Raw genomic sequence first — 63,363 nt, 5'->3', positions numbered from 1 at the left:
AGAGGTGGACAGTGAGGAGCAGCACTGGAGGAGGAAGTGAGGAGAGGTGGACAGTAAGGAGCAGCACTGGAGGAGGAAGTGAGGAGAGGTGGACAGTGAGGAGCAGCACTGGAGGAGGAAGTGAGGAGAGGTGGACAGTGAGGAGCAGCACTGGAGGAGGAAGTGAGGAGAAGTGGACTAAAAGCAGGAGATGAAAAATAAACGTGTAGAATAATGGGGAAAAAAGCAGCCAATTCTGTATTTTCACAGAAATACCAGATGATGAAAAGTATATAGAATGAATCAGCACTATTTTGCAAAATAACTGAAGAATAAATAAATAATATAAAAATATCATAAATATGTTGAGATAAATAAATAAATAAATAACTCTTCAAAGTGCAGGTGATGATGCCTAAAAAAGATATATACAAACTCACGAGGGGATTCTACAGAGAGGTGAGTAAAGGTGACAGTGAATCAAAGTGCCATCCAATAAAATCAATCCAAATAACCGTGGAGTACAAAATAAATATATAAAAATTGAAGTGCCATATAATAAATGATATATATCCAAAATATCCGTGGAATGAAGTTATATGTAAATAAATAAATCAAAATTCTTCACATGGAAAGTTCAAAAAAATGTTGGCCACTTGGTGAGGAAAATAAATTTCTAGTGCAATACTCTGTGCAGGAAAAAAAATGTGAATCCTTCTATTATGCTATATCCATAAGTGACAAAAATTGATAATAAAAATTGTGACCAGTGGTGATGATCCAAACAAATATTTTGTGACTGTGTGGTTCAAATCCAATGGTGATCATGCAGGGTGAGCAGGGAATCCAACAGGAAACATACAGGTGCAATGGCCGCTCACCTCACATTATACCAATACTGACGTTTTTATATGTAACCACTGGGAAGTTTTAGGGATGATGGATTCCTCCTTCTCTCCTTTTAGGTAGGGGTATTATTTAGAGGGTCCCTCTGTGGCTTTTCCTTGGGTGGGACGCTCAATCATATATATATCACCACGATTACTCCCATGGACTCAGAAAGACAGAATAAACTCCCATAGTGAAGTATGTAATGTTTTATTTAATGGATAAAATAGGTAAATAACTCACATTTAGTGAAGAGACAGTAGGCTGACGCAATAGCGGTGTATAATGCGGGAACTTCCGGTTTCTGCCGTTACCGGAAGTGACGTCACCAAGTTCCTCCCGACGCGTTGCGTCACAGATCACGTGACTTTTTTCCGAAACCGCTATTGCAGCAGCCTACTGTCTCTTCACTAAATGTGAGTTTTTTACCTATTTTATCGATTAAATAAAACATTACATACTTCACTATGGGAGTTTATTCTGTCTTTCTGAGTCCATGGGAGTAATCGTGGTGATATATATATGATTGAGCGTCCCACTCAAGAAAAAGCTCCAGAGGGACCCTCTAAATAATACCCCTACCTAAAAGGAGAGAAGGAGGAATCCATCATCCCTAAAACTTCCCAGTGGTTACATATAAAAACGTCAGTATTGGTATAATGTGAGGTGAGCGGCCATTGCACCTGTATGTTTCCTGTTGTATTCCCTGCACACCCTGCATGATCACCATTGGATTTGAACCACACAGTCACAAAATATTTGTTTGGATCATCACCACTGGTCACAATTTTTATTATCAATTTTTGTCACCTATGGATATAGCATATTAGAAGGATTCACATTTTTTTCCTGCACAGAGTATTGCACTAGAAATTTATTTTCCTCACCAAGTGGACAACATTTTTTTGAACTTTCCATGTGAAGAATTTTGATTTATTTATTTACATATAACTTCATTCCACGGATATTTTGGATATATATAATTTATTATATGGCACTTTAATTTTTATATATTTATTTTGTACTCCACGGTTATTTGGATTGATTTTATTGGATGGCACTTTGATTCACTGTCACCTTTACTCACCTGCTGTAGAATCCCCTCGTGGGTTTGTATATATCTTTTTTAGGCATTTATCATCACCTGCACTTTGAAGAGTTATTTATTTATCTCAACATATTTATGTATTTTTATATTATTTATTTATTCTTCAGTTATTTTGAAAATAGCGCTGATTCATTCTGTATACTTTAGGCTACATTCACACCTGAGCGTAGCGTTTTCGCGCGTTTTTTACCACGATTTTACCGCGATTTTTACCGCGATTTTACCGCGATTTTTACCGCGATTTTTACCGCGATTTACAGGCGTTTTTTTGTGCAGGCGTTTTTAGATTGAATAGAAACCAATGGAAAACGCCTGTAATCTGCCCAAAAAGAAGCTCATGTACTTTTTTGAGCGTTGGGCGTTTTGCTTACAGCGTCAAAACGCTCAGATGTGAACAGGGGCCATTGAAATGAATAGGATTTGTCTTGTTGGGCGTTTTTGGAGCTGATCTTAGAGCAGAAAAACTCCCCAAAAACGCCCCAAAACGCCTACATGTGAACGGAGCCTTAGACCTGTACAGTACACACAACAATCCACTGTGCCTTTTCCACAAGACCTTCCCACCTGTTTTATGCCATGGCACTTCTTTACCAAGTGACACAAAGGACAACACACACACATATATATCTCCTGTGAACCTTTCATTGAAAATCTTTAATAAATAATAAATATAAAAATGTAAAATACATGAGAATGACAGACAGGGGAGATTATATCGGACACACAGCCAGATGGTGTACAAGCACCCACCCCCACCCAGAAATGATTGCATTCCAAACCCTCAGACAAGGCCCATGTGCCTGGTCTGTCCTCCTTGGTCAACATTTAGCAAACCTCAGTTCTCAAGACTTGCTAACAGTGCATGTTTACCTCACTACCAGATAGGAGCAGAGTTTTGCTAAGTAATCCATAGACCTGAGATGAGAGCCAATGTGGCTGGGCAATGCGTCACTCCCGTGTCTTATGGTTGGTGTGTCAGCTGATCTTGGGGGAGGTCGGAAAATCTTATCTGATTACTATTGTTCCCCCCTGAGATAAACAGCAGCAGCAATGAGTCCATTCTTCTAATCCTATTGGCTCAGTAATGCAGCAGGTGACAACGTTCAACAAACAGCAGCTCAAGGTCTAAGAGGCCTATTCACATTGCATGGAAAATTGGGACTTTTCCTGGATTCAGGAACTTTCTTGAATTTACAAAGCTGCCTGGGGCAATTTCTCTGCATTCTATAGAGGTGACAATAATGAGCACAAACATGTATGTAGATTTTACCCATTGAAACATTTTTCCACTTTCCTGCAGCAGCTTCCAGCCACAAATGTGGGAAAAGACTTCTTAACTGGCCAATACATCAAAGTCGCTGAACTATGACCTTTCCACCAAACCATAGTGCCCCCATTACCAAGTAATCCCCAAACACCTGAAAAATCTCAATCAACCTGACATTCCCCCTATCATCCCACAGTCCCCCATCACACCAGAATGACCTAATGACCCAGTAATCTGACCCATCATCTGAAAGCTACAATCTCCCATCACCATAAAAAAACCCCCATCACCCTACAACCCTCCATCATATGGCAAACTTCCATTACTCTACAATCCCACATTAACCTAGCAAACCGTTATCATCCTTCTTCCCCCTATCAGCCCACAATTGCCCATCATCCTGACATGTCTCATTACCACACAATCCCCTATTATTCTGATATACCCCCTAGGAAAAATGATAAACCTGCTCCTCCTGAGAACGTCGCATATGAATGACGAAATGTGTAGGGCGGGATTTCCGGTTCCATCACTTCTGGTTTAGTGAAATGCACGCTGGGGAGCCAGTGGCACTTCCAGTTTTACTCTTGTGAATAGCTGGCTCTATTGGACACTCTTTAAGGGCAATTTAAATTTTATGCTATAATAAAATGGTTTTACACTATGGGAGGATTCTCCTTTCCTTAATAGCCATGTTGCATGTATCCGCTGATTCTTGAAGGATTTAAGAGGCTAAGCAACATCGGTGGAAAGAGGCATTCTTGACAATCCTTCTGATTAAATATACAGTATCCCTGGACTCTATCTCTGGTCTTGAGATGTACATTATATCAACAAATGTGATTTGACTTGATTTGTACAGAAGAGTTCAATTCAGTCTGGTGATTGCAGTATGTGTTGGTTCGCACATGGTGGAGAGGAGCATATAGAATTTATTTTGTGAAGCACATGGGGTGTATGGAACGCAGCGTATAGGTCTTGTTTTGGGACTCACCTGGGCCGTTTTACCGCGTTTTGTACCGCGATTTTTACCACAATTTTTACCGCGATTTTCAGGCGTGTTTTCAGGCGTTTTTGGAGGCAGGCATTGACATCTATCAAAAACGCTGGTAATCAGCCCAAAAAGAAGCTCATGTACTTTTTTCAGCTACAGGCGTTTTGCAAAACGCTCAGATGTGAACAGGGGCCATTTAAATGAATGGGGTTTTACTTGTTGGGCGTTTTGGAACATTTTTTTGAGCGTTTTTGGAGCTGAAAAACACTCAAAAACGCCCAGGTGTGAATGGAGCCTTAATCTAAATCCCTCATACCCTACAATACCAATTCATCCTACATTGCCACGTCACCCCAACAATCCCTCATACTCTAAAAGCCCCATTTTTTTCCAGAAATCCCTATCACTCCAATGATCCCTTATATAACCCGCAAAATTTCCATTCATACTGCAATCCCCCGTCACCCAAACAATCTCCCATACCCCAAAATCTACATTTATCCTGCAATTCCCATCACCCCAACAATTCCCCATCACCACACAATCCCCCCATCATCCAACATTCCATTGTCCAGCAACCTCCCACAATCCACCAATGACCAAGTAATCCCCTATCTTCCTGCAATCACCCCACAACCTCAATATCCCTTTTTTTTCTGCCATTCCCCAGCACCCCACAAAATGACACCATCCTGCAATCACCCCAACAATTCCCATCATCCTGCAATCACCTCGCCAATCCAACATCATCCTGTAATTCCTCATGATCCCACAACATGCCCTCACCAAAATCCCCCCAACACCCCACAGTTCTTCATCACACCATCCAGCAGATTTGCCATCTATCATCCATGAAATGCATTGGAAAGACAAAAAATAAGTAATATTTCAATAAGAAGTAGCAAAACCTTTCACAGTAATAAAAGGCCTCTAACAAAACCATCCCAACCGTGACACGCCATTTACATTTCATGTTTTGATTTCTCCCATCTTTGAGAATACTGACAGCCTGCAGGTTTGTTCATAGTGCTCGCCAAATCATCTCAAAGAATACATACAGGAGAAATGTACAACCAAATCTGATGGAACTGACTGAGAAAACATTCAAACACTGAAGCTAAGACAGGTGAAACAGAGCTGCTACCTCCTTAACCACCCTCAGCTTGCAGGCATGGGCTTCCAGCTAAAAAGGTCTCAGATAACCTTCAATCGTCAACAAATGTAGAGAAAGCTAGCGCTCTAGTGAATCAGCTATAATCAATTGCCCTTAATTAAACATCCTGCAATACAGTCATATACTAATCTAACATGTTTCGGCCGCCAGGCCTTAATCATGGCCGAAACGCGTTGGCTATGTACATGACTGTATTACACAAAATTTAATAAAGAGCATTTGATTATAGCCAATTCACTGGAAAGCCAGCTTTTCCTACATTTTCAGTCTAACGCTGCCTGTTGTCATTAGATGGCGGCCAAATGTGCCATCACCACAAAGAGATTTATAACGTGAAAGATTGTAACACACTTTTCTCTGGACAGGAACTTTAAACCAGCCTATCCAATTTTCCAGAGATCAGCATGTTCCAATCTATAAGTCTTTTCTATCTATCTATCTATCTATCTATCTATCTATCTATCTATCTATCTATCTATCTATCTATCTATCTATCTATCTATCTATCTATCTATCTATCTATCTATCTATCTATCTATCAATTTATATCGATCTATCTCTCGTTGTTTTGTCCAATTGAAGCTCTTTAGCCACAATTACCCAGTAAAGAAAATCTTCCATTAAATGTCCATAAATGTTCCTAAAATCTAGGAGTCTAGGGCGTTGTGGGATCCCGTCATATGAACTGATAAGGAATTGGGGCATCACACTCGGTATGAGGATCACCTGCCCAAAATAGAGAAAAATTCATGTAAACTGTCAAAACAAGAACAATAGTGAGACATTAGGACAGACACGCCATACAGAATCCGCCATTTCCCAATCTATTACTGCCATTGAGGAAACAGACTTACGTCTCCCTGTATACACTCAACTGGCCATATTTTAGATACCAGATTTGGTGTCTCGCCATTCTTCTTATGAGCTGGCAATTTCCTACCAATGCTTTCTCTGCTTATCAGACACCTTTTCCACTTAAAGTTTTTAAATGTGTCAGAAAGTTGATGAAATGCACCCTCTGCCAAGGGAGGACCATTGAAGGTGGAGCAAAGTCGTTTCTCATTTATGACTTGAAGGGTGGAAGGTGGAGATGTAAAAAAAAAAAACAACAACTCATGAAATGCCTTTGAAACAATTCATTAGGCTAGATTCACACCTATCCCTTCCAGTGCATTATATTAACGCACCTGTTCCCACAAAGTACCACATTGGGTGGCGTGAGTGGGCCCTTGATAAACTTTTATCCTACCCAACACTTACAATGGGGAGATCTTTTGGGTTTTACAAGAAGCTGAGAGTAGTCAATAAGAACTGGACACTTTTATCTGTGTTTATCATATCTTGGGACAGCTCATGCATTTCCTCTAGGTCCTTTGACAGCTCCTCTAGGTTCTTGTTCCCTGAACCACTGGTAATGCCGTGAATGAATGCTTTTTGTACACACCTAGCTATATTAATGCCCAGGTGTACAAAATGTATGTTCTGCCATCTACCAGGACTCTATGGGTCACATAACAGCCTCGCTAGAGTCTATGTGATGGCCATGGTCATTCACCCACCACAGGCATTATAAGACACTGTACACCCTTATATTTTCCCACTGTCCACCCCGCTCGATAAAAAACCAAAAGAGAATGAGACCAATAAAAAGATCTGTGTTAATGGTACAGTAGAACCTTAATATCCTCCCAATGGAAGGGGTGCCTTCCCGACTCTCTGCATCCCCTGTAGACAAAGCAGCTTGGGCTCATTCACTGTGACTTTTGCTATTCCTCACCGGTAGACCTTCAGGCTCCTTCTCTTGTGACTATTGAAGATTTATCCCCCCATCTGATTATACAGACAACCTCTTGGATGACAATTCTGAGGAGGAGTGGTTCACAATACTGACTTCTCCTCTCTATGTAAACAGGAAATGAAGCTTATATACTGTATACTGCCACTTCTGTAAGAAGTTATAAATATCTGCATACATTGAGATAGAAATATCTGAAATATCAAGTACAAAGTCCTCCCCAATGGAAGTCTTTCGTCTGGTGATATGCAGCTGCCTTGTAGATGCTGGGGCTGTCCTCCGTCTCCAATGAGCGTTGCCTTTATGGCGGCCAGCTCCACGACTGGCTACAGCAAAGATGGTAGTGTACTCCCGAGCCTGCCGCAGCCTCCGCCATTCCATATGCTATGAAGGATCCGTCTGGTCAGGAAGTAAAGATCTCTGCTGAGTTCAATAATCACTCACCACAGCCAGCTCTGGAGTTAGTTCTACAGTAATGTTCTTATATAAACGTTCATAGGTTATATACGGAGAGTACTTCAGGTTGTTCAGGCCGTCAATGTTCTGACGCTCTTTGGATCTTCTCAGTAAAGTGTAGCTGAAGAGAAAATGCACATCTGGTGAGACTGAGAACAATCCTTTTGATGAAGAATTCAGCAATGGTTGACATACAGTCAGTGGTGTATTTTGGTTTTGTGCTGCCCTAGGCAAGACTAAAATTGGGCGCCCCCCCTCCCCTTCCTAAGTAAATTTGCCCCACTCTTTCCTTTTTAATGGATGTGACTCCCTCCAAAATTGAAGAACTACGAGTCCCAGCATGAACCCCTGAGATCTCAGGAGAGGGGGGGGGGGGGTGAGAGGTGAAGGGAGAGAGAGAGGGGGTGGGTGAGGGAGGGAGAGAGTTGGGATGAGAGAGAGAAAGGAGGGGGATGTGAGAGAAAGGAGGGGGATGAGAGAGAGAAAGGGGATAAGAGAGGCTGAGAGGGGGGTGAGAGAGAGAGGTGGGTGGGGTGAGAGAGAGAGGGGGGAGAGGGGGGATGAGAGAGAGAGAGGGGGGTGAGAGAGAGGGGTGAGAGAGAAAAAAAGAGGGGGGGAGTGTGAGAGAGAGAGGGGGGTGAGAGAGGCAGCTCTATCAACAAATGGCCAATAGAGTCTCAGGTGGAGCGGGAGCGGCTTTTTTTCTGCCCCCTGCAGAGTGCTGCCCTAGGCCTGGGCCTTGTAGGCCTAGGCCAAAATACAGCACTGCATACTGTACAGAAAGTGACTTTCCTAAAGCTTGTCGCCCAGAAAAGTCACATGACTTTCTCACTTTACACCCAGTAGACAATTACTTTCTGATTCTTCATACACTTGTAGCCCCCTTGTTCTAAACAGGGGCTACCATGTCAATTTAGTTTTTAACTGGGCTGTAGTTAGCTCAGACTGATTTTATAAATCAGGGGTGCTCAACCTGTGGGCCACATGTGACCCTCGGAGCCCTCTGATGTGACCCTCGGAGCCCTCTGATGTGGCCCTCAACCTCAAACTGAATGCAGATGTTTTGGTGCACTTACTGAAAGTGCACCACAACTGCTGGATATTATAAAAGTCTATGGCAAAGCTCAGCCAACCCGAAGCAAACCCGCTGGTGCACTGTGCTGAACCGGCAGTGTGGGTAAACCAGAGCGTATAGTATGAAAGCAGCTTTATAGGCGGCTCAGGACAGTAAGGCCATGTTCACACCTGAGCGTATGACAGCTCGTAAAACGCTCATCTCTGAAGTCTCAAAACACCCAACAAGCAAAATCCCTTTCTTTTTAATGGCCCCGTTCACATCTGAGCGTTTTGTCACCTGAAGCAAAACTCCTGAAGCTCAAAAAAGTACATAAGCTGCTTTTTTGGCAGATTACAGGCGTTTTTGTTAGATGTCAATGCTTCCCTCCAAACACCTACGAAAAACGCCTGAAACAAACCCAAAAAAACGCCTGTAAACTATACGCTCAGGTGTAGAACTAGTGTGCCCTTGTGGTCTGGGGGGCGGTAAAGCCCCATAGATGAGATGTTTTCACTACAGACCTCAACCACTAGTGTAGTGTCAGGGGTTGCAATGGAGACCCTGCCCCATGCTCCAGGGGGCCAGTGCTGCCTCCCTGTCGCATTCTGTTTTGCACTTGGACAGGAGGGGTGGCGGGTCCGACAGATACAAGATCTGATCCTCTCCATTTTCCTCCTGCACTTGGTGAAAGTCGGCTTCTCCTCCTCTCCCTCCTGCCGACATTCAGCGGCTGCAGGAGGAAAATGTTTATTATGCTATTCAAAATAAAAAAATTCAAAATTTTGAACTATTTCATTTCGTTGGGGTCTGCGACTGGTTACCAAATCACATAAGTGGTCCTCGCACTTCAAAAGGTTGAGCACCCCAAGTATAGATTTTCACCTGGTTTTTCCCTAAGCTTAAAGCGGTAGTAAAGTCTATGGAAAAAAAAATGTCCCCTGCCCCGTAAGGCAATATCATAATGTGCTAGTATGCACTGCAGTCACATGATTCTGAAGCCAACCCAGCAGGATCTTGTTAATGGCAGGGAGGTACAATTTACAGTCGTTCTCAAATCCCTTCCTCACCCAGATCCAGTGGCGGCTGGTGCTCCATGGGCCAAGGGGGCGGCAGATGGACCGCACCATACCCCCCTCCCCCCGGACCACACCAGGCCACCGCACACTGTACCCCCCCCCCCCCCGGACCACAGCAAGACAGGAAGCAGGCAGCAGCGGTTCGGCTTCTTCCCCCTGTCTTCTGCATCTCCTCCCTCCTCCTCCATGCCCTATGGCATGGCTTCTCCTTTTGGCCAATCGGGAAATGGGTCTCAAAACCCGCTTCCTGATTGGCCAGGAGGAGGATCCGTGTGACAATAGCAAATTTTCATTCGCTATTGTCACACAACTGGGTGGGCTCGGGGGGCCTCTGGCTCTAATCACATGGTTAAAAAAAAGCCCCATTGAGCTCTATATGTCCGGCGCCCCGCATATAGATTAGGGGGCCGGACTTATGGATAGGGGGGGCGGCGCCCCTGCGCCCCATACACACCAGCCGCCACTGCCCAGATCTAATCTCTGAGTCTTCTGCTTACAGCAATCGAACCTCAAATTTGTTTTGCATCCTTTATTGACCAACACAATATGATTTCTTTTCATTATAAGCAGCAGACTTACCGCCCCAGAAACTGGACCTCCCCTCGATGGTGGTGGGGGATGGACTTATATTTTCCAATATCACCTTCTGGACGTGTCACGGTGAACCCAGCATACTGCACCCTGGGAAGGAGAGAAGAGTCATATTTGAGCTTGTTATACACTATGGTCAGTGAATGGGCAAGAAGTGCTGTGTGTCCACTGGCTTCACCTTTAGCCTCTTCAGTCCTTAACCATCCCAGTTCTCTGCAGGTCTTACCTGTTCCAGAGGTCATCATCCTCTCCGCCCCAACCCCAGAAGGCGTTAGGAAAACCATTAATGTTCTGGAACTGCTCCACCGTCAGGCCGCTCACACCTCCAAAAAACTCCTTATAAGGTAGCCTGGGCGGAGAATACAGAAAGCAGAGCAGCTATTAGCTGGCAGAAAGGGCATGTCTGAGTATAGAGGACAGGGCCTATCAGAGCAAGGATTTACAGGAAACCTTTTATCAGAACTATATAGATAACCATGCTTGCTGATCCTCTGGCTTCAATACTTTCTCAGTCTATAGGCTGGTGCAGTCTATTTTCTCCACTGCAGGTGGCGCTCAACTACAGCAGAAGTGCAGATGGAGAGGAAGTCAAGGGGAACATGGTTCCTCTGTGGTTTCCTGGGTCACGGGCAGCGATCTGGTCGGATGCTAACAGACCATGTGACTCTGGTGGCCATCTTGGTGTCAAGCAGAGTCTATTTAAGACCCTGCCTCCTGATTTTTGCGTGCATTTAGCATGTGGGTAGTGTAGGGTCACCTGTCTTTCAAGGACAGTAATAGCGGCAGGAAAAGGTTCCAGATGAGAAGGGAAAGAATAGGGATCTGCTACTCCTCCTGGAAACCTTTCCGCTTGGGCTCAGACCAGCCAGGCCGCATTTTTGCCCCTCAAGACAGACGCTGTAAGCTCGGCTGAGGTCTGCTCTGCTACAATCTGCTTTTCACCTGTGAGTGTTCCCGGTTGGGCTGCCTTCGGCTGGGCTTGTTGGGTTTAGTTGTATTCTCACTAAAAGTTCTTCCTATTTGCAACTGGACTGTGTGTGAGTTAGTGCCGTTGCGCCAGGTGGACCCTCCCACAAGTCACTGACTTGAGAAATGCAGACCAAAAAAGTCAGAGAAAAGTCAGAAATCCCTTTCTGCATCCTTGCTCTGGATACAGAGTCAAAGTATTCAATTCAGAGGGTCGGCATGAAAGCCAGGCACCTGGCATTTTTTAAAGGGGAAGTTACCAATGGTAATGTCACACAGGGGAACTCACAGGTACATGTACTTGTCCAGCTTTGCGGCGAAGTGCCGTGGCATATTCTGACAGCCATAATAATTACGGTCATTCTCTGGAATGTGGTCAACATCGTGAAATATCAGACAGTCCCAATCCAAATCCTTCATTGCTTCCATAAAGCCGATATTGAAAAGCATTGCACGGTTAAATGGCTGATTCCCCGTCTGCAGAGAAAAAACAATATAAGTCACTGAGCTGATGAGTTGGGACAGTGCAGTCAGTACTGAGGACTAAAATGAAGTTCTAAGAAATTTCAGGAATACAATTTCCTTTACCAGCATCCTCCCATTTCATACACAAGAATAAAATAAGATGGAAATTATGGGATCAGAGGTAGATGGATCAGTCATCTGCGGTACAAGAACCAGAGATCCGAGGTTGGGGGGTCAGAGATCCAAGGTAGGTTGGTCAGAAAGCCTAGGTTGGGTTATCTGAGGTCCAAGATTGATTCTGACATTGTGAGTTAAGAGATATGAAGTAAAGGGGGAAGAAATGAAAGGTTGGGGGACCAGCGATTCAAGGTAGGGACATCTTAGAACCAAGGTAGGGGAATCAGAGATCCAAGGTGGCGGGTGGATTGTCAGGGATTTGAAGTTGAGGGATCAGAAATCCAAGGCTGGAGAATCAGAGATCCAAGGTTGGGGGACCAAAGATCCAAGGTTGGGAAAATCACAGATCCAATATAGGGGGATCACAGATTCAAGGTAGGGGGATCAGGGATCTGACGTAAGGCTATCTTATATACTATATTACCAAAAGTATTGGGATGCCTGCCTTTACACGCACATGAACTTTAATGGTATCCCAGTTTTAGTCTGTAGGGTTCAATATTGAATTGGCCCACCCTTTGTAGCTATAACAGCTTCAACTCTTCTGGGAAGGCTGTCCACAAGGTTTAGGAGTGTGTCTATGGGAATGTTTGACCATTTTTCCAGAAGCGCATTTGTGAGATTAGGCACTGATGTTGGAGAGAAGGCCTGGCTCGCAGTCTCTGCTCTAATTCATCCCAAAGGTGTTCTATCCGGTTGAGATCAGGACTTGACAGTCAAGTTCCTCCACCCCAAAGTCGCTCATCCATGTCTTTATGGACCTTGCTTTGTGCACTGGTCCAAATCATTTGGTGGAGGGGGGGTTATGGTGTGGGGGCGTTTTTCAGGGGTTGGGCTTGGCCCCTTAGTTCCAGTGAAGGGAACTCTTAAGGCGTCAGCATACCAAGACGTTTTAGACAATTTCATGCTCCCAACTTTGTGGGAAGAGTTTGGGGATGGTCCCTTCCTGTTCCAACATGACTGCACACCAGTGCACAAAGCAAGATCCATAAAGACATGGATGAGCGAGTTTGGGGGGGAGGAACTTGACTATCAAGTCCTGACTATCAAATCGTGTTGGAACAGGAAGGGACAACCCCAAACTGTTCCTAAAAAGTTGGGGAATGAAATTGTCCAAAATGTCTTAATATGTTGAAGCCTTAAGAGTTCCCTTTACTGGAACTAAGGGGCCACCAAATGATATGGACCAGTGCACAAAACAAGGTCCATAAAGACATGGATGAGTGAGTTTGGGTGGAGGAATTTGACTAATCTGCACCTCAACCCGGTAGAACACCTTTGGGATGAATTAGAGTGCACACTGCGAGCCAGGCCTTCTCGTCCAATATTAATGCCTGCTCTCACAAATGCATTTCTGGAAGAATGGTCAAACATTCCCATAGACACACTCCTAAACCTTGTGGACAGCCTTCCTAGATAAGTTGAAGCTGTTATAGCTGCAAAGGGTGGGCCAACTCAATATTGAACCCTACGGACTAAGACTGGGATGCCATTAAAGTTCATGTGAGTGTAAAGGCAGGCGTCCCAATACTTTTGGTAATATAGTGTATGTTGACCTTGGCAGGGACCCTATAGAATATCTTTTACATTTAAACTTGGTGCCCCTACGCCGCTATAATAAGTCCTTGATAGTACATCTGTTGAATGCAGCTGGGGAGTGTATCCCCTATTTATGGAAACGTACTGCCATGCTAACCTTAAAACATTGGTTCTCCCGGATAGATGAAATAAGAACAATGGAAAACTTGACAGTGGCTCTCCGGGAGAGGGAAGATCAGTTCAGAGATACCTGGTTGCCATGGATGACCTTCACACGCTCGCCTCAATTTACGGATGTTCTTTCTACATAGTTGACTACAATTCAATAGAAACAATAATTGTGGGCCGAGACTTCCTTAGGATTCCCTTGGGGGAAGGGGGATGGATGTGGACAGGACAGAGTTACCTGCTCTTTTACATCTGTATTAGTCTTTAATGTTCCCAATCTTTTTTTTTTTCTTTGTTTATGCTGTATTGTTTTTTTTTTTTTTTTTTTTTCATACATATCTTAGATTTAAGATTAGGGGTTGGAGTTCCAACATCGGGGATCAGAATGATCAGAGATCCAAGATAGGTAGGTTGAATATCTAAGGTTGGGAGATCAAAGACCCAAGGTTGGAGGATCAAAGATCTGAGGTTGGGGGATCAAAGATCTGAGGTTGAGGGATCAAAGATCTGAGGTTGAGGGATCAAAGATCTGAGGTTGAGGGATCAAAGATCTGAGGTTAAGGGATCAAAGATCTGAGGATGGAGAATAAGAGATCTGGGGTAGGGGAATCACAGGACTGAGGTGCAGACAGTAGATGGCTGTCACACCTTCTCGTTCAATGCTGAAGATATCATAACCTTGGTAAAACTCTCTTTTTCCACTAGGTGTCAGCAGTGTTCTTTATAGCTTAAAGCAGTGGTGTCCAAACTTTTCTCAAAGAGGGCCAGATTTGATGAAGTGAACATGCGCGAGGGCCGACCATTTTGCCTGACATTCTTTGGACCATTAAAATTAAATGCAAAATAACTATTTTATGCAAAGTTTATTGCAAACGGAATACTTTTCATTTCGTCACATGGATTACAAATCTAAACAGGTGTTATGCCAGTTATCATGTAGAGAGCGCTGGTCCTGTCATACTACCAAATTTATTTGTGTTTTTTAGTGCTCCCTTATCAGGCTAAAGCCTCGTACACACGATCAGATTATCGAACGATCTTGCGTCCGATATTTGTTGCATGCTAGTCTCATGTGGAAAGTGAAGAGGTTACTTTCATACGAAAATTCCCGTACGACAGAATTCTACTTCAAAAGTGATGTCATGTGTTGAATTGTTTTGTATGTGTTCTTTCGTTCCTGAGCATGCCTAGTCTTGCTATTATGATTTTTTTCGGACGATAACTGTACTAATTAAAGAAAAATCGAACGTTGTGCTGACGTATGATAAAAATTTTATAGCCTGCACATCCAGATTTTGTCGTCCGAGAATTCGTTATCGGCTGTTAAAAGCACTATACGAACAATCCGGCAGATCGTTCGTCGGACAAAATTTTACTTCCGATTTTCGTATTGTGTGTACGGGCCTTAAGTCTGAGGCCGCATTGAGCAAGGGATATAAAGCTGGTGGGGATGGGCGGTGGATGTTAACATTTAGTGTATTCACAAGTAACATGGGTGTTGAAAGATCAAGAGATCCCAGTGGTCCTGAGCAGTGCTCTGGGATTCACAGGGGCCACAACAATAGATTTTTCCAAATTATCTGTGGGGCCATATTAAAGCGGCCTGGGGGCCGCAAATGGCCCACGGGCCGGACTTTGGACATGCCTGGCTTAAAGAGAAGCACCATATAAACCAACAATGGTCAACCATATCTCAGCCAATTGTGTTCTTCTTCTTGTACTCTGCTCCACTTTAAAATTGTAAATGTTGTTTAGTCAATAAGGAGACCTGGAAATCATTTTAGAATCCAATGATATAATGTACAATCCAATATACATTAGTTATCCTATGACAATCGTACAAACTGCCCAAAATTTGCAAAGAAATAACAGGTATCTCTACTGGGTCTGACCCTGAACAGCAGGAAGGGCTGCTAAAGCAGCGCTGCACTTTTTTTCCATGCATATCTTAGATCTAAGATTAAGGGATCGGAGTTCCAACACTGGGGATCGGAATAAACAGAGATCCAAGATAGGTAGGTTGAAGATCTAAGGTTGGGAGATAAAAGACCCAAGGTTGGAGGATCAAAGTTCCGAAGTTGGGGAATCAAAAAGATCTGAGGTTGGGGGATCAAAGATCTGAGGTTGAGGTATCAAAGATCTGAGGTTGAGGGATCAAATATCTGAGGATGGAGGATAAGAGATCTGAGGATGGAGGATAAGAGATCTGAGGTAGGGGAATCACAGGACTGAGGTGCAGACGGTAGATGGGTGTCACACCTTCTCGTTCAATGCTGAAGATATCATAACCTTGGTAAAACTCTCTTATTCCACTAGGTGTCAGCAGTGTTCTTTATAGCTTAAAGAGAAGCCCCATATAAACCAACAATGGTCAACCATATCTCAGCCAGTTGTGCTCTTCTTCTTGTATTCTGCTCCACTTTAAAATTGTAAATGTTGTTTAGTCAATAAGGAGATCTGGAAATCATTTTAGAATCCAATGATATACTGTACAATCCAATATACATTAGTTATCCTCTGACAATTGTACAAACTGCCCAAAATTTGCAAAGATATTACAGGTATCTCAAGGGAACCCAAAACGTCTACTGGGTCTGACCCTGAACAGCAGAAAGGGCTGCTTAAGCAGCGCTGCACTTTTTTTCCATGCATATCTTAGATCTAAGATTAAGGGATCGGAGTTCCAACACTGGGGATCAGAATAAACAGAGATCCAAGATAGGTAGGTTGAAGATCTAAGGTTGGGAGATAAAAGACCCAAGGTTGGAGGATCAAAGATCTGAGGTTGGAGGATCAAAGTTCCGAAGTTGGGGGATCAAAGATCTGAGGTTGGGGGATCAAAGATCTGAGGTTGAGGGATCAAAGATCTGAGGATGGAGGATAAGAGATCTGAGGTAGGGAAATCACAGGCCTGAGGTGGTGCAGACAGTAGATGGCTGTCACACCTACTCTGCTCAATGCTGAAGATATCATAACCTTGGTAAAACTCTTTCTCCACTAGGTGTCAGTAGTGTTCTTTATAATTTACAGAGAAGCACCATAGACCAATAATGGTCAACCATATCTCAGCCAATTGTGCTCTTCTTCTTGTACTCTGCTCTACTTTAAAATGTAAATGTTGTTTAGTCAATAAGGAGACCTGGAAATCATGCTTAAATCCAACCGACAGCAGCTGAAAAAAAAACGAATAGATAATCTCTAATCTGGACCAGAACCAATATCTGATCTATTCAGTATGCAATGATCTTACCAATACATTGGTTAATCAATACAAAACCTTATTAAACACTAATTTAGCAGCACAAGAGATGGACGGAGTGCTGTTCTCTTACCTGTTCGACGACGTAGAAGGCGAATTGCAGACGCTGTCTCTGCAGCATAGGAATGAGGTGTCTGAAAAGAACCGGGAGATGCTCATGTCGATTCCGGAATGGGATAAGGATGGCAACCTGGACACAAGGATGATACAAGACACACAACTGGTTAGCTGTCCTGACTTGTTCTGCTGAATCTTGGGTTTCATTTTCAGAAAAAATACTAATTACAGTATGTGACCTTTAGAGTGTAAGCTCCTCTGGTTCAGAGACTGATGTGACTGGCTCAGTGTTTTTTTGTACAGCACTACAGTATATGTCAGATCTATATAAATGTATAATAATAGTCATTGACTTTGCTGGGACATTAGACTGCAAGCTTGTCCAGAGACAAATGTGAATGGATCAGTGGGCACTATAATAAGCGACCAGTAATTGTTACATTGGGGAAAAGTAGATCATACAAGGGCCTTTGTTAGGAGTAATGCAGAAAGTTCTGTGTTGATGTTTCTCCAGCCCTGAGCTGACAGTTCCCAGATATTCTTCTGATTACCTCACCAGTTTGGGGAGGCAGAGACAGGCAGACCCTGGGATGGTCCTGGAGCCGATATATTATGATCTGTCTACAATCATGTATTAAGTGTTGTTGTAGTAGAACTTGCAGTTGATTGTGAAGTAATGCAGTGGTCCTCAACCCTGGCCTCCAGGGCCCACTAACAGGCCAGATTTTAGGTATTACCTTGGGGAGATGCAGACTAGAGTACTGCAATCACTGAGCAGCAAATGATATCACCTGTATTTCAGTTATTTTGAAAATCTGGCCTGTTAGTGGGCCCTGTAGGCTAGGGTTGAGGACCACTGAAGTAATGTACCAGAAATGGTCATCCTATAGACCAGTTTGGGGCCAGTGTGATGTCCTCGGTGCTTTCTGTAGAGCACTGGGCCTTGCTATCTGCTGGTTTTAGGAGCCTTGGCCACTCTAGAAACTCCTGCTGGTGCCAGGTAGTCATGTTATCAATGACTAGCATACAGCATGGTTCATAAGCTCCCTCTTATAGAAGTGGCTATCCTGATCGCAATCAGACAGAATATCTTCACTCTTCGTCCTTACCTTCCAACGTGGGACACAGTCTCTGGGTTTCCAATGACCACCCAGTTTGATGGAGTCTTTATCATAGAGTTGATGGATGTCACTCATATGTACTTCACTCATATTGACCTCCATGGGGCCTTCTAGATTGTGGGAAAAAAAAAAAGAACCATCACTGACTGGTGAACCTGTCAGCGCCCCATTATAAAGAAGAGTGTAGGCAGGTGCAGTCTACTTTCTCCACTGCAGCGACATTGAAGTTGGAGAGGAAGTCAAGAGGAACATGGTTCCTCTATGGTTTTCTAGGTCACTGGGGAAGCTATCCAATTGGATGCTGCTGCCCCATGTGACTCTAGCAGTCATCTTGGGTCAGGCAGAGCCTATTCAACGCCTTGACTCCCAGGCTTGGCGTGCATTTTTCAAGTGGGTAGAGTAGGAACAGGTACCCCTCCTGGTGGAGACGGTACTAGCAGCAGGGAGGAGGGCAAGTGTAGGGCTTGCAACTTCTCTGGACATCTTTCTGCTTGGGCATGAGATGGCCAGGCCGCATTCTCCACCTCCTATCAGCTGAAACCTGCTCCCTCAACGCTGTTGGACATGTGAGTATTCCCAGTTGGGCTGTCTTCCCACCGTGTTTATTTTGAACTGTCTTTGCATTATTTCAATTCAAGTTCTTTCATCGCACTTGGACTTGGACTTAGTGTGTTATTGCTGCCGCACCATGCTGCACCCCACCTACAAGAGCACCCCAATATTACCAGTATAAAGCCCTTATAGACACATCATCCATGAACCTATGCCTGTCAGTTGCCATTATAGAAAAGGGCACCCTGATATTTCAAGCTCAGCATCTCTATAGATACATCATCCATAAACCTATCTAACTTAGTTCCCGGTTATAGAGGAGAGCACTTCGACACTACCAGCTAAGCTCCTCTATAGATACACCATCCATGAACCTACCCTTGTCAGTGAGAATTTATGTGTGTGATTCCGCGCTATGGACATTATCAGCATTTGGCTAGGTCGGTCGAGAAGCTGAACAAGGCAGCATCAAGGTCAACAAGGAAGTCAGTCGTTTTGTTATGCACAATGGTGGTTTTGTTGCCAGACACCATGCTCTGGAGGTGGATACCTGGCGGTATCTGCAGAGCGATGGGGTCCACTTGAATGCCATAGGGACAGATTTGTGGTTTCTTGGCATCCAAGATGGTGTTCAGAGATCATTACGTTTGTGGAGGGGTCCACAGGTATAAGGCTTTACACCTGTGCCCTGTGGCGGTTGGGGTCTTTGTCTTGGCGTTAACAATTTTGGAACAGTAATCATAGGGTGACCCATCTAAGGTATGCCGTCCTCTATGGGGTCCCAGTTAATGGTGGATTAATGGGGAAGTGGTATCTGTGGTGAAGTGTGTTGGTCCCCGAGCCGGTGTTGCGTGGCTGGGGATCGCTAAGTATTGACATAGTTACACAATCTGAATTTTGGTTCTTTGATGCCTCCCAAGACCGGCAACCGATATAATACGAGTACTGGTTTATATATTATTTCTGCTTTGAGAAAATGTTAATTGGTTCATTTGTTAATAAATGGCCAACTGGCCAATTTTCTCCAGATCAGTGTCAGTCGTCATTTGTCCGGAGTATATGTTCGGGTGTTCTGGTATTTACGCATTAGTAGTATACATCTGGGGAACCCTAGCCATGAAATTTCAAACTTATTACACTTTTAAACATCAGTAAATCAATCAAGAAAAGTTTATATAAAGTGACTAAGACTGATATAAAGTGATCTGTGCTCTAAATGGGAAGTCTTTAAATAGTAAGCAATAGTCCTTCCATTAATCCCGCATTCCAACCGTCATGTGTCAGCACTGCAAGTCCTTATAGAAGTGCTGCTAGAAAAACGATGTTTGGTGGTGTTGCAGCAAACGGGAGTTCCACAATATCATGCAATGTGCTCGGTGTCTCCACACGTGCCCCTCTTGTTGCTTCACTCACCAGAAATCTCTCGGAACATCTAGGATGTTTCTCCTTAACCTTACTTCAAATCCCCAGCAATCTCAAATCATACATGTAAATGGTAGAAACTAACTCCAAAGCGTAATACCGTAGATAAATATTTATTAAAATAAACAGTATTGCACTTACATTGCTTTAAAAGTTATTCAGCATAAAACAAACCAGGAAGTCCGGGACGCGATGCGCTTCATGGACCCAAAAACCGGAAGTGATGCAATGACACTGTGACTCTGCACTTCGACACTACCAGCTAAGCTCCTCTATAGATACACTATCTATGAACCTACCCATGTCAGTGCCCAGTTATACAGACGCATACCCCAATATTACGAGCGCAGCACCTCAATAGACACAATATCCATAAAACTGTACATGTCAGCTACCCATTATAGAGGAGGGCACTTTAATATTAACATTTTAGAGCCTCTATAGACACATCATCGATGAACCTGTTCGTATCAGCCCTAGTTATAGAGAAGCACACCCAATATTACCAGCTCAGAACCTCTACAGATACATCATCGATGAACCTGTTCGTATCAGCACCCAGTTATAGAGAAGCACACCCAATATTACCAGCTCAGAACCTCTACAGATAGATCATCGATGAACCTGTTCGTATCAGCACCCAGTTATAGAGAAGCACACCCAATATTACCAGCTCAGAACCTCTACAGATACATCATCGCTGAACCTGTTCGTATCAGCCCCCAGTTATAGAGAAGCACACCCAATATTACCAGCTCAGAACCTCTACAGATACATCATCGATGAACCTGTTTGTATCAGCCCCCAGTTATAGAGAAGCACACCCAAAATAACCAGCTCAGAACCTCTACAGATACATCATCGATGAACCTGTTTGTATCAGCCCCCAGTTATAGAGAAGCACACCCAATATAACCAGCTTAGAACCTCTACATATACATCATCGATGAACCTGTTCGTATCAGCCCCCAGTTATAGAGAAGCACACCCAAAATAACCAGCTTAGAACCTCTACATATACATCATCGATGAACCTGTTCGTATCAGCCCCCAGTTATAGAGAAGCACACCCAAAATAACCAGCTCAGAACCTCTACATACACATCATCGATGAACCTGTTTGTATCAGCCCCCAGTTATAGAGTAGCACACTCAATATTACCAGCTCAGAACCTCTACAGATACATCATCGATGAACCTGTTTGTATCAGCCCCCAGTTATAGAGAAGCACACCCAAAATAACCAGCTCAGAACCTCTACAGATACATCATCGATGAACCTGTTTGTATCAGCCCCCAGTTATAGAGAAGCACACCCAATATAACCAGCTTAGAACCTCTACATATACATCATCGATGAACCTGTTCGTATCAGCCCCCAGTTATAGAGAAGCACACCCAAAATAACCAGCTCAGAACCTCTACATACACATTATCAATGAACCTGTTCGTATCAGCCCCCAGTTATAGAGAAGCACACCCAATGTTACCAGCTCAGAACCTCTACATACACATTATCAATGAACCTGTTTGTATCAGCCCCCAGTTATAGAGAAGCACACCCAATATAACCAGCTTAGAACCTCTACATATACATCATCGATGAACCTGTTCGTATCAGCCCCCAGTTATAGAGAAGCACACCCAAAATAACCAGCTCAGAACCTCTACATACACATCATCGATGAACCTGTTCGTATCAGCCCCCAGTTATAGAGAAGCACACCCAAAATAACCAGCTCAGAACCTCTACATACACATCATCAATGAACATGTTCGTATCAGCCCCCAGTTATAGAGAAGCACACCCAAAATAACCAGCTCAGAACCTCTACATACACATCATCGATGAACCTGTTCGTATCAGCCCCCAGTTATAGAGAAGCACACCCAAAATAACCAGCTCAGAACCTCTACATACACATCATCGATGAACCTGTTCGTATCAGCCCCCAGTTATAGAGAAGCACACCCAAAATAACCAGCTCAGAACCTCTACATACACATCATCAATGAACCTGTTCATATCAGCCCCCAGTTATAAAGAAGCACACTCAATATAACCAGCTCAGAACCTCTACCTGACCCATCTATGATGAACCTGTTCATATCAGCCCCCAGTTATAGAGTAGCACACCCAATATAACCAGCTCAGAACCACTACAGACACATCATGAACCTGTCCATGTCAGTGCACGTTATTGAGGAGATCTTTATGAATGTATCTAAGTCAGCACCCTGTTTTAGAGGAGGTCATCTCTTATTTTACCATCTCAAAACATAGACACACCTCCATGAATCTTTTAGTGTATCTCATATTATCGGGATTTGCTTCTATGGGGCTTCGGAAGTAAATAACTTACACAGGATCAGTGTTGATCAGAATGGTGTCCTACTGGGCACTAATCTCTGACTTACTCATGAACGGGAGGCGCTCCGGGCACTGCAGATGCGGCAGGTAGGTGAAGTCTTCAGGAAGGAAAGTCGTAGTCTGAATATAGGAGTCATTGTTGCTGAAATAGATGGGATATTCTAAAGAAAAACACAAATGGAAAGGTGTGATCAGGAACCTAAATGTTATGTTTAAATCAGAACTGCCACTTCCATTGTGAGTTTCAGGACATAAAAGGTAGCCTTCATCCACTGAGAACTGCCACTTCCACTGAAAACACTAGACACCCTGCTAAATGCAAACGGCATTGAAAACATTCCTACCTGCAGTTTTTGTTTTTCACCTGCATAAGATGCATTGACCATTTCATGGTGTCATTTGTTACCCTGCATACACAGCCTATAGAAGATTAAACCTTCACCTTCCGGAGGCAGGAGTATCAGTTTGTGTTCAAACATGAGGCATGCAGCATGGCAGTGCCCTCTTAAGAGCATTGCAGGCAGGGGAGGACTGGGCCAGGGGGCAGGGGGGAAATTGCCCCCTGGGCCGCTCTGATGTCCTGTAAAAAGGCTGCACCACTTATGCCACAGACATTACTAAAGGATTCCTGATGAAGAGAAGTAAAAAGTCCCCACCGCTACCCTACTGAGGGTGAGATGAAGACAAGGACAGAGCGCAGCCCTCCCCCAGAATGGATGGTATAAACTGTGTCTGAGCAGAGGCCGGTTCCATGCCCCACTGGAGACTCTCCTCCCCCGGCAAGCCCTAACCGAGCTGTCCCAGCTCCCCCCAACCGCCCCCTGCTGGCCAGGTTAGGAACCCGGATTCAGCCAATGAGTAGAGAGTACCTGGAGCAGGGCTTCAGCCTGGAATGGGGGTCAGGAGGAGGACAGGAAGAGGGAGAGTGGGAGGGGGGCCAAGTCGCTGCACCATGGGCCTCTGGTTTTTACTCGCCCCCTGGGCTGGAAGTTGCCAGTCTGCCCCTGAATATAGGCCCCCGGGCAATGCTGTGCACTGGGGCCCTGCCAACACAATCACCCCACGCCATTTTTCTTTTAAATTTTGCCCTGGGGTTCCCCTCAAAATCCATACCAGACACGATGCGGGGGGCCCTTTTTTTTTTCCACCAATTTCTTTATTGCCAGCAATTCTTGTTTTTATATTCAGCTGTCAAGCGGTGAACCCCGCTGACAGCTGAGGACTCATTGGTTGTTAAGGACGTGGTGCCCGGCTTCCCACCCCACTCCTTAACAACTAGCTATACACAGTTCGTTATGGAAAAGAAAAAAAAAAAACGCAAAAAGCAAAACACATGTAAAAATGTATCAAAAACGCAGGTGCAGGTTTATTGAAGCCTATTACACGCAAAACTCAGTCTGCTGCGGGAAAAAAAATCCCTGACCCTTTCCAAAGATGCACTGGCTGAAAAACGCATAGATGTGAACGTGTACCAAAGGAAACCAATTTACCACTTCCGGACCGCCCGCCGCAGTTTTACGTCAATACTTTGACATTAAATACCGGGGTTATGGCAGCAGATAGCTGCCATAACCCCGTTATTTTTTTAAACGGTGGGCTGGTCCACTTTAACATAAAGGTGGTCCTAGCAGCGGATTCACCATGGGATCCCCTTTATGGGCGGCAGGAGAGGTGCACCCCTCCCGCCGCTTCCCCGTCGTTTTCCCCGCTTACCGGAGCCACCGGTAGCGGGAAAAACCATCCGGTCTACTGTCCTCTCAGGCAGGAAGCCGAGTGAGATGGCCCTTACTCCACTCTATGGCCTTTGAGGACCGGAGCGACGTAATACGCCCCTTTCTAGCAAAGACCTTAAATAGCTCTTTTTTTTTTCATCGTGAAAAAAAATTACTTTTTTTTTTCTTTTTTAGTGTAGATGTGAGGTGTGAGGTCTTTTGATCCCAGATCTCACATTAAAGAGGACCTGTCCTGCCTATTTCTATTACAAGGGATGTTTACATTTCTTGTAATAGGAATAAAAGTGATGAAAACATTTTTTTTTTAAAAAACAACAGTGTCAAAATAAAAGCTAAAATAAATAGAAAAATAAAATAAAATAAAAATTAAAGCGCCCAGTCCCCGCTAGCTCACGCGCAGAAGCGAACGCATACACAAGCCACGCCCACATATGTAAACGGTGTTCAAACCACACATGTGAGGTATCGCCGCGATCATTAGAGTGAGAGCAATAATTTGAGCCCCAGACCTCCACAGTTACTCTAAACTGGTAACCTGTAGAAAGTGTTGCCTATGGCGATTTTTAAGTACCAATGTTTGTCGCCATTCCAATTTTGAAGCATGACATATTGGGTATCTGTTTACTCAGCGTAACATTATCTTTCACATTATAGAAAAAAATTGGGCTAACTTTACTGTTTTCTTATTTTTTAATTAAAAAAAAGTGTATTATTTCCAAAAAATTGCGTTTTTAAGACTGCACTAAAAAAAGTTTAGGTGTAAACCCAGAGTGAAGCCAAGGGATCAGCATGATGGCCATCGAAGGTCCACCTCACCATACCCAACCTGACCCTTCTATACAATTGCAGGCCTATTGTCCTGAGACACCAATCAGAATTGAAGGCCTCAGTCCATACCAGAACTACAGTTGCCCCTGGCCTCAGGGGGACACATGTATTGTGATTGGACATGGATGTGTCGTATGAAGATGGGGGAAACTCTGGATTGACTCCCAACCTCCAGTGTGTTGGTGGTCACCCCTTGTGTACCTACCTGTGTCATTAATGCTGTTATTCCTCCGTGCGTACGCACTGCGCACCATCTGCTCATACACCTGTGCTCCTATAGTCCGCACGTTCTCCCGTATGAGGATTCCACGAGCTTGCATCATGAAAAGATAAGTGTTCACTGCAGGGACACAACAAGGAGACATCATGTACTAAGCTTCTAATTGTATCAGTGTAGATAAAATACTGCATGAAATCTGATTGGCTGTTAGACAAACACAGACATTTTCCTCTCCTCCACATAATGGGGGGAAGTTATTACAACCAATAAGAATCTGTCATTCTCCATATGTGCTATCATTGATCGGTCTGCTGGCAGGGATAACTATAAGGAGATCAGGCCAAGGAGGTTCTGCTTGTGGGATCTACTGAGAGATGGAGAACCAATCAGGGAATGGAGGAAGAAAACAGCCACTTTATTGGCAATTGCGTTGTACGGGGTGCAAGGTTCAGGAGTGCGTTGTGCGGAGTGCAAGGTTCAGGAGTGCATTGTACGGGGTGCAAGGTTCAGAGTGCGTTGTACGGGGTGCAAGGTTCAGGAGTGCGTTGTACGGGGTGCAAGGTTCAGAGTGCGTTGTACGGGTGCAAGGTTCAGGAGTACGTTGTACGGGGTGCAAGGTTCAGGAGTGCGTTGTACGGGGTGCAAGGTTCAGAGTGCGTTGTACGGGGTGCAAGGTTCAGGAGTGCGTTGTACGGGGTGGAAGGTTCAGAGTGCGTTGTACGGGGTGCAAGGTTCAGGAGTGCGTTGTACGGAGTGCAAGGTCCTGGAATGCATTGTACAGGATGCAAGGTTCTGGATTGCGTTGTACAGGATGCAAGGTTCAGGATTGCGTTGTACGGGGTGCAAGGTTCAGGAATGCGTTGTACGAGATGCAAGGTTCTGGAATTAGTTAAACTGCAAAGACACCAATTAGTTAAACATTGCACACTTAGCTAAAAACCTTGATTAGCAGCTCACAGGAGCCGAGGGAAGAATAGCGACATCAGATGGAACATAAATGAGTGCAGCAGAGCAGGACATGCAGCAGTGTAACATCTATCCAACACAGCCAGCGATTGGTGGGCAAGCTGGAGGCGGCTGCAATGAGAGTAATTGGAGCTGTCAAATGAAAGCACTGATGTCGGGGATGGGTGGGGCCGATATTCGGGCTCCGCCCCTTCGTTCCATGCATAGACAAACAGCTGGCATCGGCGGCATGTATATATTGCTGGCCAGGGAGGAAGGTGGCAGGGGGCGGGACCAATTGTAACTACTGTATGTGTACCCACAGCTGTGAATAATTCAGGCGTATTACACACCGCTGTTGGTGCACATACAGTAGTTTCAACTGGTCCGCTACCTGCCACCTTCCTCCCAGGCCAGCGGATGTTTGTCTATGAACAGGACAAAGGGACGGAGCCCCGCATATCGACTCCGCCCACCCCAACATCAGTGCTTCATTTTGACAGCTCCACTCACTCTCATTGCGGCCGCCCCTGACTTGCCCACCAATCACTGGATGCAGGATAAATGTTATATTGCTGAGGTATGTAGCCCCCAGAGTTCCCGGCCAACCCCAGGCCCTGGGACTCGGGGCTAATAATTTTAAATAAGCAATATGAGACCCAGGCTTTTTGGAGGCCCGCTCTGGGCTTTAGCCCCGGTCAGCCGAACGCCACTGCTCCACTGCAGCATTTTTATTGGACAGCTTGGGCCAATGGTGCTTTACCATTGGTCCAAGGCTCCAAGCTGTCCATTGAGCTTGTTGCCTCTGACAAGAAATCATCCTCTCAGTCTGCTGCAAACAGCTTTTGACAGGCTGCACAAGGAGCCCCATATCTCCGGAACCATAGGAGCCCCAGTGGTAGGGTAGGACTTCAGGTACCCACCCCCCCCCCCACCCCCCAAATTTGGGGTCTCTGTGATCCCAGGTCGCCCAGCTACGACACTCAAAGCTTGAACGTTTTTGTTTTGTTTTGTTTTTTTAATGTACATGGCAGGTGAGGCTCTGCCTCGCCTGCCTCCCCTGACTGCACGTCCCTGTTGTATGTTAGCCACGGTGCAGGGCTCAGGTGATCCCTCGTGTTATCATGGCTTTATAATTTTCTTACCTGCTGCTTTCTGCTCGCTCAGAGACAGATAAATAGGTCACCGGGGACACCTCAGCACTGTAAAAGAAGCTGACTGTGAGAGCAGAAAAAAAAAGGCGCCGTAACCTGGGGATCTGTGTGCTTATATTGTAATTCCAGAGCCACCTATAGTGTTTCCAGCACTCCCTCCCCAGCTAATAGAAAGAGACACTTCTACAGGCATTGAGTCATCCACTTTAGCCCAGTGGATGTCCATTCTTCCCTAGGGCTTACTCAGACATGAGGCTAGGGGGCTGCAAAAGCAGGCAAAGCCAAGATTTTACTGCCCCCCGAACGTCCATCTACACAAAGACATGAAGCCACTCCGAGCTGTACACATGCAATGATACCCTGCTTAGCAGCCATTCCAAAAATTACTCCTCCTGTTACTTTCAGACACTGAACGCAACCCATTAGAATTAATGTGGTCCGGAAGCCGCAATGCACTTGGTTGCAGTATGGTCGTTTTCCCTTTTTAGGGTTAAAATGGGTGGTGGGGAGGCAACCACATACAGAGTCTGAGTGTTTGTGGAATGGACTTTATAAAGAACAGCCTAAGTCCTTGGATGGTGGGACTCTTGGAGCTGCATGTGTGGAATAGGCCTTAGATAGGGATGGCTTAGATCCTGGTTTGTCAGGACTCCTGAATTTGCATATGTGGAATAGGTCTTAGAAGGTATGGTTTAGGTCCCTGGGTGGGGGCATACTTTGAGCTGAGTGTGTGAAATAAGCCTTAGAAGCTATTGTTCGGGCCCTGGAGTGGCAGGACTCCTGGAGCTTTGTATATGAAATAGACCTTAGAAGGGACAGCACAAATGCGTTGGTGGGGGATCTGTTGGAGGTTTGTGTTCAGTAGACGTTAGAAGGGACGGCTCAAGTCCTTGACTTGGGGAACCTCCTGGAGATGTGTGTGGGATAGATCTTAGAAGGAATGGTTTAGGTTCTGGGGATGGAGACCTCTGGGAGCTACGTGCATTGAATAAACCTTGGATGGATTGGTTCAGGCCCTGGGGTGTTGGGACTCCTAAAGTTGTGTGGTGGAATAGACCTTAGCATGGGATCCCTTGGAGCTATGTGTGGAGTAAATCTTATAAGGGAAGGCTTAAGTCCTGGGGTGTGGGACCTTTAGGACCTGTGTGTAGGATAGAATCAGGTTCTGGGTGGGACCTCTGGAAACCGTGTGTGGTGTAGACCTTAGAAGAAATGGCTCAGGTCTTGAGGTGGTGACTACTTTGAGTTGTGTGTGTGGAATTGACCTTAGAATGAATGGCTCAAGGTCCGGGGTGGGGGACCTCCAGGACCCGTGAGTAGAATAGACGTTAGAATGATGGGATCAGATTCTGGAGGGGGGGGGGGGGTGTTTCTGGGAACTGTGTGCGACCTGGACCTTAGAAGAGATAGTTCAGGTCCTGAGGTGGGGTGACTTCTTTAAGCTGTGTGTGTGTGGAATAGACCTTCGAATGGATGGCTAAAATTCTGGGGCGGGGGACCTCCTGGACCTGTGTGTGGAATAGACCTTAGAAAGAGTGGCTCAGGTTCTGGGGGGGGACCTCCGGGAACTGTGTGTGGCATAGGACTTAGAATAGGGATCCTCAAACTATGGCCCTCCAGCTGTTGCGGAACTACACGTCCCATGAGGCATTGTAAAACTCTGACATTCACAGACATGACTAGGCATGATGGGAATTGTAGTTCCTGAACAACTGGAGGGCCATAGTTTGAAGACCCTGCCTAAGGTCCTTAGGTGGGTTACCTCTTTGGGCTGTGTGTGTGGAATAGACCTTAAAATGGATGGCTCGAAGTCTGGGGGGGACCTTTGGAAGGAATGGCTCAGGTTCTGGGGGGGGGACATCCGGGAACTGTGTGTGGCATAGACCTTAGAAGAGATAGCTAAGGTCCTTAGGTGGGTGACCACTTTGGGCTGTGTGTGTGGAATAGACCTCAAAATGGATGGTTTGAAGTCTGGGGTGGGGGACCTCCTAAATCTGGGCATGGAATAGACCTTAGAAGGAATGGCTCAGGTTCAGGGGGGGACCTTTGGAAACTGTGTGTGGTGTAGACCTTAGAAGAGAAGGCTCATCTACTGAGGTGGGTGATTTCTTTGATCCAGGTGTGTGGAATAGACCTTGGAACGGACGCCTCGAGGGCTATACTGGGGGAATCCATGGATCTGTGTATAGAATAGACTGTAGAAGAGCAGCGGCTTGGCTCAGGTCCTGGGGTGGAGCTGCATTATATAAGTGAATTGTCAGAAGTTAATCAACCAAATGTCATGTTTGAAGGTCTTCCAGTAAAGCAGCCATCACTGAGCCGACAGGCAACGTTCTACACCATACTAATCTCTATAATCTTTCTCATTAAAGGGACAAATCTGTTCCTTATTACTGTACACAGTCATTATTACTGAGCATTCTGTCCTATGCAGCTAACACTCTAAGGTAAAGGAGGTTTAGAGTTCAGTCTTTCTACAGCATTTTCTTCATGTGTTAGGCTGGCCACAAATCTTTTAATCTGAAGAAACAATCTATTAAAGTCATCTTTTATATTCCCTAAACATAGAAAGCATATAAGCATAGAGTTACCTTCGTATTCTTCTTCATTAGATGTTTCAAAGGAACCCCTTCCCCCAAAACATGCAAATGAATTAGCTCTATTACTGATATGCAGATTGTGACTTTCTTCCAAAAAGTCAACAGTTACACCCTCATCCCCATCGCTAGCCACTCCCCATGCCGCTGACCCAATACATGACTATAGGCAAAGATGTGATTGATATTCAGGATGATTGACAGCGTGTCTTCACCTCTCTGTGCTTTATGGGAAGCAAGGTGGGGCAGCCTACTAAAGAACAAAACAGGTCTCTGCGGCACACTAGAGCAGAGAGTTTAATGATTATGAGATGTTTCGATTAAAGCGGAGTTTCATCCTCAGAAACGTTTTTGGATTAAAAAATACTGCCCAAATAGTGATCCTTAGCCCTTAATATATCGGCTAATCCCGTAGTTAATAGTTTTATATGTTTTGAGTTATCAGAAATTCTTACTTTTAAAATCCTTTGCTGAGCGCGGCCATCTTTGCTGGGGTTATACGAAGCCGCAGTGTATAGATGTCTTCCCTTCTTCCTGGTTTGAGCTCATTGTGTATGCAGAATGCGGCGCGAAATTTCGCGCATGCGCATTACTATGCGGTCGGTTTCCATATCATCATGTCATTTCCTTTTTGCAAATAACGAGATGAGAGGAGCAGCCGGCCGCCTACGTCACTGCCCATTGCCTTCTGGGAGTGATGAGTAAGAGCTCCCAGGACGCATTGCAGGACAGGAAGTGACGGCGCGGGCCGCGGCCGCAGAGGGAGGAAGTGGAAGAAAGGTGAGTATATTTTCTTCTGAATCAAGATAAGTAAAAAAAAAAAAAAATCCGGACTATCCAATTGTTTTTCAGGTTACACTCAGCAAGCAGATGGCACAAAATCGATTGTGTCGATTTTTAGGCCGGAACTCCGCTTTAAGGATAGTTCTGTAAACATTGTCAAGAAAATAGCTAATTTACAACTAAATTGCGCATAAATCTGCAAGTGTGCAATCTCATACAATAGTATGTATTTATAACATTAGATGGGATTGTATGATATGTGTTACATTGGATAATCTTCCATTAGATCACAGCAGATGGTAAAACAACCACGCACCTTACTGTATTCTTTCAACTCCTTTTTCTTTTATCATCATAGTCAGATACTTTATTTTGTAGTTTTCGACCTAAACTTAATGAATTTTATAATCAGACTGTAACCTGAATGGCCAGTTTGAGAAAAGTTTTATAATCAGACTTCTAAAGTAGAGGAGACAGATAATATGCAAAGTTCCCCCATTAACCCCCAGTCACAGACCACTCAAACAGCTACAGGTTCATGGAGGTCTTTGTGCACCCTACATGGGGCAGAGTCCTAGTTCTGGAATACCGCACATAGGACTGAGCTCCCCCATGTTCTAATTACATAATCCAATCAGCATGGTGCCATGAAGTCAGAACAGGTGTTATTCATTTGAGTCACATGGCTGGGGATTTTGAATTGTTTTCAAATAGACCCTGTACAGATATTAAAATTACATTATAGAGTGGTAACAGATTGCATTGAAGGCCCCCACCCTTGTGCAGGGATGGTCATTCCAGTCTAAGGCAGACTTCATCGTAGAGGCCATAATGTGCACGTCACTGACCTTGAACAAATGTTCCTTCTCCTCAAGCCCAACTCCAAGCACAGACAATTATTTCAATGTTTTTTTTCATCTTTAATCAACTTAAATAATGTGTTTCTTTTTTTCTAGTTCAGGAGTTCTCGAAGCTTTGCTGAGAGCCAGTGCTATATACAGCGAGGGGTTGCACTTCCAGCTCATCTCTGAATAGGAACAGTGTCTATGATCTACATCAGTTCCAGTACTGTGCCTCCACCAGGGCTTTTTTTCAGCAGGAACGCGGGGGCACCTCCGGCACTGAATGTATGCAAGGGGTGCTGGGGTGTGCTGAAGGGTCTACTGATGCTGGCTGCTAGGGGATGTATTGTAGCTGGAGGGGATCCATATTTGCACTGCAGGGGGGTCTGTTGTTCCTAGGGAAGTCTATTGTTACTGGAGGGGGATCTATTGTTGCTGGGGATTGTCTTATGTTGCTGGGGGGTCAGTTGTTGCTGGGAGAGATCTACTGTTAAAAGGGGTTTATTGATGCAGGCTGTGGGGAGATCTGTTGTTGCTGCCAGGGCTTTATTGTTGTACTGTGGGATATTTTGTTGTGGGTGGTGCATTGTTGTTGGGGGGAATCTATTGTTGCTGGAGGGTGTATTGATGTTGCTGGCTGCAGGAGATCTATTTTACAGATTTTCTTGTTATTAATAACAATCATTAACAAATTCCATACTTACAGTACTTGGTACCAAAAATAGTTCTGCGTTCTCCATAAAGGTCAGTACTGAGAGGTGGGCAGGGGGTGGAATCGGAGAACAGTCCTCGGAGGTGGGTAGGGGTGGAGAAAAGGGGCGGAGAAAAGGAGGAGTGAGTTCCTGCACCTATTCTTCAAGAAAAAAAGCCCTGGCCTCCACCCATCTCACTGTGCTGTGCCATTTACATAGCAAAGCAGAGCAGTAGGGTCATCACTGTTGGATCCCAGTTCCGTAGGAAGACCTTTATGTCATGACCTGCAGAATTAGCCCTCCTACTCTTGGTCATCCTTTTGTCTCCCTAATATACAGGCCATTGCATTCCTCACTACACTGGACTTGCATATACTGAGTTATTTCACTTGTGTTTTGGTTGGCGAGTCTTTCGTATGTACAAGCTTCTGTCTCAGTGTGTTGCTGGCTTGAAAAACACAGGGATGGGATGTTTGCTTAGAATCCTTCTGAACTTTTCTGACATTTCAGCCAGTGCTGTATTTTGGCCTAGGCCAACAAGGCCCAGGCCTAGGGCAGCACTTTGCAGGGGGGCAGCAAAAAAGCCACCCCCCTCCACCTGAGACTCTATTGGCCACTGGTTGCTAGAACCGCCTCTCTCTCCCCCCTCTCTCTCACCCCCCTCTCTCTCAGCCCCCTCTCTCTCTCACTCACCCCCCTCTCTCTTCCCCCTCTCTCACCTCCCTCGGTCTCTCTCACCCCCTCTCTCTTTCTCTATCCTCCTCCTCTCTCTCTCTCATCCCCCCCTCTCACACTCTCACCCCCCTCTCTCTCTCCCACTCATCCCCCCATCTCTCTCTCTCTCTCTCTCACCCCCCCTCTCTTTCTCTTTCTCTCTCTCATCCCCCTCTCTCTCTCATCCCCCCTTCTCTCTCATCCCCCCTCTCTCTCTCTTAGATTCCCCCCTCTCTCTTTCATCCCCCCTCTCTCTTTCATTCCCCCTGTCTCTCTCTCTCCCTCCCTCCCTCCCCCCTTCTCTCTCTCCCTCCCTCACCCATCCCCTCTCTCTCTCACCCCCCTCTCTCTCCATCCCTCACCCACCCTCTCTCTCTCTCTCTCGCCCCCTCTCACCCCCCCCCCCCCCCATGAGATCTCAGGGGTTCATGCTGGGACTTGTAGTCCCTCAGTTTTGGATGGAGTCACATCCATTAAAACAGGAGTGGGGAAAATTTACATGGGGGGGGGGGGCACCCAATTTTAGTCTTGCCTAGGGCAGCACAAAACCAAAATACACCACTGATTTCAGCCACATAAGAGATGAATAAATTAGAGATGATGAAGCTAGGTGGATAAGTAGTGAAACATTTTCAACATTACTGAAGAAGTCCAGTTGAATGTGATTATTGAATGAAGAATAATAGTAGCGCAAAAAGTCACTTATGATGTAACTCACAAATTGCATAAAATACAACCAAAAAATAAGGGGTGTTTTAAAACACTTCAATATAGGATAAAAAGTCCTTTAAAGTCCATAGACCGTCCAGGATAGAGTGATGTTGTTAATGGATCACCTTTTTCAACCACCACCAAGTGTCACACAGTAGAAGTGGCAACTCACCAGATATAGTGGCTCAGGTGTTCTCACACAAGAGCACAAAAAGCAGGAATCAAAGGTATTAATGATGGGTGTCAGAAACAGCCTTGATCAATCCTTGCTGTATACACTAGATCCGATATCCCTTCCACAAACTCCACTCAGTATAATGGCCACATGCAAGGTAAAATGACTACAATAGTGAAGTACTGTAAAACTCAACTTTATTATAAAAAGAGAATTGCACTCACATATGTAGGAAAAGGTAAGGCTTTCATATAACAATCAACAGCGGTCAGGCAGGAATCCTCACACGAATAGCCTCCCGGGTTGACTCCACGCCAACCCCGATACTTCCGGGTGGGTCCTCTACCCTACCACGTGGTGTCGGATGCGTCGTCTGGTTTTAGCAGTTAACCAGCTGACTCCTCCAACAAGCGCAGAGATATCCTGCTTGACATACGTGTGTCCAGATATATATTTATTGAATGTGATTATTACTAGGTGTCAATTAAGATCTAGAATTGTACCCACCAATCTTACACCTCTTCTCTCACCTCTTCCACTTTCACCACTTTGCAAGTAAACTTTGTAGTAAAGCCTTGTAGGTTGGCATCTCACCTGGGTTGTATGACAATGGTACCCTGCCAGTGAGTAGGTTCTGGAGGGCTGTGGACCTTCATTCTGGGAAAAGTATTATTTTCTTGGGAGCCATCAAGAATTGGGAGTAATCAGGTATTATTTTAAGTGGGCTTCCCCTTCAAGGGAAGCATGAGGACTTCTCCTATTATGGGAGGGAAGGTTGATTCCATTCCTTATTAGGAGGAATGTTAGAACATTCAGTAACCCATTGCTAGAACACAGGTCTCACTTTTCTTTACACCTTTCTCAATGTGTTAATTAGGATTTTTGCAACTCATTCAAGTGTGGTGTAGACACTACCTTGTATGACTCTGAACATATAATCTACTTCAGTAAAGTCTGTTTATTGCTTTCAAGGAGCCTTGAGTGGACTGTTTTATTCAACAATATGGGCCTAATCTTGGACATGGTCCTAGATTCGGAGAAAAGACCAGGACAAAGGTCGGCATGTAGAGCGGGCTGGATAAAGGAGCTGGGTTCTGGACAGGCCAGGCTGGGTCACCTACAAGTCTCTAGTGCGACCATTCTCAACCAGGGTTCCTCCAGAGGTTGCTACGGGTTCCTTTAACCACTTGCCGTCTGCTCACTCGAGCACTACTGCGGCAAAGCGGTTCGTTATCGTCTGGCGACGTAGACCTACGTCGCCAGACACTCCCCTTTCTCGGCGGCGCTCGCGCGCCGCCGGAGGCTCGCTCCCGCTGTATTCAGTCACAGCGGGAGTCGGGCCAGGGGAGGAGAGGCAGCGATCGCCCCTGCTCTTCCCCGATCGTCGGGGAATCGAGTGTGGAGATCCGCCCGCTTGTGTAAACACAAGCGGGCGGATCTCCTAAGTGACAGGCAGGGTCAGATTGCAGGGTTCAGCATAGTTGAACCCTCGATCTGTCCCTGTGTCACTAAGTCACCTCCCCCCACACACGTTAGTAAGCACCAGGCATACATTAACCCCTCCCTCTCCAATAAAATGAACCCCTTTCCTGCCAGTGTCATTTTTACAGTAACAGTGCATATATATAGCACTGATTACTGCAGAAATGTCACTGGTACCCCCAAAAGTGTCAAAAATGTCAGTCAAGGGTCTGATCTGTCTGCCGCAATGTCGCAGTCCCGCAAAAAAAATCGCAGATCGCCGCCATTACGCGTTAAAAAAAAAAAACACCAAAAATGACAGAAATCTTTCCCTTAGTTAGTAAATGCAATAACTTTTGCGCAAACCAATCAAAATACGCTTATTGTGATTTTTTTTTTACCAAACATAGGTAGCAGAAAACAAATTGGCCAAGAATTTAAAGAAAATTAGATTTTTACATTTTTTTTGGGGGGGGGAATGTCATATAAAAAAATGTTAAAAATATTGTTATTTTTTCAAAATAAACGCTCTTTTTTTGTTTATAGCGCAAAAAGTAAAAATCGCACAGGTGATCAAATACCACCAAAAAGAAAGCTCTGTTTGTGGGAAAAAAAGGACGTAAATTTCGTTTGGGTACGGCCTCGCACGACCGCGCAATTGTCAGTTAAAGTCGCACAGTGCCGAATCGCAAAAAGTGGCCCAGACGTAAGACAGCAAAATCCTCCGGTGGTAAAGTGGTTAAACTGTGGCTTATTGACCTTCCATTTCATGGTGCCTCCATAGTTCTAGAACCAACAACACTTAGCAAAACCAGCAGAATGACACACATTATCTTTTGTAGCTGTCTGTAAGTGTTGCATTATTCCTACTAACCACCAATGTAAGGGGCCGATTAATTGGATTTAGTAAAGGTTCATTTAAGGCCTTGACATTAATTTAGGGGTCTGGGCTAAAAAGGTTGAGAATGGCTGATCTAGAGGTTGAGAACCCTTGTGGGCTCCATTTTAGAGAACCTCAGGAACCTTGTAGATCGAGGCGACCAAGGGGGTTAATGTACACTATAAGTGGTCCTGTTACATTAAATGTCTATCCTTGTGCTGAAGAAATCACCCCAGTTACCTGGCTCAGGTTATCTGGAGGCCAATAAAGCCATTGCCAGGTGGATATTTCTTGCCCCCAGGCCAATTGTCTATTGCCATCTCCCTCCTATCCCAAATGAATGGCTAGCTCTAATATCACACTAACACCAACATGTGTCATACACAAGGCACACTGATGCCAGGGGCAGAGAGGCCACCAGACTCTTCCAAAAGTTTGGTTCTAGGTGTATGGACTTGGAGTAGGGGATCTGTGAGTATAAAGTGCACTATTTCAAAAACGCAAATACTCAAAAATGCAGGGACAGCCGCAATTATCCCAGTGGGAACCTTTTATTATATGCCGAAATATAATACTGAGAGTCATCAACACGCATGTGTGGTAGTCTAAAGCCACTGGAAGCCTTGCCACCCTATGCCGTGGCCTATGTTAGCTATGCCGAAATCCGGCCCAGGGTGTAGCATCATGTCTATGCATGGCTGACAGATATTAATGTAAAAGCTGCACAGCGTTCACTTAAAACTGTGTATTTCTATTCTTGGAGGAGGAACATTCAACTGGTGACAGATGACAAGCAGTCAGAAGAAATAAATAATTAAAACTTTTGGGATGTGCTAACTTTTTCATGTTACAGATAACAGAAATGCTGGAGTCATACTAATAAATATAAGGTTGCCTTGAAAGTACAACTGCAGGGTGAGGATTCCTTTACAGGCCTCATGCCTCTGCATAAAAAAATCTTCTGAAACACACTTTTTCATGAAGAACATGAAATCTCTTTATTCGAAACAGGAAATTATTCATTTCCATGCATGGGTGGAGGAACCATCTATGACACCTGCACGGGGGAGGGGCCACCTACATATTATTATTACACCTGGACGCAGGGCTGGCCCAAGACATTGTGCTGCCTGAGTCCGAGAATGAAATGCTGCCCCCCATCCCCCTCCCAAAAAAAATTCACGCCCTCCAGCTGCGGGCATGGTACAGGAGAATGCAGTGCTGCGGGCATGGTACAGGAGAATACAGGGCTGCGGGCATGGTACAGGAGAATACAGGGCTGCAGGCATGGTACAGGAGAATGCAGTGCTGCGGTCATGGTAAAGGAGAATGCGGGGCTGTAGGCATGGTACAGAAGAATGCAGTGCTGCGGGCATGGTACAGGAGAATGCAGTGCTGCGGGCATAATACAGAAGAATGCGGGGCTGTAGGCATGGTACAGGAGAATGCAGGGCTGCGGGCATGGTACAGGAGAATGCGGGGCTGCGGCATGGTACAGGAGAATGCGGGGCTGCTGGCATGGTACAGGAAAATGCGGGGCTGCGGGCATGGTACAGGAGAATGCGGGGCTGCGGGCATGGTGCATGAGAATGAGGGGCTGCGGGCATGGTACAGGAGAATGCGGGGCTGCAGGTATGGTACAGGAGAATGCGGGGCTGCGGGCATGGTGCATGAGAATGCGGGGCTGCGGGCATGGTACAGGAGAATGCGGGGCTGCGGGCATGGTACAGGTAATGCAGAGCTGCGGGCATGGTGCATGAGAATGCGGGGCTGCGGGCATGGTACAGGAGAATGCAGGGCTGCGGGCATGGTACAGGAGAATGCGGGGCTGCAGGTATGGTACAGGAGAATGCGGGGCTGCGGGCATGGTGCATGAGAATGCGGGGCTGCGGGCATGGTACAGGAGAATGCGGGGCTGCGGGCATGGTACAGGAGAATGCGGGGCTGCGGGCATGGTACAGGTAATGCAGAGCTGCGGGCATGGTGCATGAGAATGCGGGGCTGCGGGCATGGTACAGGAGAATGCAGGGCTGCGGGCATGGTACAGGAGAATGCGGGGCTGCGGGCATGGTACAGGAGAATGCAGGGCTGCGGGCATGGTGCATGAGAATGCAGGGCTGTGGGCATGGTGCAGGAGAATGCGGGGCTGCAGGCATGGTACAAGAGAATGCGGGGCTGCGGGCATGGCAGAGGAGAATGCAGGGCTGCGGGCATGGTACAAGAGAATGAGGGGCTGCGGGCATACTACAGGAGACCTGTCAAGTAAAAAAAAAAAAATGTTTAAATGTACGAAAATATCGGCCGATACCGATACACGATGACCAAAATATCGGTATCGGCAATGAAAAAACGATATTGGTTGATCCGTACTGCAGAGAGGGGAAATATCATTATAAGACCCACATAGAGGGAGGAACTATCTACATATTAGTATTACTCTTTTAAGTAGGGAGGAGACATCTACATATCATTATTACACCTGCACAAGGAAAGGAGACATCTACATATCATTATCACAGCTTCAGAGGCGTAGAAGTCATCTATATATCATTATTACACTTGCACAGGGTGGTAGTTGTCTACATAAAATGATTACACTTGCACAGGGGGAGGAGTTATCTACAGTTCATAATTACACATGCACAGGGGGAGGAGCCATCTAAATTGTATTATTTCACCTTCAGAGTGTGAGAATCAGCTATATATTACTAATACAAGGGTTGCACCGATACCATTTTTTATATCGGCGAGCACGAGTACCGATACTTTGTGGTGTGATTTGCGTCAATACAAAAAAAATTGGTGCAAATTGCACTGCAAAGAATTGCATGCGATTTGAACAGGAATGCAGTGCAATTCCCCCCACTGCTCGTATGTGTGTATGTGTATGGAAAGAAAAAAGCGCCATCTAGTGGGCAGTTTAAAAAATGTTAGAACTCAGTAAATATCGGGCCACCAGCAAAATAATCTACATAGGTGTCCCAGGCAGCTGATTATGGTGAGTCAGGGCCGCTGGAGGAGAAGTTTCGGGACCCCCTGGCTATATGGCAGAATTGATGTCAGCTGGGGGGCGACCCGCCTCTACATCTCCTCCATCCCTGTGAGTACCTCCAGTGGCTGTGATTTGCTATCATCGGCAGACCGGGACACCTATGTAGATTATTTTGCATGTGGCCAGATGTGTACTTGTGAGTTTTAACATTTTTTAAACTGCCCACAAGATGGCGCTTCTCCCTTTCTATACACACACATAGGAGCAGTGGGGAAAATCGCATGCGATTCAGACTGGAATCGCACCGCATTCCTGTTCAAATCGCATGCGATTCTGTGCGGTGTGTTTTGCGCCTTTTTATTTTATATTGACGCAAATCTCACCGCAAAGTATCGGTTTCAGTATCGGGAGGGTTTCGGTGAGAACTGATACTCGCACTTGGTATCAGTGCATCCCTAAAAATTACACTGGCACATGGGAAAGTTGTCTACATAAAATGATTACACTTGCACAGGGGGAGGAGCCATCTACATTGTATTATTACACCTGCAGAGGGGGAGAAGTCATCGATATACCATTATCTCCCCTGCACAGAGGAGTAATAGTCTTCTATAATTTATTACACCTTAATAGGTGTAGGAGCCATCTATTTATCATTGTTAGATCTGTATAGGGGGAGGAGCTATCTACATATAATTATTATCTCTATATCATAATTACACCTGCACAGGGGGAGGAGCCATTTACATTGTATTATTACATCTCCAGAGGGTGAGAAGTCAGCTATGTATCATTTTTACCCCTGCAGAGAGTAGTAATGGTCTTCCATCATGTATTACACCAGGGGGTCCTCAAACTATGGACCTCCAGTTGTTCAGGAACTACAATTCCCATCATGCCTAGTCATGTCTGTGAATGTCAGAGTTTTACAATGCCTCATGGGATGTGTAGTTCCTCAGCAGCTGGCGGGCCGTAGTTTGAGGATCCCTGTATACACCTTAATAGATGTAAGAGCCCCCTATATATCATTATTAGATCTGTATAGGGGGGAGGAGCTATCTACATTTTATGACTTTTACATAGTGAGTAGTCATATTGTTTTTCTTTTTTTTTTTCAGAATTGTCATTATTACGATTTTTTTTTTTTACCATAAATATGTAGCAGAATAGAATACAAACTGGCCTAAAATGATGAAAAATTTTGATTTTTACTTTTTTTTTGGGGAATGTTATATACGTTAGAAGAATGTGAAAAATATTGTTTTTTTTTTTCAGAATTGTTGCTCTGTTTTTTTGTTTATAGCGCAAAAAATAAATATCGCAGGGGTGATCATATACCACCAAAAGAAAGCTCTATTTGTGGGGAAAAAAAGGACATCAATTTTATTTGGGTATAGTGCCGTATGACCGCGCAATTTACCGTTAAAATAATACAGTCCCGAATCGCGAAAAAATTACCTGGTCATTAAGGGGGGAAATCCTTCCGGTCCAGAAGTGGTTAAGCCTACGTCATTATTACACTTTAATAGGCGGAGGCGCTACCTTTATATAATTTAATTTAACCGTGCATGGGGAGCCATATACATATCATTATTATTATGCCTACGCAGTAGGAGGAGTCATCTGTATAGTATCATTATACCTGTGCAGGGAGACGAGCCATATGCATATCATTTATACACCTGAATAGGAGGAGCCATCTATCATTATTATACTATTGATAAGAATCCTATATATAGAGGTACTCAAAGCTTGACCATACCCCCCTCTATGGAGGGAGGAAGACTTTCCATGGATTGGAATATCCCTTTACATCACTTTCCGGAAAAACTCACAAGTAGACCCTCCTCCCCCCACTAGTGACCACCACTGGTCAAGTCCCTTATCCGTATTATGAACAATGTATACTGCATATAGCGGGTCATATACTGCATATAGCGGGTCATATACTGCATATAGCGGGTCATATACTGCATATAGCGGGTCATATACTGCATATAGCGGGTCATATACTGCATATAGCGGGGGTCATATACTGCATATAGCGGGTCATATACTGCATATAGCGGGTCATATACTGCATATAGCGGGTCATATACAGTAGGTATTACTAATAATTTATAATACAACACTCTGTATAGCATTCACACTACTAGTTATAGATAAGTCACCATCGCTAGCAACATCCACCCATCTCCCCACACATAAATGATATATAAATGTCTCTTACCTATTCCTGGAGCCACATAAATGAAATAAAGAAAAGAAGAGGATAGGCAGAAGAGAAAAATGACTGCCAGCACAGATCGGTTTGGAATTCGGATAACCTTCCTCATGGCACAATATGGAATCTTCGAAAAATGAGATGTAAAAAAAAAGGAAAATGTGCAGTTCCTGGAAAGAGGAAGAGGGGGTCACATCCACATTTTAATGGGCTCAGGGTGACAACGGATAACAATCAGCGATCGTATCTGAAAATTAGAGGTTATTGGGCATGGTAATATAGGGGGGGAGGGGACACATCCATAAATTATGCGTATTTAATAATGAATGGTAATCAGATGTTTCCTGGAATCAAGAAGGAGTCTCCCCATGTAGAAGAGGGATGTCCCATAGATTTGGGGGGTCTCCTGATATAGAGGAGGGAATATTCCACAGATCTCAGGGTCTCCAAAGGTAAAGGAGGGAATATTTTGCAGATTTCAGAGTCTACGGATATGAAGGAGGGATATTTGACAGATATTTGGGTCTCTGTATGTAGAGGACAGATCTTCCACAGATATCACAGTCTATAGATATGGAGTAGGGATATTCTGTCTCTATATATAGAGCAGGGGATGTTCCACAGATATTGGGGTTCCTTTATATAGAGGTGATATTGTTCAACAGATATTGGGGTCTTTGTATATAGAGAAGGGGATATTTCATGTATGTCAAGGGTCTTTAGATATAGAGATGTTCACAGATATTTAGGTCCTTGTATGTAGAGGAGGGGATGTTCAACAGATATCGGGGTTCCTGTATATAAAGGTGATATTGTTCAACAGATATTGGGGTCTTTGTATATAGAGAAGGGGAATTTATCACAAATATCAAGGGTCTTTAGATATAGAGGAGGTGTTCCACAGATATTTAGGTCCTTGTATGTAGAGGAGGGGATGTTCAACAGATATCGGGGTTCCTGTATATAAAGGTGATGTTGTTCAACAGATATTGGGGTCTTTGTATATAGAGAAGGGGATATTCCACAGATGTCAAGGGTCTTTAGCTATTGAGGAGGTGTTCCACAGATAGTTGGGTCCCTGTGTATAGAGGAGGGGATGTTCAACAGATTTTGGAGTCTTCAGCTAAATTGAAGATCTTCCACAAATATCAGTCTTCAGATAAGGAGGAGAAGGTGTTCCACAGATTTTGGGGTCTTTGTATATAGAGAAAGGGAATTTTCCACAAATATCAAGGGTCTTTAGATATGGAGGAGGTGTTCCACAGATAGTTGGGCCCCTGTGTATAGAGGAGGGGATGTTCCACAGATTTTGGGGTCTTAAACTAAATTGAAGATGTTCCACAAATATCAGAGTCTTCAGATAAGGAGGAGAAGGTGTTCCACAGATATTGGGGTCTTTGTATATAGAGAAGGGGAATTTTCCACAAATGCCAAGGGTCTTTAGATATAGAGGAGGTGTTCCACAGATATTTAGGTCCTCATATGTAGCGGAGGGGATGTTCAACAGATATCGGGGTTCCTGTATATAGAGGAGATATTTTTCGACAGATAATTGGATCTATTTATATAGAGAAGCGGAATTTTTCACAGATGTCAAGGGTCTAGAGGAGGTGTTTCACGGATATTTAGGTCCCTGTGTGTAGAGGAGGAGATGTTCCACAGGTTTTGGAGTCTTCCGATTTAGGGGAGAAGAAGTTCCACAAAATTCAGAGTCTTCACTTATGAAGGAGGAGATGTTCCATAGGTATTAGGGTCTTCAGATATAGAGAAGGAAATGTTCCACCTATATTGAGGCCTCTGTATTGAGGGTGGGGGGTGTTCCACAGATTTCGGGGTCTCTCTATATGGAGGAGGGAATGTTATAGAAATATTTGGGTTTTTAGATATAGAGGAAGAAGTGTCCCACAGATATCATGACTTCTGTATATCGAGGAATGGATGTCCTACAGATACTGGGGCCTCCTGGTACAGAGGAGGGATATTTCACAGATATTGGGTTCTCTGTATTAAGAGAAAGTGATGCTGAACAGTTCATGGGGCTCTCCCGGATATAGAGGGATATTCCACAGATGTCAGGGGTCTCCAGATATAGAAGAAGAGAGTTCCACAGATGTCAGGGGTCTCCAGATATAGAAGAAGAGAGTTCCACTGATGCCAGGGGTCTCCAGATATAGAAGAAGAGAGTTCCACTGATGCCAGGGGTCTCCAGATATAGAAGAAGAGAGTTCCACTGATGCCAGGGGTCTCCAGATATAGAAGAAGAGAGTTCCACTGATGCCAGGGGTCTCCAGATATAGAAGAAGAGAGTTCCACTGATTCCAGGGGTCTCCGAATCTAGGGGAGGGGATATTCCACAGCTTTTGGTGATCTAGACATATGCAAAAGAGATATTCCACAGATAACAGGGGTCTCCGGATATAAAGAAGGAATATTCCACCGATGATGGTATCTCAGATTATAAGAGAAGGCAGGTCCACACATGCTGGGAGCCTCTAAATATAAAGGACATGGTAGATCCACAGATGACAGCACCTCTGAGGATAGTGAAGACAAAGTAGGTCCACAGATAATAAAGAATCAGATTGTTGAGACAGTAAATCCACAAACGACAGGGTTCAATAGAAGACACAATAGATCTACAGATGACAAGGGTCTCTGGATATAGAAGAGATAAAAAATCCACACATGACGAGGGTCTCCGGATGTAGAAGAGATGACAGATCTACAGATGACGAGGGTCTCTGAAAGATCTATACACGATTAGAGTCTCTGGATATTGAAGAGGTGTTGAATCCACAGATGACGGTGGTCTCTGTATATAGCAAAAGGAGGTAGATCTAGTGGGGGCTACTGGATATAGAGGATATGGTAGATCCGTAGACAATTAGGGTTACTGGATATAGAGGAGATGGTAGATCCGTAGATGATGGGGGTTACTGGATATAGAGGAGATGGTAGATCTGTAGATGATGGGGGCTACTGGATATAGAGGATATGGTAGATCCGGAGACAATTAGGGTTACTGGATATAGAGGAGATGGTAGATCCGTAGATGATGGGGGTTACTGGATATAGAGGATATAGTAGATCTGTAGATGATGGGGGTTACTGAATATAGAGGAGATGGTAGATCTGAAGACGATGGAGGCTACTGGATATAGAGGATATAGTAGATCTGTAGACAATGGGGGTTACTGGATATAGAGGAGATGGTAGATCCGTAGATGATGGGGTTACTGGATATAGAGGAGATGGTAGATCCGTAGATGATGGGGGTTACTGGATATAGAGGAGATGGTAGATCCGTAGATGATGGGGGTTACTGGATATAGAGGAGATGGTAGATCCGTAGATGATCGGGTTTACTATATATAGAGGAGATGGTAGATCCGTAGATGATCGGGGTTACTATATATAGAGGAGATGGTAGATCCGTAGATGATGGGGGTTACTGGATAAAGAGGAGATGGTAGATCTGTAGATGATGGGGGTTACTGGATATAGAGGAGATGGTAGATCCGTAGATGATGGGGGTTACTGGATATAGAGGAGATGGTAGATCCGTAGATGATGGGGGTTACTATATATAGAGGAGATGGTAGCTCCGTAGATGATCGGGGTTACTATATATAGAGGCAATAGTAGATTCGGAGGTGCCAGTGATCCTAATGTATAAAGTTAAGGTAGATCCACAGATGATGAGGGCTTCCAGATAGAAATGAAGGGAGTTGTACTGCAGAGCAGAGGTAGAAACACGAGTAACTGGAGGGATGGAGATAAAATAAATGGTGATCCAAGAGAAGCCTTTCGGAGTCTGCAGCAACTTCTCAGCAGGTGGGCAGCATCCAGAACAAAGGAGGCCCTGGGCAGTTCCTGGGAAGGGAAAGTGATAGGGAAGGACAGGGGGTTCCCCTAGCTGCTAGTCTAATGCTGAGCAGCTCATGAATGGGAAGAAAGAAGACTGGGAGGGGGAGCGAGGAGACATGGAAGTGGGTGTGTTCTGGCAGAGAATGTCTACAAACTGCCAGATGCAGCATATAGCAGAGACAGGTCAGAGCTATGTCCTCTGCAGAAACTCACAGCAGCCAATCAGAGATCTCTCCCTGCCTCCTACAACAGATCAATGCTATTAGGAAGGTTTCAATTTGTCCACCGTAATGGGTTGAGGTGATGAATAGAATATTCATAGTGGACACCGTGAATACAGACAGATGTGTGCTGTGCAACCCGCCGTGCAGTGCTGCAAAGGAGCACAAATGCCTCTTTTTAGAGACACTTCATCTTATCTCAGTTTAGGGTTTACTGCTTTTATATGTATGCATCGCACAGCAACAGAAGAAATAAAGGGTTAATTTCACATTTTAGGATAATGAACGAGTTGGGCCAATTATTGCTTTTCAGAACCCCCCCCACAAAAAAAAACACACACACACACACATATATATATATATATACACAGTACATACATCCAGAAGGGCTGATATATAATACAGATACAGCCTAATACAAAACATTTTATGATCAACTGCGCACATCTGTTTTACATAGTTACATAGTAGGTGAGGTTGAATAAAGACAATAGTCCATCCAGTTCAACCTGTGTAGGTGTGTGTGGCCGTAATCATCTCACATACCCCTGAACAGGGCCGCTGATAGGGGGGGACCACCAGCCCTCTTGTAGGGGGCCCGAGCACACAGGGGGGCCCACACAGAGAGGGGGATTAGTGATGGACAACAAATACAGAAATCTTCCTCCAGCACCTGAATCTAATCTGTCCCTCTCCCTGCTATCAGCTTTTATCTGCTGAGAAAGAGACAGTTGTCTCTCACTAATCCCCCTCCATGTGTGGGCCCCCCTCCCAGCACTGGCTCTAATGTTAGCTCTGCTCCTGAGTTTATCTGTAACTTTGTTTCTCTCCCTCTGTCTCTCTGATCCTGGAGCTCCAAATGCCCAGCCTGTATATATTTTCATCTCATCTTCATTTTTATTTATTAACATAGTTTTTTCTTTTTGATTTAGCAGGAATTATGTGAGTTATGTTGTATTTGTGTCTTCTAATAGTGATTTTGTTGTAACTTTAGCTAAATATATCTTTAATATTTTCTTGGGGGGGCCCTGCCAGGTAGTCTGTACGGGGCCCCGTGATTTCTAACAGCAGCCCTGCCCCTGAATGTTCTGATCCTTGAGATGTAGACTTGCTGGTTATCATAAGTGCATAGTATTTATTTTAGGTACAGTAAAACCCTGGAATGAGAGTTACTTGGTCTGAGAGTGTTTTGCAGGACAAGCAACATTTTTTAAATAAAAATGTTATAATTTTTAGCGATATAGAGCGATGTCTTGATATACAAGTAGCGTCATGTGACTGATGTCACATCTTGGATTGCGAGCATAATTAGTTCCGGAAACATGCTTGTAATCCAAAGCACTCGTATATCAAAGCGAATTTCCCAACAAGAAATAATGGAAATTTAGTTTGTTCCACTCATAAATCCTTCAGTTTATAGTCCATAAACAAGGCGGTCAAAATTCAAAGTTCTGGAAAATTGAGATTTTGTGTTTCTGCTATTCCTGTTTCCCTTAGTGCATCCACCCCCCCCTACAGTTAGAAAGCACTCCCTAGAACCCTTTGAGCGCCCCTGATGTTATCCCATTCCCTACTAGTGTCATTTATACAGTGACAGTGCTTTGTCTTTTTAGCACTGATCCCTTATTGGTGTCACTGGTCCCCAAAAAGTGTCACTGGGTGTCAGATTTGTCCGCCGCAATGTCGTAGTCCAGCACAAAATGGCCGCCATTACTAGAAAAAAAAAGTAAAAAGTCCATAAATCTATCCCATAGTTTGTAGACGCTATAACTTTTGCGCAAACCAATCAATATACGTTTATTGGGATTTTTTTAAGCAAAAATATGTAGCAGAATACATTAGGGATCGACCGATTATCGGCAATGCCGATATATCGGGGGACGATATGCACTTTCCCCGATATATTGGAATCTGCCCCGGAGGTCACTGATATTACCGATATATTGAGGGCCGATATGCACTTTCCCCGATATATAGGAATCGGCCCCGGAGGTTACTGATATTGCCGATATATTCAGGGCGAATATGCACTTTCCCCAATATATCGGAATCGGCCCCTGAGGTTACTGATATTGCCAATATATTGAGGGAGGATATGCACTTTCCCTGATATATTGAAATCTGCCCCGGAGGTTACTGATATTGCCGATATATTGAGGGTGAATATGCACTTTCCCTGATATATCGGAATCGCCCCGGAGGTTATTGATATTGCCAATATATTGAGGGCGGATATGCACTTTCCCTGATATATTGGAATCTGCCCCGGAGGTTACTGATATTGCCGATATTTTGAGGGCCGATATGCACTTTCCCCGATATATAGGAATCGGCCCCGGAGGTTACTGATATTGCCGATATATTGAGGGCGAATATGCACTTTCCCTGATATATCGGAATCGGACCCAGTGGTTTCCGATATTGCCGATATTTCGGGAAAGTGCTTTTACCGGAGTGATGCCTGCAGCTAGAGGCATCACCCCGGTACCGGCGTCCATAGCCGATGGTCTGCTGTCTTGTAATGACAACCAATGCAGCTGAGAAGCCGCTCGGCTGTCATTACAAGGAGCGGGAGGGGATGTCCCCCCCCTCCCACCGCCTTACGCGGTTTGCCCGGATCTCCCGTCCCACCGGGAGACCTGGGCATCCCTTCTGCACGGCCACCGAAGAGAAGACCCGATCAAAGCCGCATTCGGCTCTGATCGGGTCTCCGTGTAAAAACCCAGAAGTGATGTCATGACATCACTTCCGGGTACTCTGCGCCAAATTAAAAAAAAGGACAGCATTCAAAACAGCCAAACTTGGCGTTGTAAATGCTTTTAAGTGCAGAGGAGGGGTTTGGGGTCTTTTAGACCCCCAGAACCCTCCACAACAGTACCTGTGAAAAAATACATAAAAAAAAAAACATTTTTTTAAATGTCTGTAAATATCGGCTAATATCAGCCGATACCGATATCCGATGACCAAAATATCGGTATGGGCACTAAAAAAAAGATATTGGTCGATCACTAGAATACATATTGGACTAACATGATGAAGAAATTCGATTTTTTTTTTTTTTTTATTGGATGTGTTTTATAGCAGTAAAGTAAAAATATTGTTTTTTTTTTTTTTTTAATTGTCGTTTTCTTGTTAATAGCGCAAAAAATAAAAACCGCAGAGGTGATCAATTACCACCAAAAGAAAGCTCTATTTGTGGGGAAAAAAGGTCATACATTTTTTTAGGTACAACGTTGCGCGACTGCGCAATTGTCAGTAAAAATAACGCAGTGCTGTGTCGCAAAAAATAGCCTGGTCATTAAGGGGGTAAAACCGGGACTTAATTTGAAAATGTAACCATATTGCTACACTTAGGCAGGCCATAGACGATTCGAATTACGTACGATTTATCGTTCGATAAACGAAAGCGGCACTCGTGCACATCATCGAGTGTACCATCAATGTGAGCCGAAAATCGTACGACAAAACACTATTTTTTGTGCCTTTTAACCACATCTCTACCGGACACACTCCCTACTGTTCTGTGTTTTGTTAGGCGAAATCATACAACTCCCCCACTAATGATACGAAATTCGGCCGATTTTCGCAAAAAAACCCAACATGTTGGATATGTGAATTTTTGCTGTCGTACGAAAATCAAACGTTTTACATACCACACTAACGATACGAAAATCGTTCGATAACACTGCCATTTACGATTTTCGAACGAATCCCCTTGTGGAGGCGCCATTTGTGGATGGACATTTTATGGTTACACAACCTATCACATTGCTATCATGTTTTTGTATGAACTATAAACTGAAGGATTTATGAATAAGTGGTTGTGGAACGAATCATCTGAGTTTCTGTTATTTCTTAGGGGGAAATTCACTTTCAATATTGAGTGTTTTGGATTACAAGCATGTTTCCGGATCGAAATATGCTTGAAATCCAAGGTTTTACTGTACTTATATAGTGCCATCAACTTACGCAGCACTTTACATAAATATTTTACATTCACATCAGTCCCTGCCTTCAAGAAGCTTACAAACGAAGGTCCCTAACTCACATACTGTACTGAGGCCAGTTAATCTACCAGCATGTCCTTGGAGTGTGGGAGGAAACTGGAGTATTCAGAGGAAAACCACACAGGCACAGGCAGAACATGCAAACTCCAGGGAGTTCGTGTCCTGGTTGGGATTTGAACCAGCAACCCCAGTGCTGTTAGGCAGAAGTGCTAACTACTTAGCTGCTGCTTTCAGGCCTGGATCATGCTATGAATCGCTCAGGAACGCAATACGCATGCTTTTTTGATTCACGTGTAATTCATTTTGAATAGCTCAAATTGCACTGCATCGCACCAAAAGTACCATGTGATCTGTTGCAGGAAAATGCACTGGGTTTGCGATCTGCATTTGGGGTGTCGTTAACTTAACATTGACGCAACTGCAGTGCGTTTTGCACACGCACACAGAACGCGTGTTTCCCGCACCCCGTTCTAGTGTGAATTTAGCCTAGTGGAGGAGAAAGGGGTCATTCATATATCAATGGATGCCAAACAATATCCTTTTCTCCAATACTAATATACAGTAAAACCTTGGTTTGAGAGTAACTTGATTTGAGAGCGCTTTGCAAGACAAGCAAATTTTTAAAATAAATTTTGACTTGATATACAAGCGATGTCTTGATATACAAGTAGCGTCATGTCACAACTGGGTATAAAAGAGAAGAAAGGCGCCTCTAAGTGTAGCAATATTGTTACATTTAATAAAGGTTAAACATTTAGCACATGGTTGATGATTAAAACAGGCACATCTAAGTATGCAGGCATCCGGGGTAAAACTGTCCACATAGACCATCCTCCGCACTGCCATCTTCATCACACCCTTCCTTTCTGCGCTCCACGAGGGATTCAAATTCTCGCTTTCAGATCACTCTACTGCAGGGTAGTCTTCCCAATCACAATTGCAGACTGACATCGTTGAGAGCCAGTGGTTCAGAAGATGATCTATGTGGACAGCTTTACCCCGCATGCCTGCATACTTAGATGTGCCTCTTTAATCATCAACCATGTGAGTTGCTAAATGTTGTACCTTCATTAAATTTCCCCATACTGCTACACTTAGAGGCGCCTCTCTCCTCTTTTATACTCTGTAGCTCCTGCTGGACTTTCCTTCTAATCCCCTTGGGAAGGCTGCATATTGTGGATGGACATTTTATGATTACACAACCTATCACATTGATATAATCTTTGTATATAGACTATAAACTGAAAGACTTATGAATAAATGGTTGTGGAACGAATCATCTGAGTTTCCATGATTTCTTATGGGAAAATTCGCTTTGATATAAGAGTGCTTTGGATTACAAGCATGCTTCCGGAACGAATTATGCTCGCAATCCAAGGTTTTACTGTATATATATATATATATACATCCACTACTTAGAGCAGGAACTAAACTGCACCTGAGCACCACAAACCAAAAATGCCATTTAAGAGAGGGTGGCTATGTTCCTACATATAGTGGTACCATGGAGAACCAATGAAGCTACCCTCAAACAGGAAGTCGGACTCGGATCACAGCAACAGAAAATCGTGGATGATGTTCCACAGAAGATGGAGGTCTCGAGGTGTAGAGAAGGAAATAATCCACAGTAGGTCAGGGACTCTAGGTATGTTGGGGCTGCCTGGGGGAGAAGAGTCTCCAGTGGGGCATGGAACCGGCCTCTACTCAGACACAGTTTACACCATCCATGCTGGGGGGGGGGGGGCTGCCTTCATCCCACACTCAGTAGGTCAGCAGCGGGGACTTTTTACTTCTCTTCACCAGGAATCTTTTAGGCATGTCTGTGGCAGAAGCAGTGCAGCCTTTTTACAGGGCAACAGAATGGCCTGGGGAGCAATTGCCCCCCTGGCCCAGTCCTCCCCTGCTGAACATAGAGGAAGTATGTTCTATATATATTTGTGGGGGGTGAGATATAGAGGCAGCAATGGTCCACTGATGATGGGGGTCTTCAGATATAGTGGAGGGGATAGTCTTCAGATACCAAGGTCTCCTGATATAGGAGAGAGAATTCCTCAGACAATAGGGTCATTGTATATAGAGGAGGGGATGTTGCACAGATATCAGGATATCCTGAAATAGAGGAAGGAATGTTTCACAGATAACAGAATCTTTGGATTTTCCACAGATATCAGGATCTCCAGATATACGTAGATGAAGGAAATTCCACAGATATTGAGGTCTTCAAATAAAGTCAAGTGAAAATTCCACAGGTTTGGGGGTCTCTGTATGTAGAGAAGGAAATGTTCCATCAATAATGGACTCTAGATTTAGAGAAGAGGTTTTTACATAGATATCAGGGTCTCCTTATACAGAGAAAGTAATATTTCACAAGTGAAGAGGGTCTCCAGATATAGAGGATTAGGACAGCATTAATATACTAATAAATATCTGCTGGCCTAGACATTCACTGTACGTGACCAGATAATAACAGATTGGATGCACTGTGATGTCATTTGTTGGGTAATGAAGACATATACTGTATGTGATATGTGTGTTTGACATTTTTCCTGCACCCGGACCAGAGATTATATAGATACATAATTAGTCAGGTTGAAAAAAGACATAAGTCTATCTAGCTCAACCAAAAAAAAAACAAAAGCAAAAAAGAAAACCCAACCATACAATACCATATATACAATCCTATACCCACAGTTGATCCAGCGGAAGGTGAAAAACCCCAGCAAAGCATCATCCAATTTGCTCTAGCAGGTGAAATAATTCCTTCCTGATCCCCGAGAGGTAATCAGATATTCCCTGGATAAACTTTACCTATAAATATTAGTATCCAGTTATATTATGTACACCCAGGAAATAATCCAGGCCTTTTTTAAAGCAATCTAGTGAGCTGGCCAGAACCGCCTCTGGAGGGAGTCTATTCCACATTTTCCATATCCATATTACATATTCTCCATTCCATATATGGAGACAAACTCTCTTTTCCTCCAGACGTAAAGAGTGCCCCCTTGTCTTCTGTGATGGTCTTAAAGTGAATAACTCAACACCAAGTTCACTATATGGACCCCTTATGCATTATACATGGTGATCCTATCCCCCCTTATGCATTATACATGGTGATCCTATCCCCCCTTATGTATTTATACATGGAGATCATATCCCCCCTTATGTATTTATACATGGTGATCATATCCCCCCTTATGTATTTATACATGGTGATTATATCCCCCCTTATGTATTTATACATGGAGATCATATCCCCCCTTATGTATTTATCCATGGTGATCATATCCCCCCTTATGTATTTATACATGGTGATCATATCCCCCCTTATGCATTATACATGGTGATCCTATCCCCCCTTATGTATTTATACATGGAGATCATATCCCCCCTTATGTATTTATACATGGTGATCATATCCCCCCTTATGTATTTATACATGGTGATTATATCCCCCCTTATGTATTTATACATGGAGATCATATCCCCCCTTATGTATTTATCCATGGTGATCATATCCCCCCTTATGTATTTATACATGGTGATCATATCCCCCCTTATGCATTATACATGGTGATCCTATCCCCCCTTATGTATTTATCCATGGTGATCATATCCCCCCTTATGTATTTATACATGGAGATCATATCTCCCCTTATATATTTATACATGGTGATCATATCCCCCCTTATGTATTTATACATGGTGATCCTATCCCCCCTTATGTATTTATCCATGGTGATCATATCCCCCCTTATGTACTGTATTTATACATGGTGATCATATCCCCCCTTATGTATTTATCCATGGTGATCATATCCCCCCTTATGTATTTATACATGGTGATCATATCCCCCCTTATGCATTATACATGGTGATCATAACCCCCCTTATGTATTTATACATGGTGTTAAACTTTCAGTGCGAAATAGAAATACATTTTTATTATTACAGGTCAAGAATTGTGAACTTTGAGGCCTCCATTGACCTTGCTACATATTGAGTCAAAACTCTTTCAGTTTGAAACACACATTGCGTCCATTGTTTGACATGGTTTTGTTTGCCTGAACTTTGAGATGAGAAGCTGTGTCATCTGCCCCAAAAGGAAAATGTGTTTGACAAACTTTTAAATACAATACTCAGAAAGACAGATAAATAAATCGCTTATCACAGGTGGATCGGCCTTTGGGGGAAAAGGTTTACATAAGACATCCTTCCCCTGGTCTTGAAACACGAAAAACCAGAGAGGTCGTAAAACTTTATGTTCAGGCCATGACTCACACAATGGGCGAAACTCAATTTCAGGATAACACCTGTGTTCACCCATCCACAAGCAGGATAAGCCATTGTCTAAATCATGAGAGGACAAACAAAACTGTTTGGACAAAGACTAGAATCTGTTATTTATTTACCTAAACACAAACAGGGGGGATAAAGTTGTTGAAATCTACACGGAGTCACATAAACATTGTCACTTAGATTGATGAGAACTGCAAATCTCAAAATGAATTTCAGAAAATCATAAATTGATATCTTTGCCCCATCATATACAAAAGGTGTTATGGAACTATGATGTTATGACAACCTCCTACTGAGAAGTACATTATATTCTATCATATAGTAGTGTCAAAGGGTCAGAAATTTCGCCCATATTTTATAATCCAGTCCCCATATCATGAATGTACTGTTAACATAATAATGCCTAAATGGATAATATTCTGATCAGAAGTAACCATGTATAGGACAAGTTACATATACAAGCTGTTGTGTATCAATATATATATAACCGTATATTTTTCGATATAATTCTTACTGCTACTAATTGAAGTCTTGGGTTAAAGAGTAAAATCCAATATATATATATTACATAAGAGATATTAAATATGAGAATGGTGGTATCCAGATTAATCTTTATTCAGATACCTGGTGGATTAAATGGACGTCATAGATGAGAGCATGATTACATTTATGTTTTTTAGAATAGTCTTAAATGGAGAAATCTTTAATTAATTTTAATATACTGGTTAACCAAGAGGTGTCACCCTATGACATCACCAGTTAATGAATAAGATGTTCCAACCAATAGGAATAATGTTCCTCCCACTGGGTTTGGCTTATGATAATTTTTACTGCCCTTTTGTTCAACACAAAATAAAAAGGAATGAGAGATGTAATAGGACAACACAACAGAACACAACACACATCATATCTTGCCCAATATACATCACACTTACAACATACACACTACTAACAGCCATGCACAGACTCATCTACACAGACGACTCCATTTCAATCTGCCATGTATCTGAACCTTTGAGGGACGCCAAACAAAGCTCCTCCCTAATTGGCCACCATCTTGGAAATGCAGCCATCTTAAAGGAACCTGGTAACTACTATTCTAAGCTAAGCGGCCATTTTAAATATGGTAATTATGCCTTGCTGTTATTTGATTATTATTCAATATTGTTTATGTACTTCCTTAAATGTTTTACATTTCCTATTTAAAGGGTAACGAAAGTACAATCCCAGCCGTATAAACCATATGTAGATTTTTCTCTAAAGAGATGATTTTTGTTTTTATAACATTTTTAATATCAGATTAAGCGCATTATTTGCGATTTTACGTCTTCCGTTTTGCATGGCTTATTCTCACTTCATCTGCAGTGGAATGACTTTCGGCCATGTGATTCGCAGACTATTGTGGTCTGATTATATAGAATATTAATTTATGGTTCATACTACACCTGGGAAAAACATAATCTTGCTTTATTTCACTTTCATCGTTTAGCTAAATATCACATTGCATTTATCGTTTTAAGTTTGTATCTTATGTAAGGTTATCTCTTTGTGTCACTCAAGTATGATCATTTATGGTGAAAATATGTCTTGCGAATAAATATTCTTATATATATATTTCCTATTGTAGACTGTTTCACTAAGATTGGTATATGCTTTTAAAAAGAAATTAACTGATAAAAAAAGAACTCGGGAAAATTATTGTGGTATATTATTGGAGGTCTGAACAAAATTGATTGGGTTTTTCTTAGTTATTAAATTATTTGCCGTAATCGGCTGGAGGCACTGCGTCATAATTTTATTGATAGTTCAGACACCGCCTTTTAGTAATAAATTAAAAATAGTCAAATTTTATACCAAAACGCACAACAATGGAGATCATATCCCCCCCCTTATGTATTTATACATGGTGATCATATCCCCCCTTATGTACTGTATTTATACATGGTGATCATAACCCCCCTTATGTATTTATACATGGTGATCATATCCCCCCTTATGTATTTATACATGGAGATCATATCCCCCCTTATGTATTTATAAATGGTGATCATATCCCCCCTTATGTATTTATAAATGGTGATCATATCCCCCCTTCATTTCCTCTTCTCAAGAGTAAATAAATTCAGTTTCTCTAATCTTTCCTCATAGCTGAGCTCCTCCATGTCTCCTATCAGTTTAGTTGCTCTTCTCTGCACTCTCTCCAGTTCCCGATATCCTTTTTGAGAACTGGAGCCCAAACTGAACTGCATATTCCAGATAAGGTCTTACTAATGATTTGTACAGGGGCAAAATTATATCTCTCTCTCTGAAGTCCATACCTCTCCTAGTACAAGAAAGGACTTTGCTTGCTTTGGAAACCGCAGCTTGGCATTGCATGCTATTAATAAGCTTATAATAACCAGAACACCCAGATCCTTCTCCGCTATGGATTCCCCCAGTTTTACTCCCACTAGTATGTATTAAGGCCTGCATATTTTTAGCCCCCCCCCAGATGGCAGAAACCACCCAGACTCAAACTATCAAATAATTTAGATATCTAATTAAGGCACATAATCAGATTTAAACTGCACTAAAATAATTTGTTTCTAATCTGGTACAATTAAATACATTTCCCCACATTAAAGGGATTTTAATGTCACCTGTCATGCTTTTATTTACACACATAAATCATCTGTAGTATTCTAGAAGCCATTTGTGGGGTTTAAAATATATGAAAATGACTTACAAAAAATTACAGAGAAATTTGTGTCTGATTGGTGAATACAGGGAGAGATTTGTGTCTGATCAGGGAGTACAGGACGAAATTTGTGGGATTTGGGTCTGATTGGGGAACTGAGTTGCTTTAGGATCTGATAAAGGGTATAGGTTAGGGGTTGGGTCTGACTGTAGGCATAGACAGTAATTTGTGGTTTAATCAGGGAGGGATGTGGGATATCTGGGTGTAATCATGGGGACTAAGTGGGATTTGTGGTCTAATCATGGGGACTAAGTGGGATTTGTGGTCTGGTTTTGGGGACTAAGTAGGATTTGTGATCTGATGGGCAGTAGACATTGATGGGAATTGTCTGATTGAAGGGACAGTTTAGGATTTGTGTCTGATCAGAGGTACAGAGTGGGATTTGAATCTGATTGGGTCAGAGAGAGGTATTTGGGTCTAATCAGGTAGTCAATCTTAGTCATATCCTTGCTGGCAGAGTGTCCTGTAATGTCAGTGTCACAACTTGCAATGTGTACAGTTTTAAGGTTGGACTCCTTCGTCACATAGATGGCAGGGCGGTCACTCACCCCCATTAATGAACAGATCAATACGCTTACTCACCGCATACCTCTGTGAGTAAACAGTTCTATGTACTTGCAGTTGAACACTTATGTAACGTGTGATACTTCTTACATAGAAATTATCGCAGAATAAACAGTATTAGCCCTGGTCCATGCTTCTGCGACTTGTCATGCGACAAAGACGCATGACAAGTTGTGCCCCATTAACAGCAGTGGAATCATTCCAATCGGTGCAAGTCAAGCCGCTCTGACTTAGGAAAAGGTTCCTACACTACTTTGGGGCAGCTTCAGCACGACTTGCATTGACCAATGGTAAAGAAGTCGTATGCAAGCTGCAATGAAGTCGCACAGGAATGTCGGCTTCAAAGTGAAACCAGCAATTATTTCATTATACCACCATAAAGTAAAGTATATGACGAAAAGGAGTGAATTCAGAATGTATAGGGAATTTTTGGATAATCCTTACTGAATCACCTACTCTCAAACCCTTTTGTAACAGTGTCAGCCATTTTAGAAATATGACCGACTTTTCAAAGACGTTTCATATAAAGATGAAGTTTGGTAATATAAAAAAATAAACACACATACTTAACTACCTACCTACCTAAGCTGTCCCTTGCTGGCTCTAAGCCCAAGAATTGAGTGATTACATGTCCACTGATATCTTAGTTCTTGGGTCCACTATGAGCAGAGAGTGGTGACTCTTAATCACTGCTCTCTGCTCTGCCCCGCCAGTGCTTACTCGAGCACTGGGCTAGAGAGGGGGTGGTAAATGCCCTGGTTCAGACTACAACAGCCCTGTAGCAGGCCTTCTTGGAAGCCAACCGCCATTATAAAGAAGTCCAGGCAAGCCAGGAGCAGACTTTGGCTCTATTAATACAGACTCAGCAGATTCAGGCAGTGCAGCTGGAAGCTCAGAAAGAGTCTGTGTAGGCCAAATTATTGTTTGTGTGGACTGGTTGAAGGTGGTGGGGGCCCCAAGCAACCCAGTGATGGTGAGAGCCAACCATTTTTTGCAAAAATGTTCCTAACGACTTTCAAACACAGGGCCGAGAGACAGGGGTGGCCTCAGGACTAGTGGGCCAGTCTCATAGCCCCATTCCTATCAGGGGAACCACAGGTGATGGACCAACTGATGGGGATGGTGGAGCGGTACATCGTGGTAGAAGCTCTTCTTGGACCTGCCAAGCCCTGAGGACCCCTGTCAGAGAAAGACCACCTACCAACCCAGGAGCATAGGGTTGCCCCTCATCCGAGAATCCGAGATTCACCCAGACAGTCCAGGTTATGTATTATGCCCCTGAGCATTAAACAGCCTGAAACCTGGACACATTATTTATACCCCTAGCCTGGGCATTCCCTAATCACAGATTCTAACTGCTGCCTGCCCCCCCCCCCCCCCATGCTCATGCACAAAAAAAAAAAAAAAAACAGCATTTTTGCTTGCACGTGATTGGATGATGGCAGTCAGCAGAGCTCTTCCTCATTTACTAAGCTCTGGAGCAATTGCACTTGCAGAGTGCAACTTCACTTCACTTCACAAAGTGCATAGTCTATTTTCCTTTAGTAAATTAACCCCTAACTGACACTGAGTGGGAACTGACCAACTGCCATTGACATCACCAGTGACACTAATACAGTGATCAGTGATAATACTATACACTGATCTTTGTCAGGGACTGACTGGTTACTTTTGGCCCAAGAGGCAAGTAAAAAACAGGAGCCTATGGTGCAGCGACTCGGCCCCCCCTCCTACTCGTCCTCTTCCTGGCCTCCTCTTGACCCCCATTCCAGGCTGAAGCTCTGCTCCAGCTACTCTCTACTGATCAAATCCAGGTTCCCCACCTTGCCAGCAGGGGGCAGTTGGGGGGAGCTTGGACAGCTCGGTCAGGGCTGGCTGGGGGAGAAGAGCCCCCAGTGGGGCATGGAACCGGCCTCTGCTCAGTCACAGTTTACATCATCCATGCTGGTGGTGGGGTCTGCGCTTTTTACTTGTCTTCAGTCAGTAGGTCAGCGGTGGGGACTTTTTACTTCTCTTCACCAGGAATCCTTTAGGCATGTCTGTGGCAGAAGCAGTGCAGCCTTTTTTATGGGGCATCAGGGGAGCCGGGGCGGGGGGGTCTTTTCCCCCCCCTTCCCCCTGGGCCAGTCCTCGTCTGGTCACTGTACTAATGACTCTGGCTAGGAAGGGGTTACCATCTTGGGTAATCAAGGGGTTAAATGTGTGCTGATTTTCACTAAAGATCTCTTTGTTTCTGATCCCTGCTTTGCAGGGATCAGAACCAGAGAGATCTTTTCCTCTGTACAGATTCCTGTGTTGCTCTGGACTATGATAGGACAGAGCTGATCAGCAGGTCCCGGTCATGAATCATTGGCCGGGATCTGCTGACAGACTCCCTCTGTGTCAAATCACGGGAGAGTAGGCGTCCTAAACCCGGAAACAGGCGTAGACGTACCAGCAATGGTGGGAAGTTTTCCCCAACGCATCTTCCCTCCAACTGAAAACCTTCTATGACTCCTAGTTTGATCACTCCCTGCGGCTCCACCCATTCCAGGCCTAGACATCAATTCTCACAATCCATTATATCCTATCAGACTGAGCTGAAACCCCCACTAGACCCAAACCCCTTTAAACCCTGTCATGCTGGCCTTCCGTCCATGTCTTTTCTCTCCTTTACTTCCGGGCCTCACTTTCTGGGATATCTTTTATAAGCCAGGCAGGACAATCATGGTTCCTGTACCTGTGCTCAGAGAACATCCCATAGATCTATAAATTAATCAGGCAGTTTCTAGTCATGCAAAGACTCTGAGCTCTAAGGTTACAGTAACAATAACAGGCCATGGCCGGTAACTTTATCTCCGTTGTTCTTTCGAAAACTCCAACTTGCTGAGATCTCCAGCGACGTTATTTCCGGTGAGTGTACAGCAGGAATAATTGGAGATTTCGACCACTTGGTATTTTCACAGGTGTTCTGCCGAAAAACTCCAACTTGCCAAGATCTCCAACGACGTTACTGAGTGTACACCAGGAATAATTGAAGGTTTCGAGCACTTGGCGTTTTCACAGAACACCGGCAGCCTTTACACTCCAGTAGATGCTTTAATTAGTGAAGATTGTTAGTCCACTTGCTAGTAACCAAAAACATAGCCGCCTCCAAGGCGGACTAACAATACGCACTAATTATAGCATCTACTGGTGTTCGGTAAAAACACCAAGTGGTCGAAACCTTCAATTATTCCTGGTGTACACTCAGTAACATTGTTGGAGATCTCGGCAAGTTGGAGTTTTCGGCAGAACACCTGCACTGGTGACGGTCTCTGTCATTTGTCTATTGTTGTTGTAGTTGATTAGGGGATGCAGTGGCGGCCCGTCCATTGGGGGTACAGGGGCGCCGCCCCACCCTATCCATGCGTCCAGCCCCCTTATCTACATGCAGGGCGCCGGACGCCTGGATTCCAATGGGGGTTTTTTTTTTTAACTACGTGATTAGCCAGAGGCTCTAATTGGCTTCAAAAAAGGGTGGGCTCGGGGCGCAGAGCACTGCGCCCTGAGCCCACCCAGTTGTGTGACAATAGCGAATGAATATTCGCTAATATCACACTGACATAGTTGCCAACATTTGAAAAAATTTTCCAGGGACACATTGCAGCACAGCTATCAATTACTTACCACACCCACTTCCCGGAAGCTCCGCCCACTCTGCATAATTAATCTCTGCCTACTTATCATCAGATTATAGGGTCTACTCAATAAAAAAGAGAATTACAGGAAATTGAAAAGGGAATTTTAAACTTGAGGCCAAAGTAGCAGAGTTGGAATAATTCTCCCATTCAGCTGCTTAAAGTTTAAAATTCTCATCACAATTCCCTGCAATTCTAAAGTGTCAAATGTGCTCAGGTGTGACTGTACAAAAAATGTAATATGTAAATATAAATGAAGTGCAAAGTGTAAATAAGTACATTGCCGGGACAATGTAAATTACCCGGGACAGGCTCCTATTTGCCAGGACTGTCCAGGCAAAAACGGGACAGTTGGCAAGTATACACTGATTCTCCTCCCAGCCAATCAGGAAGCGGGTTCTGAGACCCGTTTCCGGATTGGCCGAAAGGAGAAGCCATGCTATTGGCCATGGAGTAGGAGGAGGGAGATGGTGTGCGGGCTGGAGCTGGTGTAGTTCGTCTGCCGCCCCCCGGCCCATGGAGCACCAGCCGCCAATGAGGGGATGTGACTTTTGTCTTTTAGCGTCTTTTACTATCTACTCATTTTGGAGGGAAATTCTGAAGAATCATTTGATATTCTTCCCAAATTCCACAAGCGATGTGCCAGAAAGACATCAGAATCGTCGCTGTCCTCACTTTCCGTACCTGATGATGAATTTTCCAACCAATCGCTATCGCTCAGTTCTTCAAGTAACTCCGTTTCGCTGTCGCTGTTTTCCAGTTCGTCTAAAAGCACTTTTGCGCAAAAAGAAAGCTTTTTGGACGCCATGGTCGTTCTCTATTTTCCAGGCACAAAGAACTGAAAAAGCACAGGCAGGGCACTGAAAAAGTCACCAGGTGAAATCCTGTGGTGAGATGGGGATGATACAGTGTAATCCATTAGGATCACAGCTTTCTATCATCTCATTTGGTGTATTTGCATTTTTTAAATTGCCGCCGGTTTCACCTCCCCCTGCGTCGCAACACTCGCAGGGAAGGGAACCGGAAGACAGGTGCTGGCATCGGCCGAGCACACAGCGAGAGGATGGCGGGGGAGGACGGCGAGGGAGGACGGCAGGGGGTTAACTGGGGATGGTGAGATTTATTGAGGGGTAATCCCGAGTGTGGCTCGGGGTTACCGCTTTTGGTACTCTATATTAACCCCGAGCCACAATCGGAAATACCGCTAGGGAGGTTAATAAAGGGCTGCTATGGCCATTTAAACCCAAGAAATGTGTGGTGTCATTATTTAACCACTTCAGCCATGCCCACCGTACATTTACTGCGGCACTCTGCCGCTGCTGGGCAAAGCGACGTAGGGCTACGTTGCTCGCTCAGTTGCCTGTGGGGGGCGAGCGCGCTGCCAGTGGCGCGTGCCCGCCCCCGCTCGTTCCCTGGGGAGCCAGCGCGTGTGACCGGCGGCTCCGATGGCCAACGGTCACTCGGGATCTCCCACAGCAGTCTCCTACAGCAGAGGGAGAAAGACAGACGGCTGATGTAAACACAGCCGTCTGTCATCCTCCCTTAGATTATCACAGAGGTTATGCGATCCTGCTATATAGGATCGCATGTCTCTGTGATGATCTCACAAGCCACGCCCCCTGACAGTTAGAATCACGCCCCTAGGGACACACGTAACCCCTTAATCACCAGTAAAGTTAACCCCTTCCCTACCAGTGTCATCTTTACAGTAACAGTGCATATTTATAGCACTGATTACTGTAGTAATGTCACTGGTACCCCTAAAAGTGTCAAAAATGTCAGTTAGGGGTCCGATCTGTCCCAGTGGCAGTCCCACAAAAAAAAATCGCAGATCGCCGCCATTACTAGTTAAAAAAAAAAACAATAAAAATGACATAAATCTTTCCTGTAGTTAGTAAATGCAATAACTTTTGCGCAAACCAATCAAAATACGCTTATTGCGATTTTTTTTTACCAAAAATATGTAGCAGAAAACAAATTGGCCTAAAATTTAAAAAAATTTAGATTTTTACATTTTTTTCGAGAATTTCATATAAAAAAATTTGAAAAATATTGTTATTTTTTAAAAATTATCGCTTTTTTTGTTTATAGCACAAAAAATAAAAATCGCACAGGTGATCAAATACCACTAAAAGAAAGCTCTGTTTGTGGGAAAAAATGGACGTCAATTTCATTTGGGTACAGCGTCGCACGTCCGCGCAATTGTCCGTTAAAATCACGCAGTGTCGAATCGCAAAATATGGCCTGGTCATTGAGCAGCCAAATCCTCCGGGGCTTAAGTGGTTAAGGTGATAGTTTGGTATAAAGGGTGGTAGAGGTTGGCTTTGGCAGTCGCAACATCAGCCATGCTTCAGTCATGAGAGGTGTTTGTCTTCTAAACTGTCACATGGGATATTGCAGAAATCCCCCAAAGTCACCGCGCTGAAAATGTATTCTGATGCAAACATAAATCTGAGAGCTGAGTAATGTTATTATATAGGAGAGGATGTTGGATATTTCGGTGGGAGTTGTAGGACACGGCAGGGGAGAGGATATTCACTTACTGGAACATGAAGTCCTTTGTCAGCAGGATGTCCATG

General features: G+C 44.1%; 1 protein-coding gene across 2 annotated transcripts; it reads right to left on the bottom strand.

Moving 5' to 3' along the window:
• Positions 1–7,014: 7,014 nt before the first annotated feature.
• Positions 7,015–42,157, bottom strand: B4GALT5 (beta-1,4-galactosyltransferase 5). Of its 2 annotated transcripts, XM_082272366.1 has the most exons (9): positions 41,440–42,157; positions 25,249–25,383; positions 22,530–22,643; positions 18,126–18,247; positions 17,033–17,149; positions 11,641–11,828; positions 10,612–10,734; positions 10,374–10,475; positions 7,015–7,782 (listed from the first exon to the last, which is right to left on the bottom strand). In XM_082272366.1, exons 1-9 carry the CDS (start codon positions 41,543–41,545, stop codon positions 7,635–7,637), a joined length of 1,155 nt encoding a protein of 384 aa, XP_082128492.1. In that variant the 5' UTR covers positions 41,546–42,157; the 3' UTR covers positions 7,015–7,634. The 2 variants fall into 2 exon arrangements, with proteins under 2 accessions (XP_082128492.1, XP_082128493.1); XM_082272367.1 differs by lacking the exon at positions 10,612–10,734.
• Between the last annotated feature and the right edge of the window lie 21,206 nt (positions 42,158–63,363).

The sequence above is a fragment of the Pelophylax lessonae genome, assembly GCF_965119305.1.
Source record: "Pelophylax lessonae genome assembly, chromosome: 11".
Classification (NCBI taxonomy): Eukaryota; Metazoa; Chordata; class Amphibia; order Anura; family Ranidae; genus Pelophylax; species Pelophylax lessonae.
Note: the sequence above shows the minus strand (reverse complement) of the source record. Positions and strands in the feature narration are given on the sequence as shown.

Coding starts and splice junctions, on each gene's coding strand:
- B4GALT5 (XM_082272366.1), bottom strand. CDS start 41,545: ATGAGGAAGGTTATCCGAATTCCAAACCGATCTGTGCTGGCAGTCATT. Junction 18,248..22,529: donor GGAGCGCCTCCCGTTCATGA/GTAAGTCAGAGA, acceptor CCCACAATCTAG/AAGGCCCCATGGAGGTCAAT. Junction 11,829..17,032: donor CCTTCTACGTCGTCGAACAG/GTAAGAGAACAG, acceptor TTTTCTCTGCAG/ACGGGGAATCAGCCATTTAA.